The 62676-nt window shown below is 45.6% G+C and overlaps 1 protein-coding gene and 2 pseudogenes across 6 annotated transcripts; 2 read left to right on the forward strand and 1 right to left on the reverse strand.

The window, feature by feature from the left end:
- Positions 1-26877: 26877 nt before the first annotated feature.
- Positions 26878-29282, reverse strand: LOC125547529 (annotated as a pseudogene).
- Positions 29283-37315: 8033 nt separating this feature from the next.
- Positions 37316-43470, forward strand: LOC125542298. 6 transcript variants are annotated; one of them, XM_048705265.1, is made up of 3 exons: positions 37316-37399; positions 39598-39800; positions 40789-42021. In XM_048705265.1, exons 2-3 carry the CDS (start codon positions 39713-39715, stop codon positions 42000-42002), a joined length of 1302 nt encoding a protein of 433 aa, XP_048561222.1. In that variant the 5' UTR covers positions 37316-37399; positions 39598-39712; the 3' UTR covers positions 42003-42021. The 6 variants fall into 6 exon arrangements, with proteins under 6 accessions (XP_048561222.1, XP_048561223.1, XP_048561224.1 ...); XM_048705266.1 differs by having other exon boundaries at positions 37318-37399; positions 39609-39800; XM_048705267.1 differs by lacking the exon at positions 37316-37399 and adding an exon at positions 42793-43470 and having other exon boundaries at positions 40789-41923.
- A 13415-nt stretch (positions 43471-56885) lies between these two features.
- LOC125546441 lies at positions 56886-57852 on the forward strand (annotated as a pseudogene).
- The last annotated feature ends 4824 nt before the right edge of the window (positions 57853-62676 follow it).

Here is a 62676-nt window from a genome sequence, read left to right on the forward strand (position 1 = left end):
TGTGTTTCACCTCTTGCGCCTCCCACTTGATCCACCTTATCTCGTCTTTGCTCCTTTCCACATATATGCTTGATTTAGCACCTTTATAGCCCATTTATACATGGAAATAAATAAAGATAGGATTCTGGAATCCTTTGCATCCATTAATCATTAGTACAAATATCGGAGCGGATATCTTATTTTTTATGAAACAAACCAATTTTAAACTTAGGTGTGATGATCATAAAAATAACACTCATCGACATGGATAGAAATCCAAACCTTAAGGAACTCGGTTGTTTAAACTGAAATAACGAGAATGTTTCGTTTCACTTACGATCAGTATGCCTAGATAGCCCTACGCTCCTTGACATGAAAACTTAGTATAGCTGTAGTACTAACGGAAGCGGATTAGGAGCACTCGGCGACTCGGCCCACCGAAATCGCGTCCGCCCCCTTGCTATATCGGGATCTATGCAACTTTGGAGGAAATGTTTGTTGTCGGTTAATACGCGACCCCGGCGTACAGGTCAACAGTACGCTCATGTGCTCCGGCATTTAATAAAGCTGCAAGGGGGACATTTTAGGGTACAGAACTGTGGGCATGGCTAATTAATTGAATGTTAGAACTAATCTTGATGTTTTGTATCACATGTTTAAGCTTGAGTTTTGCATGTATTTTAGGTGATAGAGTAACTTGCCATGTGGGTGGTACGTATGTAGTTTTGGTTCAGCAGGGGTGCAAAGGCGAGATGTCGAAGAAGGTCGTGCGATGCGACAAAGACGATGAGATGCCGAGTACCGCGAGACGCGGTGCAGCCTGTGAGACGGCGCTGCAGAAACAGCTGAAGCCAAGTGATCTGGTGAGGTGGTTAGTTGCATGCTTTGGGCTGGAGTCAAGCCGTCGGCTGGATAGATAAGTCAGAGGTGAGGAGAAACAATGTAGCCATTCGTGGTAGCCAAGGGAAGTGACTGGGCAAAGCTATCATGTCTTCTCCTTGGTTGTGTGCGTGTGTGTTTCTTGGTTCCTTCCCTGGTGTGTGTGCGTCCATGTGATCTTGAGAGAATATAGAAAGGAGAGAGAGAGAGCTGCGCGAGGCAGCGCAAGGAAGAAGAGGAGCGGCGCTGCGAGAGGCGGCGCCAACAATTGGCATCAGAGCCTCGTCGATCCGGCGACGGTGTGGTGGACTCCATGTGAGGTGGAGGACGCCGGCGTGAGGTGATGGCCGGAGGCGGTGCGATGCAGCTGGTGGCTGGTTGCGGTGCTGCAAGATGATGATGGTGTGGTGGTCGGCGTCGTGAGGACGTCATCCACGACAAGATGGTCCATGGTGATCGGCGCTGCGACGGCGTCGGCTGTGGCGTAACGGACTCCATGCGAGATGGAGGCCGGCGGCGCAAGAAGGAGGACGGTGGCCATGCGGTGCCGCTATGTGAAGATGGCGGTGCGAAGCTGCCACAAGAAGAGTCGGTGCGATGCCGACAACGGTGGTGTCATGCCATCGTCATCATGAAAAGTTGGTGTGAAGCCAACAAAAGTTGCGGTGCGATGCCGCTTGGCGAAGAGACGACGTGGTGACCGGCGCCGCGAAGGTGTCGTCCACATCAAGAAGTTGCTGTTGCGTGCGGCAAGATGTTATGGTGATCGGCAACACGATGGTGTCGTCCACGACGTGATGGAGCGTTGCGGCGCTGCGATAGCGTCGACAAGAAGCTGCGGGTGATCTGCGTCGAAGACTGACATCAAGATTAGGGGGTGAATGTTAGAACTAATCTTGATGTTTTCTATCACATGTTTAAGTTTGAGTTTTGCATGTATTTTAGGTGATAGAGTAACTTGCCGTGTGGCTGGAACGTACGTAGTTTTGGTTCAGCAGGGGTGCAAAGGCGAGATGTCAAAGAAGGTCGTGCGATGCGACAAAGACGATGAGATGCCGAGTACCGCGAGACGCGGTGCAGCCGTGTGAGACGGCGCTGCAGAAACAGCTGAAGCCAAGTGATCTGGTGAGGTGGTTAGTTGCATGCTTTGGGCTGGAGTGAAGCCGCCGGCTGGATAGATAAGTCAGAGGTGAGGAGAAACGATGTAGCCATTCGTGGTAGCCAAGGGAAGTGACTGGGCAAAGCTATCATGTCTTCTCCTTGGTTGTGTGCGTGTGTGTTTCTTGGTTCCTTCCCTGGTGTGTGCGCGTCCATGTGATCTTGAGAGAATATAGAAAGGAGAGAGAGAGAGAGAGCTGTGCGAGGCAGCGCAAGGAAGAAGAGGAGCGGCGCTGCGAGAGGCGGCGCCAACAATTGGCATCAGAGCCTCGTCGATCCGGCGGCGGTGTGGTGGACTCCATGTGAGGTGGAGGACGCCGGCGCGAGGTGATGGCCGGAGGCGGCGCGATGCAGCTGGTGGCCGGTTGCGGTGCGATGCCGCAAGATGATGATGGTGTGGTGGTCGGCGTCGTGAGGACGTCATCCACGACAAGATGGTCCATGGTGACCGGCGCTGCGACGGCGTCGGCTGTGGCGTAACGGACTCCATGCGAGATGGAGGCCGACGGCGCAAGAAGGAGGACGGTGGCCATGCGGTGCCGCTATGTGAAGATGGCGGTGCGAAGCTGCCACAAGAAGAGTCGGTGCGATGCCGACGACGGTGGTGTCATGCCATCGTCATCATGAAAAGTTGGTGTGAAGCCAACAAAAGTTGCGGTGCGATGCCGCTTGGCGATGCGACGACGTGGTGACCGGTGCCGCGAAGGTGTCGTCCACGTCAAGAGGTTGCTGTTGCGTGCGGCAAGATGTTATGGTGATCGGCAACACGATGGTGTCGTCCACGGCATGATGGAGCATTGCGGCGCTGCGATAGCGTCGACAAGAAGCTGCGGGTGATCTACGTCGAAGACTAACATCAAGATTAGGGGGTGAATGTTAGAACTAATCTTGATGTTTTGTATCACATGTTTAAGTTTGAGTTTTGCATGTATTTTAGGTGATAGAGTAACTTGCCGTGTGGCTCGTACGTACGTAGTTTTGGTTCAGTAGGGGTACAAATGCGAGATGTCGAAGAAGGTCGTGCGATGCGACAAAGACGATGAGATGCCGAGTACCGCGAGACGCGGTGCAGCCATGTGAGACGGCGCTGCAGAAATAGCTGAAGCCAAGTGATCTGGTGAGGTGGTTAGTTGCATGCTTTGGGCTGGAGTCAAGCCGCCGGCTGGATAGATAAGTCAGAGGTGAGGAGAAACAATGTGGCCATTCGTGGTAGCCAAGGGAAGTGACTGGGCAAAGCTATCATGTCTTCTCCTTGGTTGTGTGCGTGTGTGTTTCTTGGTTCCTTCCCTGGTGTGTGTGCGTCCATGTGATCTTGAGAGAATATAGAAAGGAGAGAGAGAGAGTTGTGCGAGGCAGCGCAAGGAAGAAGAGGAGCGGCGCTGCGAGAGGCGGCGCCAACAATTGGCATCAGAGCCTCGTCGATCCGGCGATAGTGTGGTGGACTCCATGTGAGGTGGAGGACGCCGGCGCGAGGTGATGGCCGGAGGCGGCGCGATGCAGCTGGTGGCCGGTTGCGGTGCGATGCCGCAAGATGATGATGGTGTGGTGGTCGGCGTCATGAGGACGTCATCCATGACAAGATGGTCCATGGTGACTGGCGCTGCGACGGCGTCGGCTGTGGCGTAACGGACTCCATGCGAGATGGAGGCCGACGGCGCAAGAAGGAGGACGGTGGCCATGCGGTGCCGCTATGTGAAGATGGCGGTGCGAAGCTGCCACAAGAAGAGTCGGCGCGATGCCGACGACGGTGGTGTCATGCCATCGTCATCATGAAAAGTTGGTGTGAAGCCAACAAAAGTTGCGGTGCGATGCCGCTTGGCGATGCGACGACGTGGTGACCGGGGCCGCGAAGGTGTCGTCCAGTCAAGAGGTTGCTGTTGCGTGCAGCAAGATGTTATGGTGATCGGCAACACGATGGTGTCGTCCACGACATGATGGAGCGTTGCGGCGCTGCGATAGCGTCGACAAGAAGCTGCGGGTGATCTGCCCCGAAGACTGACATCAAGATTAGGGGGTGAATGTTAGAACTAATCTTGATGTTTTGTATAACATGTTTAAGTTTGAGTTTTGCATGTATTTTAGGTGATAGAGTAACTTGCCGTGTGGCTGGTACATACGTAGATTTGGTTCAGCAGGGGTGCAAAGGCGAGATGTCGAAGAAAGTCGTGCGATGCAACAAAGACGATGAGATGCCGAGTACCGTGAGACGCGGTGCAGCCGTGTGAGACGGCGCTGCAGAAACAGCTGAAGCCAAGTGATCTGGTGAGGTCGTTAGTTGCATGCTTTGGGCTGGAGTCAAGCCGCCGGCTGGATAGATAAGTCAGAGGTGAGGAGAAACAATGTAGCCATTCGTGGTAGCCAAGGGAAGTGACTGGGCAAAGCTATCATGTCTTCTCCTTGGTTGTGTGCGTGTGTGTTTGTTGGTTCCTTCCCTGGTGTGTGTGCGTCCATGTGATCTTGAGAGAATATAGAAAGGAGAGAGAGAGAGCTGTGCGAGGCAGCGCAAGGAAGAAGAGGAGCGGCGCTGCTAGAGGCGGCGCCAACAATTGGCATCAGAGCCTCGTCGATCCGGCGGCAGTGTGGTGGACTCCATGTGAGGTGGAGGACGCCGGCGCGAGGTGATGGCCGGAGGCGGCGCGATGCAGCTGGTGGCCGGTTGCGGTGCGATGCCGCAAGATGATGATGGTGTGGTGGTCGGCGTCGTGAGGACGTCATCCACGACAAGATGGACCATGGTGACCGGCGCTGCGACGGCGTCGGCTGTGGCGTAACGGACTCCATGCGAGATGGAGGCCGACGGCGCAAGAAGGAGGACGGTGGCCATGCGGTGCCGCTATGTGAAGATGGCGGTGCGGAGCTGCCACAAGAAGAGTCGGTGCGATGCCGACGACGGTGGTGTCATGCCATCATCATCATGAAAAGTTGGTGTGAAGCCAACAAAAGTCGCGGTGCGATGCCGCTTGGCGATGCGACGACGTGGTGACCGGCGCCGCGAAGGTGTCGTCCATGTCAAGAGGTTGCTGTTGCGTGCGGCAAGATGTTATGGTGACCGGCAACACGATGGTGTCGTCCACGACATGATGGAGCGTTGCGGCGCTGTGATAGCGTCGACAAGAAGCTGCGGGTGATCTGCGTCGAAGACTGACATCAAGATTAGGGGGTGAATGTTAGAACTAATCTTGATGTTTTGTATAACATGTTTAAGTTTGAGTTTTGCATGTATTTTAGGTGATAGAGTAACTTGCCGTGTGGCTGGTACATACGTAGTTTTGGTTCAGCAGGGGTGCAAAGGCGAGATGTCGAAGAAGGTCGTGCGATGCGACAAAGACGATGAGATGCCGAGTACCGTGAGACGCGGTGCAGCCGTGTGAGACGGCGCTGCAGAAACAGATGAAGCCAAGTGATCTGGTGAGGTGGTTAGTTGCATGCTTTGGGCTAGAGTCAAGCCGCCGGCTCGATAGATAAGTCAGAGGTGAGGAGAAACAATGTAGCCATTCGTGGTAGCCAAGGGAAGTGACTGGGCAAAGCTATCATGTCTTCTCCTTGGTTGTGTGCGTGTGTGTTTCTTGGTTCCTTCCCTGGTGTGTGTGCGTCCATGTGATCTTGAGAGAATATAGAAAGGAGAGAGAGAGAGTTGTGCGAGGCAGCGCAAGGAAGAAGAGGAGCGGCGTTGCGAGAGGCGGCGCCAACAATTGGCATCAGAGCCTCGTCGATCCGGCGGCGGTGTGGTGGACTCCATGTGAGGTGGAGGCTGCCGGCGCGAGGTGATGGCCGGAGGCGGCGCGATGCAGCTGGTGGTCGGTTGCGGTGCGATGCCGCAAGATGATGATGGTGTGGTGGTCGGTGTCGTGAGGACGTCATCCACGACAAGATGGTCCATGGTGACCGGCGCTGCGACGGCGTCGGCTGTGGCGTAACGGACTCCATGCGAGATGGAGGCCGACGGCGCAAGAAGGAGGACGGTGGCCATGCGGTGCCGCTATGTGAAGATGGCGGTGCAAAGTTGCCACAAGAAGAGTCGGTGCGATGCCGACGACGGTGGTGTCATGCAATCGTCATCATGAAAAGTTGGTGTGAAGCCAACAAAAGTTGCGGTGCGATGCCGCTTGGCGATGCGACGACGTGGTGACCGGTGCCGCGAAGGTTTCGTCCACGTCAAGAGGTTGCTGTTGCGTGCAGCAAGATGTTATGGTGATCGGCAACACGATGGTGCCGTCCACAACATGATGGAGCGTTGCGGCGCTGCGATAGCATCGACAAGAAGCTGCGGGTGATCTGCGTCGAAGACTGACATCAAGATTAGGGGGTGAATGTTAGAACTAATCTTGATGTTTTGTATCACATGTTTAAGTTTGAGTTTTGCATGTATTTTAGGTGATAGAGTAACTTGCCGTGTGGCTGGTACGTACATAGTTTTGGTTCAGCAGGGGTACAAAGGCGAGATGTCGAAGAAGGTCGTGCGATGCGACAAAGACGATGAGATGCGAGTACCGTGAGACGCGGTGCAGCCGTATGAGACGGCGCTGCAGAAACAGCTGAAGCCAATTGATCTGGTGAGGTGGTTAGTTGCATGCTTTGGGCTGGAGTCAAGCCGCCGGCTGGATAGATAAGTCAGAGGTGAGGAGAAACAATGTAGCCATTCGTGGTAGCCAAGGGAAGTGACTGGGCAAAGCTATCATGTCTTCTCCTTGGTTGTGTGCGTGTGTGTTTCTTGGTTCCTTCCCTGGTGTGTGTGCGTCCATGTGATCTTGAGAGAATTTAGAAAGGAGAGAGAGAGAGCTGTGCGAGGCAGCGCAAGGAAGAAGAGGAGCGGCGCTGCGAGAGTCGGCGCCAACAATTGGCATCAGAGCCTCGTCGATCCGGCGGCGGTGTGGTGGACTCCATGTGAGGTGGAGGATGCCGGCGCGAGGTGATGGCTGGAGGCGGCGCGATGCAGCTGGTGGCCGGTTGCGGTGCGATGCCGCAAGATGATGATGGTGTGGTGGTCGGCGTCGTGAGGACGTCATCCACGACAAGATGGTCCATGGTGACCGGCGCTGCGAAGGCGTCGGCTGTGGCGTAACGGACTCCATGCGAGATGGAGGCCGACGGCGCAAGAAGGAGGACGGTGGCCATGCGGTGCCGCTATGTGAAGATGGCGGTGCGAAGCTGCCACAAGAAGAGTCGGGAGTCGGTGCGATGCACGACGGTGTCACCATCGTCATCATGAAAAGTTGGTGTGAAGCCAACAAAAGTTGCGGTGCGATGCCGCTTGGCGATGCGACGACGTGGTGACCGGTGCCGCGAAGGTGTCGTCCACGTCAAGAGGTTGCTGTTGCGTGCGGCAAGATGTTATGGTGATCGGCAACACGATGGTGTCGTCCACGACATGATGGACGTTGCGGCGCTGCGATAGCGTCGACAAGAAGCTGCGGGTGATCTGCCTCGAAGACTGACATCAAGATTAGGGGGTGAAAGTTAGAACTAATCTTGATGTTTTGTATAACATGTTTAAGTTTGAGTTTTGCATGTATTTTAGGTGATAGAGTAACTTGCCGTGTGGCTGATACGTACGTAGTTTTGGTTCAGTAGGGGTGCAAAGGCGAGATGTCGAAGAAGGTCATGCGATGCGACAAAGACGATGAGATGCCGAGTACCGCGAGACGCGGTGCAGCCATGTGAGACGGCGCTGCAGAAACAGCTGAAGCCAAGTGATTTGGTGAGGTGGTTAGTTGCATGCTTTGGGCTGGAGTCAAGCCGCCGGCTGGATAGATAAGTCATAAGTCAAAGCTGAGAGAATCAATGGGTTGTTAGCCGGTGGTGCATGCACGTCCTGGAGAGATTCTAGGAGTGGCGCCATCATTGAATCCTCCGTCACCAACCTCCCCGTGTTACCTCCGACTCGGCTCAGAATCCATTGATTGATCTGAGCATAAGCAGGATAACTCTTGGGCGAGTGAACTGGTCTTCTTCCAAACATTCTAGAAATAGAGAAAGAGGATATTTAGTGTGATGTAGTCCGGCGCCCTTCACTTATTAGCTAGAAATTGGAGTTGTTCTATATCTTGGCGAACTGGGATGATTCCTTCTCCAGATCCACGGGTGGATCCAGTCAACGGCGGCAATGTAAAGTAACCCTGTTGTCATCTACATGATTGCTTAAGAGGGAGCAGAATCTTGATGGAACTATGGTTTGATCCGCATGGGGGATATGCCTGGAGATTTCTTTTGTTTGTGTGGGCTGTGGGAGTGGGTTGCGAGTGGTGGTATGTGTGTTGGGTTCTAGGGCGGTGAGATATGGCTGTTTATAAGTGAGGATGGAAAGCGTGCATGGTTGTTCTAGTATAGTGGCACACTACTAGATTTGCTGCGCGGTGGGACCAAGTATATTGAATTTGTCTGCAATTTCTGCTTGCATTGATTGGTTGCATGACTTTTGTACAACGACTTGATTGCATGGTGTAATAAAATGGTATGGAGATAAAGTTGGGTCGGTGAAAATGTTTTTTACTTCCGATCACTTCGGTAAGTATGATTTGTGATAAGTGAAATAGTCGATCAGTGGAAATTGGATGGAGGTCGAACACAAACTTTTAAGTGTGAGTTCAAGGTTTAGAAATTATTACCATGCGTGACTTTGTCTACAATTTGTTGCATTGAATGAACATGGGAATTGTGAGGAAGATGGATTTTTATGAGCGGGCCCAAGGAGGAAAATGACCGCTGCATGTGAAGAGGCGAGTGCCGTTGGGGAGGAGCCTGTGCATTGAACATTGATGGGTGGTTGGGGAGATAGCGGTTGAGGCTAGCTCAACCACATTTGGACAGAAAGATCACCCTCAAGGATAGAAGCGCGTGGACTGTGGCATGAATATACAGAGCAGTGCACGACGAATACGCGATGAAGAAACTTTGAATACAAATAAGCTAATATAGTGATTGCGGGTCCTGATAAGAATTGATGGGGCAGATTCCCGTGTATGTAGTCGCCGAGTGCTCCTATGCAATTTCGTAGTACTGACATAGTTATTATGCAAGTGTTAGTGAAGCAAAGATAATCAACATAATTATCTTGCTCAATTAGAAAAAATAATAAAGTAGTTTCTATTCCACTTACTATATTTAATATTTGCTTGCTGAAAACACATGGAATAGATTTTCTTTCTTGAGCAACGAAAACATAAATTAGGAAGTGAAAGGTATGTAAAGACGACATGATTCTAGAATAACTCGCTAACACGACTCCGTAACAAACTCATAGCTGAAATCTGCGCCAAAACTCTAGTGGATCGTTTATTGGTCAACGAAGTTCTCAGCATAACATCAAGAAATGTGATGAAGAGCCACATTTACGCATGTAAACCCACATAGAGTAGCATGGCCATGACACATGCGAGAAGTTGAAGCGCCATCTAAAAATGCAACACAGATTTTGACATCATCTCATTCACCTTTCAACCAGGTTTCTCTGAACAACTTTATAAACAAGGGCTATTGAGTACTAAAATCAACACTATGGGGTTGCATATTTCTAACATCGTCTTCTCTACAATTTTTCTCAACACCTAAGTATTTTTGAGACTTTCTCTTATGTATGGTTATTCTCTGTTAACATCACTTTCTTTTAAAAACCAGTCCCACGATAAGTCTAGGTTATGCAGATTAAAGAGAACAAATGTTACTCAATTATTTTAGCTATTAGAACAAAACATTTGTCTTAGCTCATCAAGACTTACTCTCACTTCAATATTTTACACATACTACTGCTACGATTAGTATAAGTAATTCAAGTGCAAAAGACTGGAGTCGTAGGACATAGCTTTACGATCTTGAATTTCCATGCTTCTCTTACTTAAGATTGCATTCCTCGTTCTCTGGCATAGACCAACTTCTCTGAATTATAAACAAGAATGCAGACCAAATTCAAGGGAAAAGGAAAGAGCCAAACAAAGGTTATTCTGTTCTTTTTGGGTTTTCAGGTTTTCTGAAAGCTAACTTAAAAATGAAACTGGAACCGGCGAAAAAAATGAAAAGCAAAAACCAAATAAAAAGCAAAATATTGCAACAAACTGGAAAAAACCCCATTTAAACTCTGAAAAGATGTACATAATAATAATTAAAAAGCAAAAACCCGAGGAAGCGGCCAACACAGGAGACATGGCAGCGGCGGAGAGTTATGAGTCGCGCTCTCAGCCCACAAAAGCGACCCTTGTGAGGATCCCGCAACGCGCGACAGCTATGTGTCGCATGTACACTAGCAGGTTGGGCCATTTAGTCGGTAATCGATGTCGCTCGTAGTGCTATATGTTTGATTGATCAGTTTTCTTTGTTTTTATCCTTTTTCATTTTCTTGTTCTATTTTTGTTTGTTTAATTTCCTTTTCCCTGATTTCTCTGATTTCCATGTTGACTCCTTTTTTATTTGTTTTTTTTGTTTTCTCATGGTTCTTCTTGTTTTTTTCTTTCTTTTATTCATATTTAATCTTGTTTTCTTTATTTTCTCATTGGGTTTTCTCGGTTTTCCTTTATTTCTTCATTATGTTTGCCTTTTTTGTTTTCTTTCTTTGTTTACTTCGGGTTATTGCTTTTCTATTTTGTTTCTTTGTTGTTTTTACTGGTTTATTTTTCTAACCCATGACTACTTTTACTTGGTATATAATGTAAATTTTAGAGCACATGTGAAACATTTTTCTTATACATTTTGAAGATTTTTAAAATGCATGATGCACAATTTTTTTAAAGAAATGGTTTGAACACTTTTTTGAATACACAATAACATTTTACAAATACATTTTGTGCATTTTTAAATAGCAATAAACAATTTTAAAAACTATACAAAGTTTTTTATATTGTATAAACATATTTATATTTTTCACGCTTGGTTTTTTGTAACACGTGAATATTTTAGTCAAGATGCCACGTACGTTTTCTTACACTGTGTTCCGATGTCTGAATTAGCCCCTTCGAATTGGATATGATATTGGCTACGTGCCAATTCAGGTGTTCGGGTGTTTATCGAATCGAGCGACGGAATCGGGCCCGATACAGAGCCGAAATCGCCTCCACGCGCGCAGCCCTCCCGCGATACAGAGGTCTCTGCCTCCGATTTGGCCCGAATTGGGTTACTCCCGCGAAACGTACCGCTTGGAGACAGTCTCGCGCGAGACCTATCCCTTTCCTCCCGCGCGTGAAGTGAGACGCAAGCTTCAGGAGCCGCCGCCGGCGCATGTATGGATCCCCACTCCATGGCCCTCCTCCTCCCCCTCCTCTCTCCGACGGCGGCGGATCTTCAAGCCCCCGTGGATGCGGCCCCTTTCCCTCCCCTGCATAGCTCCTTCCTCTGCCCCGCGAGCCGGCGCAGCCCTGCATCTGGCCTGTGTCGCTGGTGGGCGCGACCTCCATCCCGGCCATCTCGCTGGCCGGTGCGCCCTCCATCCCGCCCATCTTGCTGGCTGGCGCAACCCCTCCATCTTCTTCCCCTTCCTCCTCCATCTTCTTCTTCCCCTTCCATGGACCCCCTTCTTTCTCTTCCTTTGCTTAACCAGCCAGCCTTTTCTAAGTTCTTCCTCTTCCCTTGTTCTGTTCTTCCCTGATGTCCACGTTCCCATGAATTTACTGACCACATGTTTATTTTTTTGCAAGTGTTGCTGGATCCCCCTTCTTTCTCTTCCTTTGTGCATTTGTAAAATGTTTGTTCATTTTTATTCCTATATAATCATTCAATTATCACACATTGTACAGATTTTAATTTGATGCAGAAAGCACAAAGCATTACGCAATTCCATAGTCTGTCATCCCAACATGAATTGGTATTGAAAACTGATTATGATTCCATGGGCCAATTTCATGAGCATCCAAACATGTGAATTCGTATTCATGTCATTACGGTTTCCTCCCTGAATTGGAATTAAAACCAATTCAATACGGAGGCCTACAATACAGACATCCGAACACAGCGTTAATGGAAATAATCATTTTTGCTAACTTATGGGAACATTTTTCTTACACTATAAAACATTTTCTTGAACAGTACGAACATTTTTTGAATCGCCGAATTTTAATTCAACATGTCTCATACATTTTTTATGGAACAAAACATTTTTTACACCGTGGAAACATTATATTTTTAAAATTGTATATTTTTTTTCTAAAAATGTCCGAATAACTTTTTCGAAACTCATGAACATTCCAAAATTAAACATACATTTTTTCCAAATAACGCAACATTCTTTGTACATTTTTTAATGTCAGAAACATTCTTTGTACACAGGGTTAAAAAAATTCTATAGATATTTAAAAAATTTCAAATTGATGTTTAACATTTTTCAAAATATTATGTAATATACTTTTATAATTAAAATATTACGAAACAAAATCAATAGTAAAAAATAAACCAAAAAGAATAGAAAATCTGAAGAAAATCGAAAAAATATGTATGATGTCAATTTGACGTCAGCAAGCATGGTCACTGGGCTGGCCCAGCAGCGGCTCCCTGCAGGCGACGCTGCAATAGGTACTGCCGCAGGTGGCACATAGCGCGCCCCCGATGAACCAACTTATGGTTGAATGGTTAGATGGACAGTGGTATCCCAATTATCAGGGTTCAAGTCCTGATGCTCGTATTTATCCTGAATTTATTTTAGTATTTTTGGGGATACACGTTCAGTGGGAGAAAACGTTCCCGCCGGCTACGAGGCGCCTACGGTGACTTCGTAAAATCTCAAGATGATATGCCTGATCAGTCTCTCGGAGGTGCTCATAGGGGTAGGGTGTGTGTGTGTGCGTTCATAGGAATGAGTGTATGCGTGTATATATGAGCACTCATGTATGTACTCATGTTTAAAAAAATCCGCGCCCCTGGGTGTCTTTTTTTAAGAATCCCAGGGGAATCTCCTATACGCCGCTCGTTGCGGTAAAGTTAAGGCGCTTCGCATGGGCGCGGCCAGCCTGGGCCGGCCTATTTACAGTGGCACGTGCCAGCACGTTCTCAAGATGAAAAATCGCAAAAAAGTCAAAGCGCTAGCGTTAAAACTCAAACTCGCGACTTCGTATTCGAGGATTTGGCCATGCATGCAAACCACTGGGACTTAGATGCTGTCACGTTCAACTCGGAGCGCGACACTTAAAGACACATACGACAGTGACAGAACTTAAAAATTAATTTGCTAAAAAAATCCAAAACTACAGTCCATCTACTGGCTCGAACCGACCACCTCCTACAACTTACTTTTTGGAAGTTACGCATATTTTCTTCAAAACACAAACATTTTCTGAAATTTCGAACAAATTTGGTAAAACACGAACATTTAGATGATGTGAACAAATTTGGAAAGAGAGAACAGTTCTTGATTATTTGAAAAAAAATGTTTAGATTTTTCAAAATTCCAGAACATTTTTTGAATTTGTGAACAAAATTTGAAAACATGAACTATTATTGAATTGGTGAAAAATTTGGGAAGCTGGAACATTTTTTGCAATTCCCAACATTTTTTGAATTGATAAACACAACTTGAAAATTTGAGCAAGATTGAATTTGTGAAAAATGCGTAATGTTTTTGAACTTACGAAGAAATTTTCAAAACAGGAACATTTTTTGAATTTGTGAACAAAATTTCAAAACGGGAACAATTTCTTAAAAGACAAACATATTTTGAATTTTTTGAACAAAATTGGAAACGTGAGGAATTTCTTAATACCTGAACAAAAAAATTTAAATAAGAATAGTTTTCCAAATTTGTGATAAATTTTTTAGAATGGTGTCATTTTTCAATTTATGAACAACTTTTGAAAATACTTCAATTTTCTGAGAAACTGAAGATTTTCTAAAAGCTTGAACATGTTTTACAAACTACGAATAATTTTGAAACATGAACTTTTTGGAAAAGGAAAAAAACATGAAAAATAAGAAAATAAATTAAAAAATGAATAAAAATAAAAAATGAAAGAAGAAAATTTAACAGAAAAACTAAATTAGGGGAAAAATCGTGAAAAACAAAAAACAAACAAGAAAACTGATAAAAAAAACGGTTTAGGGAACCTTCTAGAAGGTTCTCAAAACCAGAAAAAACCGGATGGGAACCTGTAGAAGGTTCCGAAAACCGGGTATGCTTCAAATAGGAATTTCCAATCCAGGGTGTCCTTAGTAAGTTGCTCCCGAAACCCCACCTCGCTTAAATGGGCTGGATTTTTGCTGATATCCTTATTCTTTGTTTTTTGTTTTATTCTTTTATTTACATTTCCGAGATTGCAAGATATTATATGTAAATTTCAGCAAACATTCATAGCACGATAAAAATGTTCATCAGTGTTTAAAAAAATTCATTCAACTTCTAAATGTTTTGGTAGTATAAAAAAAAGTTAGCGACATGTAAAAAATGTTCATCACGTGTTCAAAAAAATATCCGTGCATTGTTAAAATAATTTTCACACAACTTTTCTAAAAGTGTAGTTAACAAAAAAATGCAACATTTCAAAAATATTCAACCGTGCCAGAAAAGGTTCGTGCATTTATAAGTATGTATTTATACTATTTATAAAGTTTGTCCCAAAATTGATGCACACCATTAAAAAATGTACATAACACTTTAAAAAATTGTTCTCTTTCCAAAAATGTTCCTGACTTTTCATAAATTTTACAACGCAAAAAATATGTCGCATAGTTCAAGAAAAACATTTTGTACCATTCAAGGAATTGTTCAACGTGTATTATGAAGATTCTTTATTCAGCACGGTCATTGCCGCCACCGAAACCCTAAGCTATTAGGCCTAAAAATGATCCACAAGCATGGTCATTGCCGCCATATTCAGCACGGTCATTGCCGCCACCGAAACCCTAAGCTATTAGGCCTAAAAACGATCCACAAGCATGTACCCCCCCCCCCCCCCCCCCCCCCCCCCCCCCACCACCGACAGATGAATAGAATGTTCGAGGAGTATGGAGGTTCCCTTTGTTGCTCCTTCATCCGACCTCTTCGTATAGATCTTTCCCCCTTTTTTCTTCCAATTTTGATTTTTCCCCCTGTCAACTTTGGGTCTTTTTTTCACCGTTTTTTCTTCAAGAAAAAAATTGAAATGCCTATTTTCTTTGGTAGGCTAATAACTGCTGATTTAGTAAGGAGGCACATCACTATTCTTAAGCAGTCATGTTAATAGTAAAATGACCGGTAAAGCACAGTAATTGCCAAAAAGACTAACTAAAGTTTTAGCATCATCACTATATAAAAGATAGACTTACAGCCATGGACTAACATATTCAAATATGGCATCAATACCCGGCGATCATCAGTTGGGGAGTTACCCCCGAGCGTTTGATTCATTTAGTAGGGGATGGGGGATCGATCAAACTCTCTTCTATCCCGTTCCGTGTTCGATGTAGCTGCATTTCAAGCGAACCGCAAGAGGGCCCAGATGCCCCAAGAAAATAGGTAGGCATCCAAAGAGAAAGGCAAGGACCAGTTAATTGCTAATGCAGAAAAGGCAAAGAAACATAGATTTATAGTTACCATGACCAATTTTTTTTGTCATGCGCTTAATAATAAAATTGCTGTGAAATAGTTGATAATAATTCCTAAAGCTTGCCATGGTAGCATTACAAAAAAAATACCTAAAATTGCCATTTTTGGAAGAAAAAAATGTTATGAATCTTTCATGGGATCATGAGAATTTTTTTGTAAAATTTTCCATGCGTACAAAATGAACTTGATATGTGAAAAAAATTACAGACATATCTTTAAAGGTTGCCATGTGACAATGTAAAAAAATAATAAATCTACCATGTACATCAAAAAAATAGCACATACCTAAAGCAAAAAATAGCATATTTATACCACCAAGTAAAAATATAAAAAATAAAGGAGGGACTGGGATTCAATCCCAGTTCTCGGAGATGGAAGCTTTATGCACTACAGCACTAGCCAGTCCGGTGGGCGCTCTATTTGGTTGGAATAGAGTTTGTACCACTTTTGTGTCTAGTGAACGAGTTTCACGTCTAACCTGCCAAGGCCCTTTGCACCAAGACAAGTTCATCTGGGCCGGCCGCCGGCCGCCTGCTGCATTGCTTCGAGGTGTTTGTCAAAATCAGCGACGATGGAGCAAATAATTTCTTCCACGTCGTTAATCACAAGCTGCAGGCCCAAGACGTAAGTAAATTTCTGGCATTATTTTCTACAAGTATTGTTCTCCTTAACTCACGTATTCATCTAGTGCTATACCTTGCTTATTACAGGTGGCTGCAGTGCTGAAGTCCGGCAGCCGGCGGCTACACGGCGAAGATGAGATACTGCAGTAGCGGGACAACGGCGACAAAGGAGACCAGATGCGTCTGACAGACGCGAGATGAGTGACAGTAGCGACTACGGAGCTGAATCGTGGTGGCCGCCAACTTGTGATCTTCACATCTATCAGGTGCGTGCGGCGCAACGTGTTCATTAGCGACGGCAAGCGGCCGACGATTTTACTATTCCGGGCGGTGAAACGGTGTAAATTTCCATTTTCATATATACTCTATTCTTTGGGACGAATCTTAGCTATAAACTTTTTCTTGTGTAAGGTATATGATAAAGGTATATTTGTTCAATGTACTACTCCAGACATTCAGAAGGCAGTACTTTATATCTATATATCTATACCTACTACCTACTAATAATAAAGTAAAGTGCGTTTCGCCTATTTTTTCATTCGTTCACCGTCAAAATTTATTTTTCTATCCGAGGTGGTACTAAATTTTTGTCTGTCCGTCTGATTTTTATACTACAATACAGATTTTCGACTTGGGCCGCACACCCTTTGGTCCAGCCAAGCCAGCCCACTTATTTGCCCGCTCATGAAGCTGCAAAAACTCTATTTGTCGCCCAACGCGGCAGATAGTCAGAGCTTCACACAGGGACCCCAAAACTGTGCAAGCCCGTTTCGTTTTTTCTTCCAAATTTATTTTTATTTATACCTTATTTCGTAATAAAATATTAAAAAAATCAGCATTTTATTTTTGTCAAATTTCCTAAAAAACTTACAATTAAATATTGTGTTTCCGTTTTTAAAAATGTTTGGAAAAATATATTTTTCTCTCGTTCTGATTTTCTTTCGAAATTCAGGACATATTTTTTTGTGTTTTCGAAAATTGTTTGGGATTCCCAAAAAATACATTTAAAAAAAAACAAAATTCAAAAAATATTCTTGTTTTAGTAAAATGTTCACAAATTCAATAATGTCCTTGTTTAAAAACTCATTTTATAACATTGTTCTGAATGTTCAAAACATGTTCCATTTTCAAAAGTCGGTCACAACTTCACAAAATGATTGTGTTGTCATAAAAGGTCCATGTCTTCAGAAAATGATGTTGTTTCAAATTTTGTTCATGTTTTTTTAAAAATGGATGGAATATTAAAAATATTGTTTGTAATATCAAAATGTTCTATTTTTCAAGAATATTCGGCAATTCATATTAAAAAAACAAAAAATGTTTTAAATCTAATGTTGCGGTATGTTCTTAAATATTCGCGTCGGCCATTGGTTAGCAGTAGGCATTTGTTGCCATGGCCAACAGCATGTGGTCGAGCCTTTAAGGTCATGTATTCGATTCTTCAACCAGTCGTTTTTCTGGATTTTTACTCGTGCCTCGCAAACACAAGTCATATCGGTGCCTGGCAGTAGCTGGCCCAGATGCCATCGGTTGTGCCTTTTACGCGCTATTTGACGCAACTAGCATCATATAGTAGCTCCCACACAGCTGCCCCAAGAAAAAGCAAAAATATACGTACAGATTTTGTTTCACCCATTCCACACGTAGTTTCCCATTTTTATTTATTTATCCCCAACTGGGCCTACCATGCATTTCTTTTTCTATCACACTGACAAGCAGCAAAAAATTAAGGGCGCGAGGGGATTGAACTATGAACCTTCCCTATTGTGCCGACGGACAAAGCCAACTTAGCTAGCTTGCAATTATGATAGGAACAATCCCACCTTGGAATTTTATACTAAATCACACAAGTTTTTATATGTCCCTAAGTTGTTAAATAAGAATGTTGTGTGAGAATATGGAAGTTGTCTCGAGAATCATCTGCAGAACGCGGCACTTCACAAATTATTGCCGGAGATAACTTGCACGTGCCAATAAAAGACAATATGATGGTTGGCTACAGTCTATAATTGAAAAAATTGTGGGCACGTGCTAATAAAAGAGAATATGTTGGTTTTTCTCTAATTAATAAAAAATTGTGGGCACATGAGCATAAAAATAGCCAAAAAGAATAAACACTGATAATGAAGGGACATTCATGCCTGGTTATGCGCTAATTATGCCAGTCAAACAAAATTTATGCGGTGTAGGAGGTGACAATAGGCGAGGCGCTAATCAACGACACCCAACCGACGCGGCCATGCACTATTGCCGACTATCTCCTCTCATTATTGACGGCTGCCGCCCACGTCATTCCACAGACACAAGATTGAACTACCGCCGATGATGGCAAGAAGGAGGATAAGCGATTATAGATCAGGCGATGTGTTTACATAGAGGACATGGAAAAGCGTGTGTGGGGATATGGGAGTGCTGAGATATTATTTTTCTCCCGTTGCAACGCATGGGCATATTTTCTAGTAAAACTCATATTCTTTCGTTTTGTTTCCCCTCCCTGCGAGAGAGGCGGAACCGAAGGCGACCCGGCTACCACCGTCCTCCGCCAGCGACTCGAGGGGTTCCTCCTCCCTCTGACAGCCGCTCCGACGGCGGCGGGAGAAGGGGGAACCTCACTGTCTCGTCGATGGCATGTAGTTAGGTTAGGGCTAGGTTTTCTTCTTTCACCAGTTTCTGTATTGACGGTTATGGTGGTGGCGGCGTGGAAAATCTGCTTTGGATTCGATTCCAGTGGGTTGCTGTGAGGCGGTCGGCGACGAATCTGGTAGTAAGCTAACCAATCGAGGTGGAACTTTTTCTTTTTTGCTTTGGGCCCGCCGTCATGGTGACGCGTGCTCCGGCATCAACATGGGGGCATGGAGCTCTAGTAGGAGCGTGGTGACTCCGGATTTGTAGGTTCTCGTGGGTGGCGGCGCTTCATCATCATCATTCAACAAACCGACGCAAGTGGCGGCGTAGTTCTGATCTGGCTTATCTTAGGCGTGCTAGTCCTCCTGGACCAAGGATGTGATTTCCTGACCTCTTTATTCCTTGCGCACAACTAAGGGTTTTCCTGGCTCTGGTAGGGAGCGGTGGATATGGCGACAGTGGCGCGCCCTCATCCCTCCTTGGAGGTGTGGCTAGATTGGTTCCCCATGGTGCATTTTGTAATTTCATTATTTTCTTGGGTTGTGTTGTATCACTGCTTATTTTCAATATCAATATAATCTGGGGTCCTTCTCACAAAAAGATGTAAACTATCAATATAAAGGGGATTTTAAGTATGGATGGCATCATCATGCACGTACATGTCTCAAAGTATATGGTGTGCTCCTCTTTTGTTTAATTATTAATTAAAGCAGTTATTAGCTAGCCTTCCCGTGGGTATTGCTAGCCCGTCCACGGCCGCCTGAGCACCGTCTGGCCTTCCGCACCTTGCGCGACGTTTAAGGCCGGAGACGCCATGCCTCGTCCTGCCCGGCAACCAGCGAGCGGCGCGCTCCCGGCCATCGAGAGCATCCTCTGCCTCTCCACGCGAGGCGGCACCGGCCGGGAGTATGGCGTTGCGGCCTTCGCCACGGCGAGCGTGGTGGTTGCACCGAGCCTGCTGCTACCGGCCAATACGACATCTGAAGTACCTCGTGGCTCGTGCTCGTGGTGGTGCCGGCCGGGTGGCTGATGGTCGTGTGCAATTCTCTTGCTGTTTTCCCACGTCTCAAGTGCCACGTGATTGCTAGTTTTCTAGAGGTATATTAACTGGTCTAGGTAGATGTGAAAGACCGATGTGGTACTTTTAAATATGTGAAGCCATTAATGCGACTCATGTACAGGCACGTATTTTAGCAAGGATCAGGATGGACGAAATATTGCGTGTGCTTCTTTCGGCCAAGGCCTAGCCAGAAGCACAAGGCCCAGCCGGACGTACAAGCATAGGGAGGCAACGTATTTTCTGGCGGATGGATGCACGTTTTAGTACCACCTCGAATATGTGTTAAATTTAAACTGAAAGCGTAAAATTACGGGAAGAAGCGTATTGTGATGGTGAATCCACGGAGTCAATCCGTGCTTTATTATTAGGGAGAGATATACTCCCACAAAAACCTTGGGTATGTGCCAACAAAAATAAAATAAAATTTGGGTATGTGCACACGCAAAACGTACTGGACGTCAAGTATCAACCCGTGAGAACAAAGTCAAATATACCTTATACAGTGTAGTATATGCCTGATTGCAAGTTTAAAAAATAAAAAGAGGCATGCACCCGATGGGGCCAAAAAAAGTACATGCACCAGATGCATGCAACGAAAAGTTGTTAGTTCAACAACAACTAAATCATTCCAAACTTCTACTAGCAATCAGCTATGCATGCAAAGTGATTAAGTTTTTTTTTTTTACTAATTTGCATGGCTGGTTACGGTTGGCACTATTGGATATCCAACCTGCTCGTACTCATTGTGTCCCCTTAACCACCCTTATGTAAGAGATATCAATAGACATAACCATGTTCATCTCAGTACCACAAAAAAACTTACGTAGTGCACACTAGATGCTTATTTTTAGCCATTTAAACGAAACTGACAGATATAGAGTAGATGTGTTATTTTTGCATAGTTGCAGGAAGACTCAAGACAAATCTTAGAGGAACATGAAAAACACCAACTGCTTAGTTATACTGAAGGAAAAGGCTACATGAATCAGTCTGTCTTAACAACATATCCAAGTCTTACAAACACAATATTTCATGTTTTAATAATGATCTCAAACCTCAGCGTCACAGTAATGAAAGGGTTGTGCATCATTGCACGCCTAGTCATCCACGGCCGTCATCTAAGGCATGGAGCGAGGCAGCGGGCATGCATCGTGCTCCATGCCCATGAGAGAGACGACTCGAGGTTGAGCTGGGCAAGGCATGCCGCACATGCTCGCTGCGTCTAGGGTTCTGGCGTGGAGAATTTGAAATCTCCCCTTGCCACCGCCATGGATGAAAGAAAGGAAGAGATGCATTCCCCGTGATTACCGGTGTGATGTGCAATGGGAGGAGGAATATGGTAGGCGTCAGAATGATTTTTCAAACTTAAGGGCGCCAAACTGCAAGCTAATCAGGAGTAGGGCTGCAGGAAAAGCTCGAGGCTCGTGAGCCGCTCGAGATCAACTCGTTTGCTAGCTCGACTCAAAAAGAAATGAGTTGACTACGAACACTTTCTGTAGCTCTGAAGAAATGAGCTGATCTTGAGCCAATACTGGCTCGCTCGATTTTAGCTCGATAGCTCGGCATAATATCATTATGTTAAATGATCATGTCATATATTAAATAAAAATAGATAATTTATTACCAAATACGCCGCCCAAGATTTTTCCCCTATTTTCTTTACAAGCAAACAGGGAAGCTTAATTAATTGTAGAGAAAATTTAGGCCTTATTATAGTACGTGGTCGGCCGTGTGTTAAATATTCTGTTGTTCCTAGCATCTTTGGCCTGCACTACACTGCAACTTATTATGATTGTTGGCCAATATTTTATTTTCCCAATTATTTATATATATATATATATATATATATATATATATATATATATATATATATATATGTCATGACATGTTATCTTCTATCAGTACTAGACTTTCGGTTGTGAGAGAATAAGTCAAACTAGTTCTAAAAAATTTATATTATCATCATTCTGATTGGAATAATATTTTCTAGTGCCTTTTTATGCCGTGTTGTGCCTTATCTAGTTGGAATAATGGTTGCACATTTTATATTTTTAATCGTCTCATTTAGCTCAAAACTAGCTCGAGATCGACTCGACATCGTTACAAGCAAATCACGAGTCATGTTCTACAACTCGACATTGAGATTCACTCAGTTTGAGCTCCCTCAAATTTTAATATGAGCTGAGCTGAGCTAAGTCCAACTCGCTCGAACTCGACTCGTTTGCAGCCCTAATCAGGAGCACCAGCAGCCCCATTTATCCATCGATCAATCAAACTACACTAGTGCTCGTGCTTGACAGCGTCACCATGAAGCGCGAGCAGGAAACCCCCAACGTCCGAAGGCTCTCATATGTAGCGAGATTGATCCTACTTGTTTCGCGGTGCTCGACCTCATGTCGGCGGGTCCATCTTCATATCTTGCCGCACTGAAGGACTGTAGCCATGGGAGAGATGGGATCTGTAGAGAAGAGAAAAGACCAAGGTGAGCGGGCAAGCCGATCGTGCGTGTTTCCTTTTCTTTTCCCATCCGCGGATGGTATGTGCATAGCCCAGATTTGCCACGGTCGGGTTTTTCTTCGAGCTTTGTTTAGTTGTCGGTTTTGTGTGCGCGTATCATATGATGAGAATGAAAGCAGGGAGGTGGGATTTTTTTTATCAAAGGGCTTGCCTTTGCATAGACTTTATTGAATCGGAAATTTCGATTTCTGTTGTAATTTGGTAAGTAGTGAGACAAGAGATTTTTATTGTAATTTGGTCAGATTAGAAAATATATGTGACTTTTTTTGTATTTGGAAAGTTGTGATTGTGATTCAATAGTATGGATAATGATATGTAATAAATGGCGTAGTGCGTGGGATTACTGATTTGTCATTGAGGGATATCTGGAAAAAAAATTGGACGGTCATTGACAAAAACAAAATCTTCTATATGTCTTTTAGGAAGGTGATCTCCCATATAAGGTGTGATATTTGAATTCTCAATTATCTACTTACGTGATTGAATTTAATCGGCGCCGGTCAAAGCCAGCACAAAACAATGAATGAGAAGGGTCGGGGATATCAATTCGGTTTTAGTGGGAGGGAGAGAACAACAACATTGAGGGAGGTGTTGGGAGGTGAGGAAAAGCTAAACCAGTGAAGCGGGACTATCAACTCCCCTTTAATCATAGAGATTAAAGGAAACATTGAAGTAAACTAAAAAAAGTGAACGCATGATAGCAGTTTGTGCACCTCCTAGATGTTGAACGTTGTTAGTCTTTCCTACGAAAAACAAAACTTTGTTGGTGTATGCTTTGATGACATCTTCTCCAATGGTGGTCCTGTTGTTGTCAAGCGTTTCCTATCCAATGTCCATCTCCCCTTTATCGTGTTGTTTGACGGTGATCTCAATGAATTATTACTTGATCTTTATCTCGACCTCATTCCTATTCGTTAGAAAATTATTTTAGCACTTATCCTGGATATAACTTTCATTACCTAATATGTCCGTGATTTGAAATGAATAGGCACCTGCCAAAGCAAGCATGAAATAAATAAATTAGAAGGGTCGGTCAAATCAATTCGGGTTTTAATGGGAGGGACAAAAAACTAACGTGGAGGGGGGGGGGGGGGCTGGGAGGTGAGAAAGAAGTAAACCGGTGAGGCGAGAGTATTAAATCACCTTTAATACATGAGATTAGAGGAAAAGATGAAGTGCCGTCATTTTTTTTTTGAGAAAAAGTGAACGCAGGCTAGCTCTTTGCCTGCATCCTTGATGCTAAACGTTGTTAGTGTTTCCTGCGAAAAATAAAACTTCATTGGTGTATGCTCCGATGGTGGTCCTGTTGTCGTCACGCTTTTCCTATCCAATGCCCATTCACCCTTCGCCGTGTTCTTCGATGGTGATGTCAATGAATTATTTGCTGATCTTTATCTCAACCTCATTCCTACTCCTCGTAACTTTATTGTAGTACTTATCCTAGATATAACTTTAATTACCTAATATTTATGGAGTTGAATTGAATCGGCACCTGCAAAAGGAAGCAGGAAAAACAAACAAGGAGGGTCCGGCGAATCGATTCGGTTTTTTAGTGAGAGGGAGAGAAACCAGCGTGGATAGGAGTGGTGGGAGGTGAGGCGAAACTAAAAAGGTGATGCGAGTATACCAACTCCCCTTTAATAGCGAACATTGAAGGAAACACTGAAGTAAAAAAAAAGTGAGCGCCGGATATATATAGCTGTTTGCGTACGTCCTCGATGCTGAACGTTGTTAGTGTTTCCTGCAAAAAATAAAACTGTGTTGGTGTCTGCTTCGATGGTGATCCTGACATCCTGTTGTTGTCGCGCTTTTCCTATCAAATGTCCATCTCACATTCATCGTGTTCTTCGATGGTGATGTCAATCTATTATTATTTGCGGATCTTTATCTCCACCTCATTCCTAGTACATATCCTGGATGTTCTTTTGGGCTTGTAAGTTTGTCCCCGTACCTTGTCATGATGATATCTTTGTGTTTGGACCTATTAACCAATCAGAACCACTACTTTTCAAGGCATCTTTTGTACTCGGTTTCTCAAATGATTGCAATTATTGGGGCACGAGCTTCACCAAAATGACTGGTTGTGCGCAGCAGATAATAGCCGATTTTATCGTACGAATTTTCGTTAGAAAAGACCACATACGTTTTCATATTGACAGAAAGGACCATATGCTCACCGTGTTGACAAAAAAGACCAGCTACGCTGTGGCGGCAAGGCTGGTACCCAACACGTGGCACCTGCCGCCACATGCGAAGGCGGCAGGGCCTGCCGCCACAGCCCACGGCGGCAGCCTGGGCATAACAGGAAATCGATGGACATTGGGGTTTGTAAGAATGGCGACGCCACGTGGGGCCTGCCGCCATACTCCATGGCGGCAGGTCCTGTTGCTGTTGCGCGCGTCTCCACCATGTTCTTCCTTCAGTCATTTCCTCCAGAAAAAGTGCATGAATCCTATATTCTGCCTGCTTGCAACGTTCTTTCAGAGCATCTCCAACAGGCGCCCAAAAAGAGCTCCGCGCACTAAAATTTCATTTTTTTGGGCGCCGAACAGCTCCAACAGCGCTAAAAAAAAATTGGGTGCGCGCTGAAAAATGCTATCGCGCACAGCATATTTTGGGTTCCGAATTGCGCGCGCTTCATAATTTGCATTGTGTGCTTTTTGGGCGCGTATTTTTAGGCGTTTACTAAAACAATGTTAGTCCCGGTGCATTAAAAGTGCTACAGTGACGTCTTATAACTTTTATTGGGCGCGGAATTTTTATGCGGCCGTTGAAGATGCTCTCAATGTGTGGCAGTAGGCTAGCACTACAGACACGACATGCAATCTGACAACATAAACTATGGCCACGCGCTACACTGTTCGTAAAAACTCACCTACAAAACAGGCTCCTTGCTAGTAAGTGCTAAGGGAGCTGCTAAGCGTCTGACATGTTTCTGTTTCTCTCTCTCAAGCCAGCTGCAATAGTCAGGGCATGCACTGTTCCTTATGTGTTGATTACTGCCAAACAATACCCAAGCAGCAGCGAATAGTGCTGCCTCCACATGCTGTGGCGGCGGTTGCCACATCGCCCATTCCATTCCGTTTTAGCGTCTGATTCCCGTTATGTCCGGGCTGCCGCCGTGGGTTGTGGCGGCAGGCCCTGCCACCTCTGACTGTGGCGGTAGGTGCCACGTGTTAGCTGCCGGATGTGCCGCCATAGTGTAGCTGGATTTTTTTGTCAATATGGTGAGTAGGTGGTCGTTTATGTCAATACGGAAACGTATGTAGTCTTTTCTGATAAAAAATCATTATCGTATGGGTCATTCCTGCTCCGCTCTACAAAAAGGAAAACTTTGTTTTTGCCACTCTTGCTTTTGCCAATTTTGCTTATGCCACTCTAGAATTTGACATCTCACTTTTGCCACTCTTTGCTTTAGACAATACATCACTTTTGCCATTCCATGAAAAAAATGATAATTTTTCATTTCACTTTTGCCACTCTTAGCTTTTGACAATGTATCACAATTGCCACTCTGAAAATTTTGCTTTTGTACAGAATGGCAAAAGTGATGTATTGTCAAAAGCTAAGAGTGGCAAAAGTGGGAAGTCAAATTCTAGAGTGGCATAAGTAAAATTGGCAAAAGCTAGAGTGGCAAAAACAAAGTTTCCACTAAAAAAACACCCCGCGGTCAAAACATTGTTTAGAGAAAACTAATCACATAAATGAATTATTTTAGCTGTCGGAACTAGCATATTTAAGCCAGTGTGTCAGTGTGTGTAATTTTCTTGCTCTGCGCACAAGGTCCCGCAAAGAACAATTACACAAGAGAAATTTCTTGCTTTGTGCACTTAACTGTACGTTTCACTAAAAGAAGAATTGAATAGAACGAATGGCAGAGTGCCAAATAGCTGCTGAAACTATTAGAAATTATGAATTTAGGGTTGTTTAATTCTGCCAAGGATGGCCCCGCCAAAACACGGGCCAGCCAAAAAATTGGCGCAGTATCCAGCCGCCCACGTCACGCCAACTCGTGGGCATAAAATTGAACTGGGAAGGAGTAGCCAGCCTTGCCATGCCAAGTGATGGGCTTTGGATCAAAGGGATGCCCGAGCACTGAGTCAATGGACGCCAATTATTTGGCTTGGCAGAGTGTGGCTCCCGTCCAAACACGCCTTTAGATCCGGAAAGTGTTAAGTACATTAATTAAGTCACCACAAGTCTAACTAATGCTAATTAGGCCGTGACTATGACACGTGTATGGCATGTCATCCATCTTGCAACCTCAATTTTTCTGCAAATGCCAGCATGAGGAACTGAAGCCCAACAATTTTTCTGCCTATCTTCATTGACCTGTAGGGGCAATTTTCCTTATTTATGGTGTCTTTGGTGGGAGTTTTTTGGTGGCCAATTACATGGCATGCTACGCGTGGTGGTTTGGGCCTCCGTCTTGTTAAGAGTTGTGTTGACTCACTTGATGTACTTGTAAGATCTTGAATTCTGCATCGATCATTTTAGCAATTTCAGGACATGCTTGGTACATTTGTCAACAACTCAGGATATATGAATTGTGATACACTTATCTGAACATATGTGCGGGTGCAAAAAGAAGTGCAGAAGATAGGCTATACATTCAATGCTATAACAACAGCACAATGTTTTTGCTGCTAATTGGTGTCGATCATTTACCACTCGCATTACAAGCCATTGCTACAAGTAGAATTGTAGATATTACAATACATAAATGTGTACAAAAGGAAGCAACCTTGGCAGCAGAAGCAACATGAGCGGATGAAACACAACTGGAGAGACCTCTCCTTATGTTAGCCTGTGAAAGGAGCCTCCACGAAAGACCAAACCCAATAGCCATGGAAGATAATAGAAGGAAAGATCCAGTCAAGCTGCTGGACGAAGCGGTGCTGATAGTTGTTATCGACACAGCCAAAAATCCAGTGAAGGTGACCTTTGTAAGTTCTAGTGATGCTGGCTCAGATTCCTGTTCAACTTCTGTGTTCACCTCCAACACGACTAGGACTAGAAGTTGACCAAAGTTACAGCTGGTGGCAGTAAGACCAATAGGGCAACCTCAAGAGGCGTGAGCTTACGCATGACAACCAACAATAGTACGAAGATACCAACCGCCATGATGCCGTCTAGGATGAGTGTTAAACACACAATTTGTTGCTCTCTTTCAATCCTTTCTTCAGGGCTACCATGCCTATGTACCGCAAACCATTGAGGTGGTGTCATCTCCAGAAACATTAAGCACACGCCAAATGTGCAGATGATGAAACTAATATAGCCCACTGATTCCCCACTCGTGTGACCCGTCTGGCCATGACCATCGAGTGCTAGACCTTCGAACCATAGAAACATAATTCCAGTGACACCGATCAGGAACTCATGTGATTCATCTAGCACATTGTGCATATCTATTGTGTATTCCCGCCCATCGTTGTTCCGTGTGTCATACATGTTGTAGCAGACAATTCGAACAAGGACCAAGATTCCACAGATGAGTCCAACGGTGATAAAAATGGATTTGGAGACAATGGATTGTGCAATCAAGCAAGGAAGGACGATAAGGCAACAAGATGAAAGGGTTGCCAGAATCGTTGTTACGGGGGCAAGACTTACGCGCCAGCCAGGGAATCCCTCCGAGAAGAAACACACTAGCAAGGGGCAAATGCTGGTAATCAAAGTAAAGCCTGCCAGGGTGATCATGGCGAAGGGGACACCATGACCATACACCTTGCCAATGAGATCCACTATGTTCAGAGCCAGTGCAAGAAGCACTGGGCATATCATAACCACCACTCCTTCTGCCAAGCCACGGGAACGGTTTAACAGCTCAGCCTAAATCAAATATCAATATCATAACACGACGTCATGGTGAGTAATCAGTAAATACTAAATATATGCTTAGAGTGACATAGATATGGTGGAAATCAGAAAAAAAAGGCTTAAAAAATCTTTGATTAGTACTAAAATATAAAATATATTAAAACCATAAATTTATAAAAAAATGGAAATGCTATTAATTTAAAAAACAAGGCAAATAAAAAAATTAATAGAAAATTGTATTTTTTAAAGAAAACTAGAAACTTCAAGAAGGCCTCAAATAGTACATTGATGATAAATATAGCTTTATTTCACTTAATGTTCACAAATGATTTCTGCAATCTAAACTCGCCTGAGTAGTTTTAAGGATTTGAGATTGTTTATAACTTTATGTTACATGGCTAGATTTTCTGTTCTATTAATATACTAGTTTCCTTCTTTACAATTTCTGGAGTTTTCTTCGGTTTTGTTGTCGACATATTTGAGTTTTTATTTGAATATTTTGACTGGGCTGTATGTGCGTAAAACCCTTGCAGTTCGATATGGTATTAGAGTTTAAGAATCCAAAGCCAGTAGATTATTTGGAACAGTTCGGGGATAAAATACAGGTTTTTCTATGAATAAATGGTACGCGCAAAACGATAGAAGTTATTGAAGCAACAATCTGTATAGCATGGATCGCTTTGTTCATCAAGTTAGCTAGACATCTAAGGCATGTATATACGGGGGACCAACGGGTTATATTTCCTAGATCTTCTCACATAGGACTACAAGAGATGGTATGACGAACAGTGCCATGGCTGCTCGGTCGCATGTTCTTGATCTTGGCCGCTACTTGAGACTTTGAGTTCTCAAACCAGAAAGAAGTGCAGTGGACTGTTGGTGAAGGGATAGAGAGGGATGCGTACCGTACCATCTCAAAACGATGTCCAATGAGCTTTGGCCGGAAGTTGCCAGACAGAACGAAGAGCTTACTACGTGCCCCTGCTCTTCTCTAAGGGCGGAACTGCTTTGGTCTGAAACTCTTAAACTGGAATTGCTAGCAAACCACGTGGAAAGGACATCACAACGAAGCCGACGACTCAAACGAGTCAATGATTAGCATCCAAGTAGCTAGGAATAATGTAAAGTAGAAACTTCCTTGCAGTGACCAGAGATGACTAGGTTAATTGTCATTTTGTTTTGAATTCGAACCTTTGGATGTGTGGAGGTCTCCCTTCCTTGGAACGAAAACGACCAAGGCGCGTGGAACGAAAAGGAACTTTGCGCTACTAGCCATGGCATACCACGCTTTAGCCAAACATGAGCTAGCAATATTAAGCTTTAGCCACATACCTCTTTTCTTTTTTTAAAGGAGAGACACCGACTACAACATATAGATAGAAAAGGTTGCAGCATCATATTATTGCAACATTTTTCTTTGCAAATGCCACTACACGATTTGCATACAATATGAAATGGAACTATATTTCGGGAAGTTTTTACCGACCTTGCGGGGCAGATAAGCTCACAAAATTAATTGCTTAAATTGGAAACGAAGTTGGGAACCGACCTCAATTATTTGGGTTTTTTCTGATAACAGAGATATAAGAATTAATTAAGATTGCGACGGGACTCCGAACTTCAGCGCCCAGAAAATTGCTTCACCAAAACCAAGATCCAATTGGGGGGGGGGGGGGGGTGCTCTCAACCCTTGGAGGCCATGGACTAGAGGCGAAAATCTTCTCCTATCTAGGGAGAAGGCCAAGGAAGAAGAAGAATGAGTGAGGCCTGATAAATCCATTTTGCATCATTATTTTCTACTATAATTTATCCTATTCAATTGATATATTTTACAATATGATGTAACTTTAAGTCTTCTATCTCTTAAAGTGCAAGAAATACAAGGAGAGTAGAATTATCGCACAACTGGAATCTAGACCTAAAAACAACAGAAGAAAACAATTCTTCGGAGCTCAAAATGGAATATATGAAAAATTGTGGAGCAAAGAGCGACCAAAGGGGACCCACAAGGGGCTCACATGCCTTGGTGGTTCGCCCTACACCTAGGGCGCGCCATGTGGCCGTGTGAGGTCTCTATGGCCGATTTGCCGATGCCCTTTGCATCTAAAATCACTTTTGCCCTAGAAAAAATCATAGGAAATCCTCGGGACTTTCTACCACCATCTGTGAGGCAGACTTGGGCGGAGCACTTTTGCTCTTTGGTGAACAATTATGTTGGGGAAACTTCCCTCCGGGAGGGGGAAATCAAAGCCATCATCATCACAAACACTCCAATTATCATGGGGATCATCATCCTCATCAAAATCTTCACCATCACCATCTCATCTCCAAACCCTAGTTCTTCTCTAGTCTCCAATGTTTGTATCAAACCCAGGATTGGTACCTGGCAGTACTTATATGTGTTGATTACACCTTGTGCCTGATGCATAGGAGAATTATTAGTGAAAGATTGTTATGTTCAGATTGTTCTTCATATATGAATGCCTACTCATCATGATTAATATGATGAGTTGTGAGTTGTTCCATTAGTTCTTGACGACATGGGAGAAGTCTTGTTGCTAGTAATCATGTGAAGTTGATTCACGTTCAATGTTTTGATATTATGTTGTGTTGTTCTTTCTCTAGTGGTGTTATGTGAACGTTGACTACATGATACTTCATCATCTTTGGACCTATGGGAAGGAATTGTGGAATTAATTTGTAGATGATGGGTGCTGAGAGTGATAGAAACCCAAACCCTTGGTTATGAATTGTTTCGCGAGGGGCTGTTTTGGATCTTATGTTTAATGCTATGGTTAGATTTATCTTAATTATTTCTCTTGTATTTCTTGATGCTTGCATGGAGGGTATAATTATAAGTAGGTGCTTGTTCAAGTAAGAATATTACATTAGCTTCGATTCACCCACACAACACTTATGAAGGCAATGGATGTTAACTCAATGAACCATGGTGAAAGTAACTTGACGAGATTCCCGAGTGTCCTCAAGAACGTTTTAGTCACTATACGAAACACATCCATCTTGTCCTTAGCATCAATATGGATGGAGCCACTTGCTGCACTATATTACTGCTGTTACTTGTTACTTGTTACCTTGCTACTATTTATGTTGCTACCAGACTATCTAGCAAAACTATCTTTACAACATTTGAAGTGAAATCTCGCTAAAAACTGCTTGTCAATCTCTTTTGCTCCTCGTTGGTTCGACACTCTTACTTATTGGAAGGACTATATTGATCCCCTATACTTGTGGGTCATCAAGAATCTTTTCCGGATTTTGGCAAGAGCAACTTTTACCATACATGTTTTTGTTTTCGTCAGCTACTATGGAAGATAATCCTTTAAGAGGCTTGCTTGGGGGGGGGGGTGACCTCTCCACGTGCACAAGTGGTTAGCAATGAAACCCCACTGACTTAAAATATTTTTTATGAAATACATGTTGGCATGCTTGAGCAAGTAAAGACTAAACTTTATGCAGGAGATGGAACTGTCCATCCTAATATGCACTTGTTGTTTATACAAGAACTTTGTGGTTTGTTTAAGCTTTCATGTTTGTCGGATGGATAAATATGAATACGTTAATCCATTTATCTTTGGATGAAAATGCAGTGGCATGGTTTAGGCTATTGGATGATCCGTTCTCATGGGACTGTGGCTGAACTAGAGTTCACTACTACACTATGTGCGATAACGACATCCCAGACAGTGCAAAAACAGATCCATGTGTCCATCAGAAGAAACTTGTGAGATTGGAGGGTCATCGCACATGAAACTATAACGCAAACTATTTGTGATACTTTGCACACAATTATTTTTGGTAAACCTTTTGCGGAAGTGAACTTTAGCACACACAATTTCAGTACGATAAACCGCGTGTATATACTTACACATGGGTTTGGCTATTCAATGGTCTATGTCAACTGCTCCCATTGCACACATAAAAATTCGGGTGTAACCGTGTGCATTAAATCCTAGACAGTTAGTATATCGAACTATGTGTCTGGTTTAACCTTTCACACACAGCCGTTGTTTTCTAACTGTTTGCGATATTGTTATTTGGATAAGATCAACCTCGCTGTAATGGCGTGTCGCCAGTCCACCAAAGGAAGGATATGCAAGAGATTCAATCCAAATCCAGACTTGAACCTGAAGACAGGGGAGATGAAAAGTGGTTTCTCAAACTTGCTTGTTACAATTTCTCCAAGGAGATGAAAAATGTCTTGAACTCGTAAATCCGTGTGTCGCACCTTCGCCATAGATAGATTCAACCCTTGTTTGTACCCTAGGTACTCACCGTCAGAGTAATACCCACGACAACTGGCGTCACCAGCTCCAAAAGGAGAAAGGAAATTTTGTTTCAAATTACTTGTTACAAAAGGAACAAGACATGCTTTCCTATATTAATTACAGGGAATAATCGCTGAATTACTGTGGTCGAACGACAATCCATGGTCTTTCTTAATTTTATCTTATTGGAGTAATTAATAAATTATCATGGTTGAGTGATAAGTCATCTTCCTTGATTTAATTTACTTGGAATAACATTATGGTTGGGTAGTACTCTCATCGATTTTGAAAGAGTGTACTTACAACATTGTTGGGGGTCAAACTATCTCAAAGTTTGACCGAGTTTGTGTAAAAATATACATATTTGTGAAACAAATTAGGTATATGATGAAAACATATTTTATCATGAATCTGATACTACTAATTTGATGGCATAAATGTTGATGTATTATTTATACATACGGTTAAATATAAAAAAATTTGATCTTTCAACAAAGTTGAAAGTACATTCTTTAAAGAACGAATGGAGTAAGTCCTGGCCGGTTTTTTCCTATGAATGATATCAGATCGACGAGTTGAACTTGACCGGCCAGGCAAACTGGAGTACTAGTACTCATAGGTAGAGAAATCTCTAGGTTGTTTCCGATCCTTGATTGCGATGAAAAATCAACCAGTATATGATCAGTGATCCACTCCGCTGGATGTGTCCTCTGTTTAGTCTGCTTGTGTATGTTTTTCCCAAGCAACATCTGACCAGGCCGGGTGCATCTTATTCCACGTACTTATGTTCTTTCATCTCATCCATACGTAACGGCATTTCTAACCGATCCCCTATAATCAGTTAGAGGAGTAAAAATATCAGTTTTATTTCTCTAGCTGGCACCTAGCCGCGCCCCACTTTACTCCACCGCTCGGTGGTCAAGTAAAAAAATCTCCTCTTCGCCTCCTCTTCATCACCACCTTCTCTAACTTGCCTCCTCATCCTCCGCCGTCGGTGACTACCCCCGCCGTTCCCCGATGCCCTTCACCTCCCAATGACCGGGCCCCGTCACCGGTGATCCCCGCTGCCGATCCGCAGCACGGATCCGAGCTGCCACACCCGTGGTTCATCTTCGAGTGGCGCGTCCTCAAGCTGCCACCGCCCCTCCAATGCGTCCACCGCCCACCGGATCGCCGACTTCCCCGAGCTCCCTCCGCCAAGGGAACCACAGAGGAAATACCTCGGCGTCCGCTAGCGACCATGGGGGACTTGGGTTGCGGAGATCAACGACCGCGAGAAGCACACACGAAAATGGATAGGGTCGTTTAAATTTCGGTTGTCAAGACAATGAGTTAAATTTCGCTTGTCAATACAATGTGGCAAATTTGGGTTGTTCAAATCGAAAGTAGGTTCAACTATTATGCGAATTTGAATACTCCGTTATATATAAGTGGTCGGCTAGGTCTGGCCAAATCTTAGAGCATCTCCAATAAATGATCCAAATGTAAAAATAACTAACTTTTGGACCGTCTGAGGCCAAAAACGCAGCTCCAACAGACGGTCCATATGTTAAAAAATTGGACCGCGGCCTTCTCATGATGTAAAATACAACACCTCATGACGCAAATTTACATCATGAGGTGCATCTGGTCCAAAACCAGCCGCCGCCCGCGAACGCCCAACCGCCACTTCATTTCCTTCCCCGCCCGCCCGCCCGCCCGCGACCTCCCGCCCGTCCAACGCCGCCCCGCCGCCTCCTCCACACCCTGTCCCCGCCCCGCCGCACGCCGCCCGCATCAGATCTGGCGCCGCCCCGCCCCCCTCCCCCCCCGCTGTTTCCACCCCGCCGCCCGCCGCTGTTTCCACGCCGCCCCGCCGCCCGTCCCCGCCAGCTCCGTCGCCACCGCCCCGCACGCGCCGCCGCCCCACCCGCTCCGTCCGCCACCGCCCCGCCCGGCTCCGTCCGCCACCGCCCCGCACGCCACTGCCGCCCCGCAGCTCCGCCCCGCCCGGCTCCGTCCGCCATCGCCCCGGCCGCACGCCGCCGCCACTCCACCGCTCTCTGATGGCTCCGAAGAAGACGCCAAAGGGCAAGTCGGGCTTCTTCGGCGTGAGGCAGAAGCCCTCCGGTAACTGGGGTGTGGAGTTCTCCAACGCCGGATGGCGTTGGTGGATCGGCACGTACCCCTCCGCCAACGAGGCCGTGCGTGCCTACGACGTGACGGTGTGGCGTGCCGAAAGGCCTCGGTCGCACCTCAACTTCCCAGAGATCGAGAGTCGGGCGGAAGCGGAGATGCTTGTGCCGCAGGGCATCAACATGAAGGAGATCGTGACGAAGAAGAAGGGGCGGAAGAAGGAGGACGAGGCCGGTCCCTCCATGGTGATCCCCATCGAGTCCTCTTTCGAGGAGGACTGGGCAGACTTCTGGAAGGAGGAGGAGGAGGAGGGGTGCGACGGCCCTGACGAAGGAGGAGTTCTGGGCGCAGTTCCGCAGCTCCGACGATGAGGAATAGTTTATCTAGTAGTTTGAATAAGTAGTGGTTGAAGTTCATGTATCAAACTATGTTGAATTTGATGTTTGAACTATGTTGAATAGACTAGTAGTATGTCGTTTTAAGAAATTTACATCTTCATATTGGACCATCTATTGGAGTTGCTCTTTTGGACCATCAATTTGGACCATCTGTTGGAGTTGAGCTTTTTTCGGAGCTTCAAAACGCACTTTTTGACGGTCCAAATTTTACATCTCCGGTTTTGGACTGCCAAATTTTGAACCATCTATTGAAGATGCTCTTAGTGGAATAAAAATACTCCACTAAGGTTTGTTTTGCCGGATCCTCCATTATATATAGGGGATCGGTTAGAAATGCCCTCACTATGACTATTGTTTTTCTTATTATTCCATGAACTTTTAGCGACATACGTGTGACTGTGGCTAAAAGTAGTTCTCATTATTGAATGCTTTTTTGGTGTTTGAAAGCAGCTACTTTGTTTGGTGGCAATGTTTAAGTGGACTATTCGTTATCTCGGCATGAGGCGACGATTCATCACGAAATCCCATCGGTGACTTTACTCGCTACTTGTCCCAGCCCAGCCACGCAATAGAGTAGTAAAGTCAGGTTTGCTGACTACTAGCCCTCTTCCGCACGTATGCTGCTCTTATTCCACACGTATGTTTGCTTTTGGTTGGTGCCTTTATTTCTTTCCTTTGTACGCAATTGTGACTGAAAATTATGTTTTGGTTCCATGATTATTACCTCAAACCACTCGTTCCAATCGTGTTCCAGGGTGACGTTTTGGAAAGACATGATCGAATTTCTAAATGTACATTCAATGTCTAGTCCTTTCGCCATTGAAGACACTACGTGTACTTCTTCTTTCTATAATTTTTAGCTATTCAAGATCGAATTGTGGCCGTATGCATCGTTCTGATGCAGAGGCCAGGGAGTCCCCCTTTTTGAAAAAAAAAATTGAAGATCGAATAGAAAATCCCTAGTTCATTAGACATGAACAGTTGGTTTTACTTTTTCGCTCACGGTTGGAATTTTGTCCACCAAAGTTCAGATTTTTTTCTCATTCAGGAAAAGGTTGGTTTTTTAAATATAATTTAGAAATAAATTATCCAAAAAAATGATAAATTCATATCTTAATGTTACTGCGTTGTTGCATGGTCATTGAACCTTGTCCAGTAAAATAATCGAAACATGTTTGCAAACCTTCCTGAAACATGTATGTGAAACAATTCATGCGAACCATCTTGCTGACGGTTTGGTAACCTCAGTTGGCTTGTACATGTGGCTTTCTTATAAGGCCTTGTCCTTTTCAACCTGTTATCTAAAAAGATCCAAGTGGAAACTCGGCAAAATATGAATAATTTTTTTTAAACAAAGTACAATTGAAGTCGCTCACATACACAAGCATACACTCACCGTATGAATGCCAGCACACAGACCCAACCCCTATTAGCATTTCCGGGAGACTGAGCTGGCATAGCATCTTGAGATTTTACGAAGTCACCACAAGCACCTCACAGTCGACGGGAACGTCTCCCCCCACTGAAAAAACATCATCGGAAGCCTGAAACAAATCCAGAAATAATGCGAGCACCAATGTAAAGTCTAGGACTTTGATCCTGATGGGCTTGCAATACCACTGTCCTCCCAACCATTCAACCACAGGTTGGTTGTGAACATGAATAAAACTTGTGAAACGAGATTGTACTAATAAAATATCTAGGCAACTTACAAAACTTGCCTTAAATTTATCCCAAATAGGCTTAAAAATGTTCATTCATTAAATTCACGTGACCCATAACATATATTAAGTGTATTACCTAGATATCGTAGTCGCATCATGGCAAAAAAAGGTAGATACCACAGTCATACCATCAAAAGAAGGGAAAGTTGTAGCTGTGTGGCCATGTAGGTACATGGTAGGATAGAAAATCCAGACTCATGAAGATAACCACTCGTTCCGTTCCATAATGTAGTGTGTATAGATTTTTTTTCAAGTCAAACTTTGCAATGTTTGACTAAGTTTATAGCGAAATCTATTTATATCTACAATACCAAAAATATAAAATATGAAACTACATCTTATGATGAATCTAATTATATATGTTTGGCATTCTAGATGTGAATGTTTTTCTCCATAAACTTGGTCAAAGTTTGTAAGATTTGGCTTTTCAAAAAATCGATATGCACTGTATTATGGAACAGACGGATTACATCATTTACCTCTAGATGATGACGTGTGGGTTACTCTCAAATTCTTAATGGTTGTTTAATTAAAAAGTGGAGAATAAGAGATAAGAATCGTGGGCCACACGCAAGCACCTCAGTGACGTCTACTCTTCTGACTCTGCCTTATATATGCCATTGTTAGCAGGACATTGGTGCAGGTAGCTGAGATACATACATATATATACTTCCAGCGTCCATATGGGCAGAATATGTGAAGGAGCTAGCATCGGACAAGGTACACACGCGTGATGTACTCTTTACGTGCTTTGTGCCTCTTCCCTACTCTTTAATTTGTGCAAGCACCAGCAGGAAATGCTTCTGTTCCTACTTCACTCTATTACCTGGAGGAACTTTTCAGCTCATGCATACTCCTTTATCTGGAAAAAAAAAACTCATGCATACACGTGTAAGTGCAGGGGTAATTGATCATGCATGTCCAAACAAAATTCACGCCGGCCTGGAGCTAGTTAGAGAAGAAGGCCAACACCTCGCCAACGCAAGGACACTTATTTAAAGAAAGAGAACAATAAGCTTCCCATGCAAACTTGCATTCAGAAAAAAGTTGCATAGGAGACATTCAGAAGAAAAAAAATCTGTTATAATATTATTCAGAACAAAATTTATAGAAAACTGAACCGTTAGAACGAACCGCCCATCGGGGACATGGAGGAAGGGCTTGGTGTTTTAGCAAGCATCGACGCCTACACAGCTGGCCATGGCTTTGAGGAGAAGGGCGAGGAGCCGAGGGAAGGGAAGGGCATCATAGGTTATGGTACGCATAGGTATCCTATATGATCATTTGAACAGGTCAAGTTCAATATTTTCTCAAAAAAAAAAAATCTTCCGGTAGCGTATTTTCTTGGGGGGTAACTTCCTCTTACTTGCCTCTCTATTACCTGGAGGAGCTTCTCAGCTCATGCATACTGCTTTCTCTGAACAAAAAGAAAACTCATGCATACTCGTGTAAGTGCAGGGATAATTGTTCACGCATGTCCAAACAAAAGTCAGGCCGGCTTGGAGCTAGCTAGAGATGAAGGCCAGCTAGAGAAGAAGGCCAACACCTGTCCAGCGCAAGGACACTTATATTTAAAGAAAGAGAACAATGTAAACGTCCTGCATTAACGACGCAGCTTCCCATGCAAACTTGCATTCAGAGCAAAGTTGCATAGGCGAATATTCAGAAGAAAAAGTCAATATCCAGAACAAAATTGATACTCCCTCTGTCGCATAATATAAGACGTTTTTGTAAGCTATGTTTGCAAAAATGTCTTATAAAGACGGAGAGAGTAGAAAACTATAGACCCTTTCCTGCCCACCATGACGTGTCTGCAAGGAAGATCCTAGAACAAAATATTGTCCAGAAAATAGTCAGGTCCCGAGCTGCACATGGCACGGATGAAGAAGATGGCAAGCTTGCTGGAGTAGCAGCACCCGACATGGCCACAAGCAAGGAAGAGACAGTAAACCGTTAGAACAAACCGCCCATCAGGGACATGGAGGAAGGGCTTGGTGGTTTAGCAGTCGTCGACGCCTACTTAGCTGATCATGGCTTTGAGAACGGAGGGCGAGGAGCAGAGGGAAGGGAAGGGGATCATAAGTTAATCCAATCACAGTGGGCAATATGGAGAATTTACTTACAAAATTTTGTTTATTTAACATTTTTGAATGATTTTATATTATATCAATTTATTCAAATTACAAGCATAAAGAAGTCCTAGAGAACTTCAAGTTCACATGGGTAAACATTTTTCACATTTAAAAGAATACTTGTGACAGATTTTGTCATTCTAAAGCACTTTAGCCCTAAATCATGTACGGAAGGGTGTCTAGGTTTGGAAAACAATATGAGAAAATGCATACATACAAATAAGTACAACTTCGTGCCAGTAAATTAATATAATTTCAAATATCTTCTAAAAAGAGCAACGTTCCTCGTAGAAAATTTGTGTATATACTGAAAAATGCTAAAAAAATTAGATACAAAATAACACATGGATATTAATTTACTGGGCAACCACAACAACCACCGATGGAATATCTAGGCCTCTGCCCTCCAAATTGAGCTCCGGGTTGTGGAGGAATGGGCTGGCATATCACGACACGAGATGGCTCCTCAATGTGAAGGAGGCAGTGGAGGGATAGGAAAAGAGGCATGTTCGGTGGGCTTGAAGCCTACTTCTTATCGTTTTAGCTGGAAAATGGTGTTGAAGCCTTGATGGGGGCGAAGACGCAGCATGAAGGTAGACAGACAGTTGTTATGTCTGGGTGTGACAGAATTAGATGGTGAAACTCATTATAAGAAGTTGTTCATAGAATATAAAAAATAATCTCCATGCACCATTGCAGTTCATGCTTCAAGAGATCATATGAAGCGAGTTTTATTCCTGTCTGATATAATGTGTGTGCATGCATATGTAAATGGTGAGATTGCAGTTGGATTGCAGATACACAGATTGATCAAGGAGGAGCCACACAAGTTGGCCCATCGATCCACCATGACCAGCTCGGAAATCCTCTGTGAACGACCGAAGTGGATATATAATAATCAATGGCGTGGAGCCTAGGATCTCAGCGCCAAGAAATCGTGTCACACAATGGACACGCTCATCAGCCACCACCTCATTCGCGATTGATCAGTAAGCCTACATCCACTCACTTCCATGTCCAAGTTGTTACTTCATTGTACTAGCTGGTATGTACTAGTTATTTATACAATTTTTCTTTTAGGAAACTAACTGTTTCTTATCACATAAACTCAAGAGCTTGATCTGATGATGCTCTATGCTGTATGATTTTCTCAACGTGGAAGCTAAAGCCCATCTCAATGATCAATAGGAGTCTATAGTTTCTTCACAAAGGAATATTGTCCTATTATGTGATTCAGATTCGTTTACTTTTTACAGTATTATAAACCACTACATACCCATTCATTTATATGATTCACCATAACTTGAAGATGGGTATTTGAATTCACATACCTTATTTGAAATGATTTTAACTGAATTCTTTTATGAAAAATTAAGTACTTAATTTCAATGATATAAAATAAAATCATTGGAAATAAATTCAAATTAGTCTAGAATTCATTATTTAAGTTTGCAGAATACAGGCGCCTTGAAGCCCCAATCCGGTTCCTTACAAGGGGCTACATGGTGTCTGGCTCCATGATTCTGAATGCACAAATTGACGACTATCAAATTTAAAACATTCGCCTATCCACAAATCATTCAAATATATTGAGGTTTCGGAGTATTTCAAACCCATACCAAGAATTCAGAGTACATGATTTCATAGAGACTAAAATCATTCAAATATATTGAGTTTTTGGAGTATATCACCTTCCCCCATCAGTTCAAACTTTTGGATAAATTAGCTGGAGCATCAATTCAACATGATATTAGAGCCAAGAGGTCCCATATTCAATACATAGCTAATATATTATTAATAAAAATAGTTTCCACATACATCAACCCAACGTCTAAGGTCTCAAGGAGGCTACACATCCATGGGGTGGGGGTGAAATATATTGACCGCCTCTGTCCATAAGTGACTTTTAGGTAGACATTTTAAAATATTTGAGCTAGGCTCCTAGGTCTGATCATCTCCATTGAATTTTTGTTTTAGGCAAACTGGAGGAATCTGATGGAACATTATTATGCCTAATAGTAGCAACCTGCAAACTCGTCAGCAGTGCCTGCAATTTCCATGTGTTTCTATTAAGTGATGATGGTTTTACCCACAAAGAAATCACTGAGTTGGTGGCTGGCACAATGGTGGTTGCTATTTGCTACCCCTATATACTTCTGAAATGGCACGAATTGATCTTGCCGAACTTGACACCCTTGAAGTCGTGGGTCGCATGGCGTCCTAACGTCAGGATTTTCAGAGACACAGGCGTTCTTGTGATTATTTCCTACCTGCTATTGCTGGACATCAATTGGAGATTCCTCTTACTTGCCATCTTTCCTATTATGGCCATTACTTTCATAGGAGCACTGTACTTTAAGCTCAATCGTTGTACTGGCGACATTGGTCGTAAAGTTACTCCACAATCTTCTATGGTCGATGAGAATACCATCATCAAGACACCTATGGAGCTGGAGATCATAGTGGTGGTGACGTTCGGGGCGCTGTTGGTGATGGATCAACTTGACGATGGTGCAGCTATGGGCTTCGCCATCACACAGTTTCTCTTGTTCCTGAGCTCCACTGTGGCGGCATTGACGCGCATGATGATGAAGCTGCCTACTGATCCTTTTCCGGGCAGTGCACCGGCGTCAGAGTTGCTCCACAAGACCTTGCTTCTACTTCTACTGGTGACGGCACACACATTGGCCGCGGAGTGGCTGGGCGAGGATGTGGTTCTGTTCTGCATGCCGGAGGTTGTTCCGGTGCTCCTCTGGTACAGCCTTCACCTCGACCGCCCACACCACCACCCACTCATCAGCGTCGACAAAATGAAGCCACGCATGAAGGGGCTCATTGCCCTATCTACACTGGTGGTATTTCCTCTTTTCGCATACATGGTGAACTCCATGGATGTTTCTGGGCTCTCCTGGTGCACGAGGATCATGGTGTCATGTGGCGTCTCAGGGGTTCTGACCTACTACCTTGTGTTCATGATACGCTACTGGCATTGGCCGTGGAAAAGAGAAGCAGCAGCCGCTGGCAGCAGCAAGGACGATGTGGTTTCCTCCGGCATGCTCAAGTTTTTGGCAAATGTTTTACTCATAACGGCGGCATTGCTGCTGCTACTAAGGTATATGGTTTCTGTCCGGCTTGGTCTGCAACCATCATTGGTTGGTATGCTACATTTAAATTCGCAACGACTAAACTAGTACTTCTACTGTATCGTAATTGTTGGATGTGTCTCTCTCTACTACTATAGTACACCAATTTTTAACCTAGTTTAGCCATCCACAGTGATGCAGAAGCACTTGTTGGCCGTTGAATTCTTCCATAGGATGAATTACCGCCGTTTATCAACGTTGAACCCAACTGATCAAATGGTCGTTGTTTCTGGGATTCGCTTGGCAGGCCGCACGCCAAAAGGAGGGCAAGAAAATCTTTCTAGAGTCAACTGTACCTGCACACCTGCATTAATACGATCTTGATCTGTCGGTGATGAGAAAACTTTTCGCCCAAGATCTTCTGCGTAAGCATGTTTTGTGAAGTACCCATCCTGTAACTGTAAGACACAACGTGCATAGCAGGCACCTTGTACAAAAAGTCACTTTGGAGGACGAGCTCTAGGGAGCCCTATATTTTGAATAGTGTCAAAATTGTATTTTGAACTTTCAAAAAAATCAGAAAAACTATGAGGTGGTTGGAGTAGATGAAGTTGTCGGTGAAGATGGCGGTGACAGTGACACTGGCGATGAGCTACTAGTCCGTTTAGGACCAGTACGGAGACGTGGGAGTTTGCATTAGAAGGTCAAGTCGGAGTCTAGTCAGATTACTAATGTTTGCTCCTGCCGTACGTGTATATATACACAGCATGGCTATCAGATTATACTGTGAGAAAAGAAGAAAAGAAACAAAGAGGAAATAGGGGCACGACAAGGGCCCTTCGCTATTAGTTTTTTTTTTGTGTGTGTTTTTCGTGTTTTTATATGATCGATCCTGTGGGCGAAATTCCAACACGCGCAACCATTGGGCCAGGTCAGTCCCTCGGAGCAGATGGGATGGATCACGGGCGTGTGAGTGATTAATCTGATCGCGCGCGAGGTCAGGGACGCCGCTCGGTGGAGGCCGGCTGGTTGCAGAGTCTGAGCGGAAGCCGAAAACGATGGCCGGCGTGCGACTACGTGTGGACGTGCAAGTCAACACCGGCGCCAGGGCAGCCAAGCCCGAGCAGCCAACGCAGCAGCGGCGAACATTGCGTTGTGCGGAGGCGGCCATACATACGCCGTGGAGGCGGGAGGATGGTGTAATGCGGTCGTCTATGGCACGCGCTACTTCAGCCGAGGAAAACAGCGACAGTGCCGTGGACCACCGCCGAATCTCGGGCTCCTCATGCCGAGTTTAGAACTCCTTCTTGGGCCACTGCTACAAGCGTGGGGATGGAGGCGGAGCTGCACAGGCCGCCATGCACAAACAAGAGGGTGGAGCTCGAGGAGGAGCCATCGCCGTGATGGGAGGGGAGGAGGCACGAGAGCGCTGTCCATGAGGTACAACAACACGAGAAAGCATGTCAGGAGATGTAAATAATCAGACCAACGCACCGGAACATTGCCTATGATGAGGAGGTCGACATCATCGAAACTCTAGACGGGTAAAACCGATGCGGGCAACCGCAGGTGGGTGGGATGTACAAATCGATGCTTTGGATTATATAGAATGCGAGTAGGGGAAGAGAGTGGTAGCTAGCACGACGGTGGAGACCTTCGGATTTCGCCGGAACCGGCCGGCGAAGGTAGCGGCGAAAATGGCAACATGGGAGAGAGAGAGAGAAGTGACAAAGAGGAGGGGTCAGACGGAGTTTTCTCTCCTTTCGCTCTCCCTTCGGCACAGTAAAAACCTCTCTCCCTTTGGCACAGTAAAAGGGCACGTGGACTGCGCTGTTACTCGCCCTTGTCTAGCGCCATATTGTGTTTGATAATGCAGCGCCCGATGATTGTGGTGCCAAGGAAAAAAATCGACAAAAGAAATATATTAATATTGCAAAGATACCAATTACGCCCGGCCTTTGTACCAACAAGATTTCCAAAGGCATCAAGAATACGCACAGCCAAAATGAAATAAAAAAAGAAGAAGAAAAATAGACCTCGCCATGGTGATGAATCACTAACATCAGCAGCACTGTAACCACCACCGAAGACAACATCTGGAATACAAAAGAGGTTCTCTAAAAGCAACGCCTCCAAGAAGGGAGCAATGCACAAGCGTTGTCGTTGCCCGGTCAAAGATCTTGGATTTTCATCCTGGAGAAAGTCTGAGTTCACCCCAAAATAATGCCTTCAGCAAGGCCATTGCGAGGTACAACCAATAAAGGCCAGACCTTGGATTTTCACCTGCGAATCAAGATTCGGTACTCGAGGAGCACCACCAAAAATGCAGTCCTCCAGTGTTGCCGCCCCCGCTTGCCGAGGCCCTAGTTGCAAGTCACCAACAGAATGAGCAGCAGATCGTCATCTTCTCCCCATCCATTGAGAGTACTCCCTGGGACCTCCACCGATAGTAGACGATCTCAACTCAACACGAGCATGCGAGATAACACCTTCAGAGCCTAATGATCTTCAGCCATGACCGCCTTGAATCCCCATGTCCACACCTTGGAATCAGGGCCGTGGAGGTGCCGATGCCGATGTTTTCAAGGTAGTGACAATCTGCTGTTGACAATCACCAAACACCCGAGCATGCAACTTTCTATAGCGTTAGAGACGCATCCGCATCTGATGAGCGCGTCGTGGAGGGTCAGTAGGCAGGAGGCGGTATCCTTGGGTAGCACGAGCCGAACGGACCTTGTGATGGCGCCACTAGGTCCGGCAGAATCGACATAGCTGCACCGATGACGGTGGAGGTTCAACGGTGACATGCCGTGCAGTCTTAGAAGGGATCACCGATGTGATCTTGGGTCATGAGTCAGGGAAGGGGAAGCAACAAGCGCCGCCGGCATCCTACAAACGCACCGTACACCAGCAGCCTCCCATCGTCGTCTTCCACCAACCGTCGTAGGGCCGCCGCCCTAGAAACCCCGCCTTGGCCTCCATCGCCCTACACAAAGTAGGCCTCCCCCGGAAGAAAGAAACCCCGCCACACTTTGGTAGTGGGCCCGCCGCCACCGCGGCTCAGGCCTGCGGCAGCGGCAGAGGAGAGATCTGGCCGCGACACTAGGGTTCATCCCTGGCATCGCCTGGGGAGAGACGCGAGGGACGCTCGAACCGTTTTTGCCAAGGAGTTTAATAAAGGAGCGGCGTATTGTAAGTCGTCATACTAAGGCCCCATATGACCCTCGTATCAGAGCCGCAATCATCATCAATGAAAAAAATAGTAGATCGGAGGGTTCAAATACGTAAACAACCAAACGAAGACGAACAAAGTCCTGATCCAAATAGATCCACTGGAGACCATTCCCGACTCCGCAAGATTCCACGAAGACACACCTCCACACGTACTCCGGACGATGCTAGATGCACAATCGGGACGGGGATAGAACGCGGGCGGCATTATTCCAATTAAGGGCCATCGCCGCGTGACGCAGTCTGAGTCAAGACGTTGAACCTAACAAGAATGAGAATGGGGTCCCTCCCGCTGGTGGGGGGCGAGGTCCACCGCACCTCCATGGCCAAAGGCCATCGGAGATGGGGCAGGCCGTCGGCAGCACCGACTGGAGGAGAAGAAAGCTTGGGGCCTTTTGTTGTGGAGGAAAGAACAGTGTGCAAAGTTCTTGTGGAATTTTTTTTTTGTGGGAAGATCATGAAGTACAGTGAGTTTTCACTGAAACCAAAAAAGAAGAAGAAGAGGTCGGCCTTTTCAATCAGACAAAGGGGACTCGGACCAAAATGCATGATTTTTACCAGAAAATTCTCGAGTCATGAGTAGAAGTAAATGTAATGAAGCAGAGCTTACTAGAAGCTCCAGAGTGACCGATCATGCAGCGTTCTTCTTCTTCTTCCATGGCACTCGCACGCGCTGTGGCAGTGCTGCTTCTCATTTGCTCTTCATTGGTGTCTCGTAAGTCGCTACTCTCCGCTCCATTGTTTTTCTACTCTTTTTTCTCCTCATAAAGAAGCAATAATATTAACTCTATGCCCGGCTGGCCGGCTTACGTCCATGTAGCTGCGCCAGGAGAGACCGGTGGATCCCGTGACCGTGGTCGGCAGTTGCTCCCCTCCGCAAGCCCCTGCAGGCCACCCCGGACGTCGACAGTGAGACGCTTGGGCGTTAGGCAGCACCGATGATGGTGGTGCCATGGAATTTAATAAAAGAGCAGCGTACTGTGGAACTGCAACGACCATTGCATGCCCTCCAGCAGCAGCATGTAGACCGAGCTTCTTCGCAGCATCAGCCGGGTCGTCTAATTAATACTAAGAGAGAGCCAGCACGTTAGTACCGAGACATCTATTGTGCCAATGCTTACTGCTACTAGTACGCATGCTAAAGTACCAATTATCTTTTAAAAATTATGAATTTAACTTCTCACGGTGTGCATAAAAAATAGGGTTACATCATTAACTAGAAGAGGTACCATGCAATGTACAAATATAATATATAGAAACTTTCTTTCTTAAATTAAATGTTAGTATCATAGATAAATATAGAGACATTCAATTGAAAACTCAAAGCTTTCTCATAGAACAAAAAGTAGCATCACACTACTTTTTAGAAGAAAAGGCAGACCAGCAATCAGACATCCTAAGTCATCGACCCAACATCTCGTTGTCCATATATGTGCCTTCTTGATAAACCCACACCGATTCAAGGTGCTCACAACTATCACCTTTAGTTTTTTATAGTGTCTAAACGCGACATTATTACTGAACAATGTTCATGGATATACAACTAACATAAGGAAAAAGCCCATGCCAGACATTGCGCTGGGACTCACAATGGGCGGCACATAGCCGTGCCCATTGCCTTCTGCAACCGTTAAGGTCGCGAGCACCTGCAGGCGTGTCGAGAGAGTCCGGTTTGTGAAACTTTATGAAAAATAAGAACTGGCTGTGTGAAACTTATGGAATCTTTCATCAGGTTTTGGAAGGTTCCATAAGTTTTTTTCCAGTTTCCTTTCGTTTTATTTTTATCCTATTTCTTCTTTCTTTTACTATCAATTTCTACTTTTCTTCTTAGTCTTCTCTTTTTCATTTTTTTAAATCGTTAACTCTTCAAAATTCGTGAATAATTTCTTCATTAAAGAACATAAAAAATCATGAACATTTTCAAATTCACTAATATTTTAGAAATAATGAAAATATTTTGAATTCATGTAATGTTTTAAATTCTGAATTTTTTAAAACCCGCGAACAATTTCAAAAACTTTGTGTGTATGTGTAATCGAAAAATGATCATCTATATCATAAGATGTTCAGAAATTCCAAAAATTGTTAGCATTTTTTTTGGGAATTTAAAAGTATGTACATGTATTATAAAAATATTTGGAAATTTAAAACTTCTTCATTTTTAATAATATAACATTGACTTCCAAAAATATTAGATTTCTATAAAAAGGACTACAAAACCCAGTAAATGCCGGTTGCTGCCGTGACCGAGTCACTACAGTGGCTCATCGAAGAAGAAAAAATCGTTGCTATGCACAATTGTAATTAGGCCTGACTAGGTAGCGACGCTTTGTGCATCCAGGCGACATTTTGACGCGCACAACGTCCAATAGGAGCTCGCGGTTACGAAGGGCACATGGGACGGTATAAAATGGGCTTTTGGAGGGTAAAGAAAATTTTAAATATATACGTAAAATTCTCAGAACTACTACTATATACTACTGTACTATTGTTCGGTGGGTATCACTGCAGAAAAATAATTGTTTGGGGGTAATGAAAATTATAACAAATTCTTCTCAGGCTAAGTAATTTCCAGAGTTTGTGTTAATTTTCAGAAGAAGAAGAAGAAAATGTCAACTTGGCCTTTAGGATTCTTCTACGAATGTTTTTTTAGGGCGAAATCCCAACATTGACCAAAATATGTTCCTGTAGCTTGCAAGTCAACGTGCCATGCAGAAAAATAAGAAGTTTCCCTACGCCCGAGACGGCTAGGGTTTCTCTCCTCCTAGACGATTCCGATCGCCTCTGAGTTCCAACCGCCTATACCCTTCCCCGATTGCTGCAAGCTATGTTTGTAGTCGTCAACCCCCTTGGCGATCGCGCTACGGGTCCAGGACTCTAGGATGGCATCTCTGTCCGATGCCAACTCCACCACGGAAGGTGGCGACACCGCCGCGGCTGCAAGATCGGATTTGGGAGATTTCTTTGATCAACTGGATCTCAACGATGAAGAGTTTGCTGATGTTGAGATTGATGAGGACAACCCTGAGATCCAGGAAAGCGTTCGTTGGCTTGCCCTAGCTAGGGTTCATACAAACAAAAACATCAGCCCTTCGGCCTTTTACAAGGATATGAGGGCCGCATGGAATCCGGTGCAAAGTGTTAGATTTCGATCAGTCGGACCTAATCGTTTTGTCGTCTAAGCATCCTTCTTGGGGGATTGGGAACGCATCATGTTTCAGGGTCCGTGGTTGTTTGGTAATATGGCGGTGCTCTTGTGCCTGTATGATGGTTTTAGCAAAGCAAAGGAGGTAGAATTCCATCACCTGCCAATTTGGCTGCAGATCCACAAGCTGCCGGACCCGTACTGCAAGCAGAATGTTGTGGAGAAGCTTCTGAAGAACTCAGGTGAGATAATGGAGATGCGCTTGAATGGGAATACAAGGGGTGATTACGTAAGGGTGAGGGTCAAGCATGATATCCGTCAGGCTCTTACAAAATATGTTAGTATTGTTCGTGCTAAGGAACGTCAGGTTTACTTGGTTCGTTATGAAAAACTCCCCATGTTTTGCAAGCTATGTGGCCTCATTGGCCACGATCACAAAGAATGTGGACCGGGGGTTCACGATGAGAAGGCGCTCAAGTTTGGTGACTAGATCTATGATGATGCCCCGAACAAGCCACGTCCAGATCATCGAGCTAATAGGCGTCGGGCACTGTACCTAGCAAAGTGGCAACTCCTAAGGTTGACAGAAACACTTCTGAGATGGATCCTATTGATCCCAACGTCGCGGATACCGCTTCTAGCCTAGTTAAATCACCTGGGGAGAGAATGGAGGTGGACAGAATCCCAAAGAAGAGGTTGAATATGGATGAAGCTGTGGCTAACTCCCGGGATGCCCCTGGCACGTTGAAGCCGGTGATGGCTATCACAGATGGCAGCGGTAGTGATTTGAAGGAGGGCGACTCGCCCACGAACAGTAGTTCAAGCAGCAAAAGATTGAAAGTAGCAACAAAGAAGGACCAAAACGAGATATCGGCGGCCTCCCTTGAGGAGGATCGCCAGACGCAATGAATATTTTGTCTTGGAACTGCCGGGGGGTGAACCGCCGGACAATTCGTGAGGTTTTGGCCCTTTCAAAAGCCAATAACCCCAAGCTAGTCTTTCTTTGTGAGACTAGACAAGAGGCAATCAAGATAGAGAAGATGAAGTGGAGGCTGGGCCTAAAAGGCTTCCACGGTGTCAGTAGTGATGGAAGAAGCGGAGGGCTAGCTTTGCTCTGGGATGAGAATCTCACTGTTACAGTTCTGGAGTCTTGTAGTAGGTTCATTGACGTTCGGATTCTTGAAGGAGGCTCTGGTATTTCATGGAGGGGTACTTTTGTTTATGGGGAACCGAGAGTGGAAAATTGTCATCAGATGTGGAATCATCTGTGTCGTCTGCGGGCTGTGTCGCGAGAACCATGGATCGTTTGCGGCGACTTCAATGAAGCACTCTGGCAGCACGAGCACTTGTCAAGATCGGCCAGAGCGGAGACACAAATGTCAGCGTTCAGGGATTGCCTACAAACATGTGAGCTTGAGCGGAGACACAGACTCTCAACTGTAACTCTATAACTTTACAATAAAACTCCTTTTACCCTTGAAAATAAAGTCAACGTATTGTGGAGACGCGGCGTCGCAAATTCACACACAGCACACCTGCGCCCGAACACGCCACGGCGCACTGATTGTTAGTAGATGAGTTCCGAAAACCCTGTTGACCGGGACGACTTTGACCATTGCTAGAACCAAAAGAGAATCTGCCTTCCAATCTGCTCCTGATCACCTCCTTATATAAAACTACATGCACTCGAGGAGAATACTCAATTCACAAGCTGAGACAGGATCGATCATGGGGCGCTCTTCTTCTTCCTTGGCGCTGGTGGCTCTCCTCATATGCTGTTCCCTGGCATGCTCGGCGGCGGCCCAAGGTACGTGCGTTGTGTTTCCGGCTGCGCTCGGCCTGAGTACATGCAGCTTAAGGAACCATGATTATGCGCAGGTGCTTCTCGTGGAATCCGTGTGCCGGCTGCTCCTCCATCCTGTTGAAAATATGAGCAAATTACTATGAGATTTAATCCAAATAAACAGAAGATAAATCATGACCACAGCAGCAGAGATTAAACTAATCATGCAAACTAGCATAGCAGATGAACATATCACATCTAGGGCACATACTAGAAGCATGAATTCTACCACGATCTCGAACAGGAAGGATAGAATCACATACGGTGCAGCGGGTGCAGCACCGCTGGCGTTGACGTTGTCGCCCATGTCGTCGAGGACGAGGTTGCCGAGGTCGGGGAAGAAGTCGTTGTTCGCGAAGTCGTCGCTGCCAGCAGTCGCGCGAGTGCACTCCACAAAAACCTGATCGCCCCTCTCCCGTACAGGATCACGAGAGGCGGGGTTCCGGAGGCCTGTTGTCCCTTCTCGCGGTGCACGCCGGAAGGAGGGATGGAGAAGACTTGCTTGGCGGCGCAATGATCTGGAACGGTGGTGAGAAACCATACGAAGCGGCGCCGGCTAGGGTAGACGTCTGCCTGACTATATAGTGCGGGCTGGGTAGGTCGTGGGAGTAAACCCCACGTCCGAGTCGTCATGATCCAAAAGAATCGGAAACGGTTCAATAATTAACGCGTCCGTTAATTATTAATTAATTACTCCTTAATTTTCCCATGCAGCAAAAATATAGACAACGTGCATAGCTCTGTCCTCGGCTCGGCTCGGCTTAATCCCGCAACCCGCGGCGCGTCGTGACGAGGCGTGGCGTGGCGAGGCGAGCGAGGAGGAGGAGCGCGCGTGCAGGTCTCCTCTTCTCATGCTCATACAAGTGGTAGAAGAGCTCACCTTATAAAGAGGTGCAACTCTCTCTCAACTTCCGGGATGTGACTAAACTTTAGCCTCACTCACTCCACTCACATGTGTGCATGAATGGGCCAAGAGAATTTCAGAATTTTAGTTGGGCTTTGGGCCAAAGGCCTACTAGCGAAATTCCAACAATCCCCCACAAAGTCCCATTGGCACATCTCATCATTTAGTTCCAAAACATTGTTTTATATATCGGTGCTTAGTGGAGACTGTGAAGTTGAATTTCCATTTAGAAATTTATGCTACACTAGATCACAACTTGAATGGTGGACTATGCCTTGAACTACAAGTTTTCTGTCAAACTAGTTTCACACAAATTCTTGACCGATACTGGGCTGCTGCAAGGCTTCCCCGCGGGTGGAGCGTATACGTCATACTCCAGGGCCTTTCATGAATTTATTAGAGAACACCCAATTCTCACAGACTGCGACGTTAACAGTCAAATTCATATAGGTGTGTTCCTCAGAAGATGTTCTGCAGGACAACATCTCTGCTTACCCGAATAAGCCACTTGGAACACATTAAGATAAGTATCAACCTGCCATGCAGATCAGGAGAGTATTGCATCTTCACGGAGTGGGATAATTAATATAGGGATACTCTCCTCCCAGCTGACCAACAGCTTGTCTCCCACTTCTACTTCACGGGATCTCCGATCACATAGAGTGGTTTACCACTATGGACAACTCATGCGGTGGGTCTCAAACCCATCTCCATCGATGCATTATCTATCACATTACGTGATAGACCATTTGTGAAGGGATCAGCCAAGTTTTTCGACGTTTGGATATAATCCAACGTAATAACTCCGGAGTTCCTCAATTTTCTGACAGATTTTAGTCTCCTCTTCACATGCCTTGAGGACTTCATATTGTCCTTAGAACTGTTTATCTTGACGATCACAGTTTGATTATCACAGTTCATCAGGATAGGGGGTATTGGTTTTTCAACCATAGGTAAGTCCATCAAGAGTTCACAAAGCCACTCTGCTTCAACAGTGGCAGTGTCTAGTGCTGTGAGTTCTGCTTCCATAGTTGACCTCGTTAAGATGGTCTGCTTGCAAGACTTCTAGGAAACAGCGCCACCACCAAGTGAAAAAACATAACCACTTGTGGCCTTAATCTCATCAGCATCAGATATCCAGTTTGAGTCACTATAACCCTCCAGTACCCTTGGATACCCGGTGTAGTGAATCCCATAGCTCGCGGTGCCTTTCAAATAGCGCATAACTCTCTCAAGCGCATGCCAATGATCATCTCCCGGTTTTGACACAAACCGACTCAGCTTGCTCACAGCAAAAGAGATGTCAGGCCTCGTGGCACTCGCCATATACATAAGCGAGCCAATAATCTGAGAATACCTCAGTTGATCTCTAGCAATCCGTCGATTATTTCGAAGCAACACACTAGCATCATATGGAGTTGGAGAAGGCGTGCAGTCGCTATACCCAAAACGACTCAAGACCTTTTCCACATAATGAGACTGAAGCAGTGTGATCCCACCATTCTCATCTCTCAACAGCTTGATGTTTAAGATAACATCAGCTACTCCTAGATCCTTCATCTCAAAATAGCGAGATAAGAAATCCTTAACCTCCTTGATTAAATCAAGTTTGGTTCCAAAGATCAATATGTTGTCGACATACAGACAAAGAATAACTCCTTCGCCCCCACCATAGCGATAGTACACGCACTTGTCACCATCGTTTACTACAAAGCCGGCAGCAGTTAATGTTCTTTCGAACTTCTCATGCCACTCCTTAGGAGCTTGTTTAAGGCCATATAAAGACTTTAATAACTTGCACACCTTTCCTTCTTGACTAGGTACTACAAAACCATCTGGCTGATCCATGTAAATTTCCTCCTTCAACTCTCCATTGAGGAAAGCCGTCTTAACGTCCATTTGATGAACGAGAAGACCATGTGAGGCAGCCAGTGATAGTAGCACCCGAATTGTGGTCAGTCTAGCCACGGGTGAGTAAGTATCAAAGAAGTCTTCACCTTCTTTCTGGGTATAACCCTTGGCCACAAGCCGTGCCTTGTACTTTTCAATCGTACCATCAGGTCTAAGCTTCTTCTTGAACACCCACTTACATCCTACAGGTTTGCACCCATAAGGACGGTCAGTGATCTCCCAGGTACCGTTAGCTAAGATGGAATCCATCTCGCTACGTACAGCTTCCTTCCAGTAGTCAGCATCAGGAGATGCATAGGCTTATGAAATAGTCCTGGGTGTGTCATCCACGAGGTACACAACGAAATCATCACCAAAAGACTTTGCAGTCCTCTGTCTCTTACTCCTCATAGGAGTTCCATTGTTACCCTCAACAGGATTCTCAACGTGTTCCATCGCAATGGTGGGTTCAGGAATTACAGTGAGTTCCTCACTAGATGGAGTAGGTATCTCCTGATTTGATGAACTTGACATATCCTTCATAGGAAATATGTCCTCAAAGAAAGTTGCATCATTTGATTCCATAATCGTACCAACATGCATGTCGGATACCTCAGATTTTATTATCAAAAATATATAGCCGATGCTATGAAAAACATAGCCTAGAAGAACACAATCCACGGTTTTTGGTCCAAGCTTGCGCTTCTTGGGAATTGGTATATTGACTTTCGCCAAACAACCCCAAGTACGTAGGTAAGAGAGTTTCAACCTTTTCCTTTCCCATTCCTCAAATGGAGTCATGGTCTTATGCTTTGTGGGAACTCGGTTTAGGACATGACACACAGTCAATAGCGCCTCCCCCCATCATTCCTTGGATAGACCCGAAGTGTCTAACATGGTGTTAACCATATCAGTTAGAGTTCGGTTCTTTCTTTCGGCTACCCCATTTGACTCGGGTGAGTAGGGAGGCGTCCTCTCATGGATTATACCATGTTCCACACAAAACAGATCAAATTCATTGGAAAAATACTCTCCACCACGATCGGACCTAAGCCGTTTAATTTTTCGATCAAGTTGGTTCTCTGCCTCAGCTTTATAGTTTTTAAAGAAACTCAAAGCCTCATCTTTTGATTTCAGAAGATACACATAACAATATCTAGTGGAGTCATCAATCAACGTCATGAAGTATCTCTTTCCACCTTTTGTCAACATGCCATTCATCTCACAAAGATCAGAATGTATAAACTCAAGTGGCGCCAAGTCTCTTGCCTCTGCAGTCTTATGGGACTTGCGAGGTTGCTTAGCTTGCACACATACTTGGCACTTGGAGCCTTTGACAGTAGAGATTTTTGGAATTAAATTCATATTGGCTAACCGCGCCATGCAACCAAAGTTAATATGACAGAGTCGTGAATGCCAAATATCAGACTCATTATTGTGACAAACATTATTAATAACTTTAGTGCAAATATCTGTAAATGACTGAAAAACAGCAAATGATGTGAGAACGTGTTGGAAATTGATGACGTCGCTTTGAATGTTTCATACTGAACACAAAAGAAGTCTGGAGTTCAAATAAGTTTAAAAAACATTGAAGTGCCCGTGTAACAGATAAGTTCTCGTCCGAAACCCTGATACTCCGAAAGAGATTGTCCAGTTTGTACACGAAGTGCGTCCAGTTTTTGCCGTGACCCTCTCTACTCTTTCGCACATGCTATGCGGGTGAAATGATGATACCATGCCAAATTTCAATATTTTCACAGTTAATTTTGTAGTGATTTTCAATTTCATGGTCATTAAGCTCTCTAAACAATTCGGTAAATGACTGAAAAACAACAAATGATGTCGGAACATGTTGGAAATTGATGACGCCGCTTTGAATGCTGCATACTGAACACAAAAAGTCCGGAGTTCAAATAAGTTATTAAAAATAAAAAAGGTGCAATGCTGGTTAATTTGCTTTAAGCCTTTCGGAATAGTGTAGACTGCACTGCACATAGCTCAGTGCAATCTATGCTATTCTGAAAGGCTTGAAGCTAAGCAATGTGCAGGTGAGCATTGCGCCTCTTCGTCATTGTCTCTACACTCACGGCTTATAAACCGCTCATACTGCCTCTCTCTTGGCGATTTGGGACTAAAAATCAGCTTACTAAGAAACTCTAGTACCGGTTCATGCCATGAACCGGTACTAAAGGTCTTCGTCGGGGGCCCAGCCTGACCACAGCCTGACACAGCCTCATTAGTACCGGTTCATGGCATGAACCGGTACTAAAGGTTGCCCATGAACCGGTACTAATGATGTCTGCCCGCCTAGCCGTTGGAACCGGCACTAATGGTCACATTAGTGCTGGCTCAAATTCAAACCGGCACTAATGTACTTCACATTTGACCCTCTTTCTACTAGTGCGTATGCCCTAATCTTTCTCATCGGAGCCCATGGCCTACGAGCAACCGGTCGATGTGAGGTCGACGTCGTTGTGGTCAGAACCCGACCCGTCTGCCTCCGTCAACGTCATCACCATGACGTAGTTGCGGCCCCAGGGGATGACAGCGACCTGAGCAGGCGCCGGAGAGTGTGACTCCACCTCGCCGACGTCCACCTTGAGAGCTGGCATGGCCTTTCGAGCCATCTGCCTCCCACGGCAGGCACGACGTGCCATATTGTGCCCTACGCGTTGTGCGGTTCACCTTCGCCTCGGTGCGCCAACGAAGGGGTTGCGCCTTTGCCACGACGTTCGGACACCAGACGGACCGCTCCGCCTCCGAAGAGGCAACGGCGATGTGCCTCGCGCCAGATCCAAGCGCCATCTGGGCAGACGTTATGGATTCCTGACTGATGAGTCCAACCACTGTTAGGCGCTCTCCTCACGGGCGCGGCGGAGGGTGATGCGGACGGCCATCTCCTCGTCATGCCTACATGGGATGAGATGCAGTCCGCAGATCGGGTGACGTAGCCATGGGGGACTCAGATCCATGTGACGCGATGACGGAGAAGGTCGGAGTTCACCGTAAAGGGAGCTTGGAGACGGAGTGAAGCAAAGGGGAGTGGACTGGCTAGGGTTTGGTTCGGGGAGCAATAGGAAATGATTTTTTTTACGGGAATGGGGGTGAACATATATTGGGTCTGTGTGGTGATCCTGTGTACATTTTATGTAATCCTGTGTCACCCGTAAAATAACCAGCCCCGGTAATCGGTGTGGTGATCGTATTAGGGAAAATGATGATTGTCAACGAGGCCTATTCAATTCTCTGACTCATCATCGTGCTTAATCAATCGTGTTTCCTAGTTACTCACTGATGGAAATAACTGGGTCTTGCGCAGGTCACCATCTATGTGCTGTGCTGGGTAGCCGAGAAAAAGGGTGTTCTAATGGTAGGGGCGGCACTAGGAGTATTCTTGGCTCTTTATGTGAATACTTATGATTTTTACAAAACAATATTGATTTTGACAAAACAGTAACAACTTTCAAAAAACAACAATAATTTTGATAGAATGAATGCACATAAATACTCGGTTGCAAACTCCTAGAGCCATCATTGCCAAACGGCGTCAGGGTGTGGGCTGACAGCTTCCGCCGTTCTATCCAAACGGCGTCATGTGCGCTGTGGGGCCAGTACACTTTTTTCTTCAGGCTCAATACAACCCTTTAACGGTGGCGCAAAGGGCGCCTCCTCGCTGGTGCCACGTCGAACGCATTGTTTGGGCAGGAAAAAAACAGGGGTAAAAAAGAAAAAGGGAAAGTAAAAAGGCCTCTCGGGAAACCCTAGAACCAACCCCCTCCGCCGCTCTCTCCAATCCCCTCCGCCACGCCCGTGTGGCGTCTCCCATTCCAATCCCCTCTGCTCCAGCTGCCGTGCTCCGCATCTCCTTCGGTTCCTCTCCTCGTCATTCTTGCGCGACTCCTGCTCGAGTGCGGGGCATGGAGATGGCCGTCCGCGGCGCCAGTGCGCGATGCGGACAAGCGGCGGTGCCGTGTCATGGCTGTGCTGGGTTGGCCGGCCGATGCCGCCCGGATCCTGTTCGACGAGATCGTCGACGACGTGTTGCGGGGGGAGGAGAGTGGGGTCTGGTCCCGGCAGTTTGGGGCACGCTACTGGTACTCGTGCAGCAGAACCGTGGCCGTAGTGGCGCGTCCGGGGAGAGCTGCGTCGATCCCATCTTCGTTATACACGGCAGCCGACCGAGCTCCGCGCGCCGGTGAGTCCAGGCTCTCTCTTTTTTGTGTCAGAGGATAGCGCTGCCGAGCCTGAGGTGCAGGCGGCCATGGAAAGACAGGATTCGTTGCACCTCGCTGCCTCGCACCTTCCTGCTGTACAGGCCGCCATCTCTCTCTCCCTCTATCTTGATTCAATCCTCAAAAAGAAAAAGTTTCTGTGCCTACAAGGTATTCAATGAAAGAGCGTGTACATATGTGATGTTTATACTCGTATCTATTATCTATTGTCTGTCTTTTAATTTTAGACGGTTTCTTTAATTTTTTAGCATTTTCAATTTCATGATGTTACTTCATGAGCTGAAGTAAGAAAAAATGCCTTCCTCACCAGGAAGGAGCACATTTATGGCAAGAAGATTTACTCTGCCAAGGCGCAGTTCTGCGACAATGGCCGGTTCCATGACCTGGTGATAGAGTGCGACATTGTCGGCCTCAAGGACCCATGTCTTGAGATACGCGTTGACAAGAAGCCGGTCATGCAGATGAAGAGGCTGGCATGGAAGTTCAGGGGAAACCAGATGATTCTCGTCGACGGCCTGCCGGTGGAGGTGTTCTGGGATGTCCACATCTGGCTCTTCGGGTCGACGACGACGAGCAACACGGTGTTCATGTTCCCGACATGCTAGGCGCCCGAGAAGTCGATGCCTTCGTCGTACTCGCAGACTTTTAGGGAGTCTCAGCTGCAGGGCCTCGGCTTCTCGCTCATCCTATATGCATGGATGATTGAGTAGGTGCTTGCAGATCATAAGTTGCTTCTGCAGCCGCCTCCTTTCCAGTGCTAACAAGATGTTTCATCCAGTGTCTGTTCTTCGGATTGCTATGGGAAACTCCAATATATGTTCTTTCAATTTACTTTTTCCTTTTCGGTTTCGCCATCTTCATAAACGATGTGTTTGAATTGTCGGGCAAGTTCCACTGATATTCCAGTCTGTTTTTGTCATCTCTTCCCCTCCCCTGTGTTTTGTGCCTTAAAGTGAGATCGGTTCTAATGCTCCAAGTAGTTGAACTATGGCAATGCTCTAAGAAAGAATGTTGCCATGATGTAAGGTACATACTGAAAGTTCAGGTTTATATATTTTTTGTTTATGGTAACAGTATTGTCTGATGGTTGTTCTCCCCTTTGTTCCCTCATGATCAGTAACAAATATTATCACAATCTAACTTTGTCCATGTGCAAAAGTGGAGGTTTTAAGGAATCAAAACACATGGATTGCTTGAGCATCAAGTCTGTTACATTGATGGCAGTCCTTTTTGTGCTTATCTGTAAATATCTGAATATCCCCATCTTTTGCAGGAGACGAGTAATTTACTCAAAACCACCACATTATGGGCTAGGGTAACAGATCGGTACCACATTTGAGGCAGTTCACAAAAAACCACCAACAATGGGGCTAATCTGTAACGCGGAGCACTGACGCTGCGTTTTAGCCCAGAAAACAGCGAATCCGACAGGTGGGTCCCGCCTGTCGGGCTGACATGGCGCGTGTTGACGGACGCCGTTAGACGGCGAGAGACGGCCGTTTCGGCGCGCCCGTCTACTAGGTCAAGACGTTCCCCTCGATTCAGTCCACCCCTCGATTCAGCCCTTCCCCGCTCCGCTCCGATGGCGACCAACTCCGGCGGCGACGGCGCACACGGAGTCGACGGAAGCGGCAACGACGCACTCAGGGGCGAGGGCGGTGGTACTACTTCAGGGCAGAAGCGGCTGCGCTCGCAATGCGGAGTCATCGGTGTAACGCCCTCGATGCGGCTATATCTCCCACGTGTCGAAGCACGACTTGGAGGCATAACCGCATTGAAAGCAATGTCGCAAGTGAGGTAATCTTCACACAACCCATGTAATATAATAAGAGAAAGAGATACATAGTTGGCTTACAATCGCCACTTCACACAATTACATGAATAAAACATTACATCATCCAGATACAATCAAGGTCCGACTACGGAACCAAAATAAAAGAAGAACCCCAAATGCGACAAAGGTCCCCGATCGACCCCAACTGGGCTCCACTACTGATCAACTAGAACGAAACCACACAAAGGACAAGATCTTCATCGAGCTCCTCCTGAGCTTGGTTGCGTCATCTGCACGGTCTCATCGGCACCTGCAAGCTGGTTTTGGAAGTATCTGTGAGCCACAGGGACTCAGCAATCTCGCACCGTCGCGATCAAGACTATTTCAGCTTATGGGTAAGGTAAAGGTATGAGGTGGAGCTGCAGCAAGCGACTAGCATATATGGTGGCTAAACATACGCAAAAGAGAGCGAGAAGAGAAGACAAAGCTCGATCGAGAAATCTATGATCAAGAAGTGATCCTATAGCAACCTACGCCAAGCATAACTCCAACACCGTGTTCACTTCCCGGACTCCGCCGGAAAGAGACCATCACGATTACACACGCGGTTGATGCATTTTTAATTAAGGTCAACTTCAGGTTTTCTACAACCGGACATTAACAAATTTCCATCTGCCCATAACCGCGGGCACGGCTTTCGAAAGTTCAAATCCCTGCAGGGGTGTCCCAACTTAGCCCATCACAAGCTCTCACGGTCAACGAAGGAATAGACCTCCTCCCGAGACGTTCCGATCAGACTCGGTATCCCGGTACAACAAGACATTTCGACAGGGTAAAACTAAACCAGCAACACCGCCCGAATGTGCCGACAAATCCCGATAGGAGCTGCACATATCTCTTTCTCAGGGCACACTCAGATTGTCTTAGGTACGGGTAGGTCAGCCCAGAGTTGCCCCTGGTGGTCACCGGCAGCTGACAGGTTGGACCAACACTCAGAGGAGCACTGGCCCGGGGAGGGGTAAAATAATGATGACCCTTGAGTCCGCGAAACCCAAGGGAAAAAGAGGCTAGGTGGCGAATGGTAAAACCAATGTTGGGCATTGCTGGAAGAGCTTTACTTAAGGCGAACTGTCAAGGGGTTCCCATTATAGCCCAACCGCGTAAGGAACACAAAATCCGAGAACATAACACCGATATGACGGAAACTAGGGCGGCAAGAGTGGAACAAAACACCAGGCATAAGGCCGAGCCTTCCACCATTTACCAAGTATATAGATGCATTAATTAAATAAGATATATAGTGATATCCCAACAAGTAAACATGTTCCAACCAGGAAGAACATCTCCACCTGCAACTAACAACGCTATAAGAGGGGCTAAGCAAAGCGGTAACATAGCCAATCAACGGTTTGCTAGGACATGGTGAGTTAGAGGTTTGGTTCAACAATATGGGAGGCATGATAAGCAAGTGATAGGTATCGCAGCATAGGCATAGCAAAAGAGCGAGCATCTAGCAAGCAAAGACAGAAGTGATTTCGAGGGTATGGTCATCTTGCCTGAAATCCCGCAAGGAAGAAGAACGAGTCCATGAAGAAGACAACGAATCCGAAAATGATGCCACGGCAACTTTCCGGTTCCGGTAACTCGATTGGGATGCCGGTGCAAAAGAGAGTGTGACGGGAGCATGTCATGCAAGGATGGTGGGGTGATCCCGGCAAACGGGTGTCCCACGAGACGACGGTATGGCAATGGGGAACATGCAAGAAAACATGTCGGGCACGGTGCAAACGCGAGCATTTCATACGACACAAGCAATCATTCTCGGACGATCGTCTCGGGGTTATACCTTCCCAAAGGAGCATTCTCCGAGCGGCTCGAGTTCGTAGAGGAAGTAGTGGAAGTAGACGTTCTCACGACGGTAGTGGAAGTAGGGGTACACAGGCCGTAGTCGTACACACCCCGTAGAGGATCGGGGTCGCGGCGAGGAAGTTGACATCCACGGGGTCGACGGTAGTGGAACTTGATGAAAAGCACATCGACGGTAGCGGTGCATACGTTCTCGGGGTACTTGTCGGTCCGGTCTTGGTGCATTATGTACATGGCTAACGTAGTGGTACTCGGTGTCTTGTCGAACCCCAGCGACGGTAGTCGTACACAGCGCGATGTGGAAGTAGTTGTACTCGCGGTCTTCGGCGACGGTAGTCGTACACCTACCGACGAGGTACTAAAAGTTTCGGTCTGTAGTCGTTCGAGCGTCCGTGTGGTCTTGCCAGTGGGGTACTTGGCGCTTGCGGTCCAACTCCGAGGTCAAAGCCGTGTAGTCGAACTTGATGGAAAAACGGGTCTCGCTGGAGACTTGGCGCATCCATCAGGAACTTGCCGGTACTTGGCGTTTCTCGGTCCTGCGGGTCGTGGTGTGGCCAAACTCGAGGAGGTCCAAGGAGGCACCGGATGGAGGTGTTCGTGGAGCTACTGTCGGACTATGGCTGCAGATGGATAGGCAGCAGCGAGGAGGCGATGGGGCGTTGAGGATACCGGACCCGGGCCAGTACATGTCGGGGAGGCGAGAAGCTTGGGGCGGTGTTGGAGAAGGGCATGACGCCAGAGGCGGGCTCGGCAGCCATGCGGCGACGCGCATGGAGGGCTCGAGTCCCTGGCGCGGCAGAGAGGCGGGGAAGCGACGGGTGAGAGGCGAGGCAGAGCGGCGGGACTTGGCGACGGCGAGACATGGCGTCCATGTGGCCCTGCTCTAGTTGGACGACGAAGACACCGGCGCAGTACCCATGGCAGGGGCGAGGAGCGGTGCTCCAGGTCGTTGGTGGAGCTCGCCGGGCGACGGAGGCGCGGCGCTGGCGAAGGGAGGCCATGGCAGATGGGGGCGGCGCGGAGCAGCAACCTGCTGTTGGTCGCCGGCGCGGACGACGCAAGGGGCGGCGGGCGTGCGGCTCCAGGGACTTGGCGTGGCGGCCTCAGCAGCAAAGGGCGCGGTCATGGCGGGGCTTGACTGCTCGTTGGTGCTGGTCGCCGGAGCAAGCGGCGACGAGGACTGCGCTGGGGCGCTCTTGATCGAGTGAGGGGGGCTGCGGGGATTGAGCAGAAGGGTGGATCGGGAGAGGGCTGCAGCATGAGGAGGGAGAGATGAGGAGCCGGGCACCCTGCAAGCTGTCGATCTCTCTCTCTCTGACGGCGCTGGAAGGGAGGACCGAACGAGGGGAGAGGGAGTCTGCGAGGGGATCGGGCTAGGGTTCGGTCGAGGCTAGGTTTAGGTGGGTGCGGATGGGCCTTGGGAGGCCGGCCCAATGGAAAAGAGAATCGGCCAGGGCCTGCTGGACTGCCTCTCCTACTCTTTTCTCTTAACCAAAAAGAGAAAAAATAAAAATAGATAGAATGAAAAAAATAGAAAGAGAGGGTATGGATGGAATTTGGGAAAGGAAGTTAAATTCCCGGACTCACAAGAATGCGCTGGTTCCAAGAAAAATGGAATAGCCAAGATCGAACGAAAAGAATTCAAACTCATTTGAATTTAATTCAAATGGGTTTGAACTAGGGCGAGGTTTTAGGGTAACCAAAAATGTTGAGAATTTGGTAAAGCTCCGGAAAATGCTGAAAGAAATAAATGGCAAGACTAGAGAGTCGAAACTTGAGGATGAAAAAGGCGGGATTTAATATGCAAGTGGGTTCATGGGTGATTCCAAAACAATGGGATATTTTGTAATAGCTCTCTAATATTGGGAGGGTATGTTATAAAGAGAACTCACCA

This window comes from Triticum urartu, chromosome 3, assembly GCF_003073215.2.
Source record: "Triticum urartu cultivar G1812 chromosome 3, Tu2.1, whole genome shotgun sequence".
NCBI lineage: Eukaryota > Viridiplantae > Streptophyta > Magnoliopsida > Poales > Poaceae > Triticum > Triticum urartu.

Excerpts from the sequence above, each read along its gene's own strand:
- LOC125542298 (XM_048705265.1), top strand. The coding sequence starts at position 39,713 with ATGGCGTGGAGCCTAGGATCTCAGCGCCAAGAAATCGTGTCACACAAT. Across the intron at positions 39,801-40,788 it reads ACCTCATTCGCGATTGATCA|GCAAACTGGAGGAATCTGAT; the intron begins GTAAGCCTACAT and ends TTTTTGTTTTAG.